Here is a 72,089-nt window from a genome sequence, read left to right as displayed (position 1 = left end):
GCTATCAAGTTCTTTTTAGATCCAAGCAATTCCCTATAACTGGTAACTATTCATTACTAACATGTAAGGGTAGATTTCTAATCTATTTTCGCCATGTCTGGTTTCTATATATATTCGTTTCCACGTTGGCAAGTGTAAGTTACTTTAGTAGTATCACTATCATGGGTTTTAATCATCATAATCATCATAATCGACTGTGGCTAAAGCTAAGATGATATGCTTTTGTAAGGCATTCATAGTTTAGTATATACAGTTATATATCGTATTGGTTATTCACAATCATCGGTACAATGGTAAAATTACACTATTATAGAAATGACATTGGTGGATATCAAACATTGATTAATCTTACGATAAGACTTTTTTGTAACTTTAATTTAGAAATTGATGCATTTATTTTGTACTTTCATAACTTATTTCTTGTCACATTTTGAGTGATTTTATGATGTTGTATTTTTGTGTGTGTGTTTTTTTACCATTAAGAGCAATTGAAATATCATTGGTGTGATTGTCAATATAAACAAAAAATAAAAGTAATCATGAACAGTATTAGCCTTCAAAATCTACATATAACGCAGGCAGTTCGATGCATGCGAATATGTGTGAGTATTCGAACAAAGAAATTGATATAATTTCTGATAGCTGTGTTTTAATGTTTGATGCGGATTGTTTTTCTTTGTCAATTAGTTTACATAACATATTTGTGACAATATATTTTGTGATACAGTAATTGTAAAAACTTCCTGTAAATTGACAGAATGGCATTTAGCTCAGATAAATTATTTATGCAATCGTGACGAAATCATTGGTTCCGTGTTTTTGTCTCCTTTTTATACAATACATGATTTGTAGTGCTGAAATGTTTCTGTAACATAATAAAATTTCTTTAAACAACTTCTTAGATTTTTCAAGGTTTAAATTTGCAAAAGGATATTATTTGTACAAAGCAAGAAAATTGTTAAAAAAACAATAACAAAAAGCAAGAATGCTTATTATGTAACATATATTATGACAATTTTAAAAAATTTTTGCTTTTTGTGCACTGTACCTATGTTTTCCACTTTAAAATCAAACGCATTATGCGTTAAATATCTTGTTTCCGTTTTCACAAATTTGTCGTCGTCAGCTTCATTGCAGAGGTTTGATATTATGGTCGATTGACTACTTTGTTTGGAGATTGCATTCCCATGCTTGCATGCATATCACTGTCGTCCATAAAATCAAGAAAGCAACATTTTCAATTCTGCCGTTTAAAGTAGGATGCCTTTATGGTTTCTAATTTATATTTAATTAAACATTTTTCTTCTGTTTCTTTTTTCGCTGTTCTCAGTATTTGATATGTAACCATCATAAAATTATGTGTTTGGTCACGGTGTATGCGAGGAAACGATGTTTGATATACTGTGAACAATCTAAATGAACGTTGTTCGCCTTTTAGTTAACTTGTTTTACATGAAAAACATGGTCTATTGAAAGGAGCAATTCATTATTAAATATTTTGTATGAGTATGAATCATTGGCTAAAAAAAATTACTGACTGAAAATATATTGTACATTGAAGTGTATTTCTTGAACCTGTATTTGGTGATAAAACTTACTTTTGTAACTACACATTTATACCCATGATAAAAAAGTTCAGCCGATGATAGAGATATAGGGTCTATTTGCATAAGGTTCCTTGCGCCAATAACTATTTGCACACTTAACTACATTTATATAACTGTATGAAATACATTTTGAACTATTCATGATAATTAGAACAAACAATAAGTAGAAAAGTTAAGTGATGCGTCAGAAAATCGGCTACTCACAATACCATTATTTAAATGGTGAGGGTATAAATGGATCCGCCTGATACTTCTCGGCATATACACAATGAATTTGTTTGCAAGCGGTTTATAGACAATGTCAGATTTGTTAATGTTATTTTCAATGTAATTTTAAATTTTCGAAAAAGTGTGACAATGTCAATATATTACTTTTTTCCATAAAACTGAGCAAATATTTCAACACTTATGACGCATGGACCGACCTTCCTATGTAAACAATACAGTTTATTTTATTACATAATCCGATAATGATTCTTTTTTTTCTTTTATTCACACATATTATACATGATTTGTATACAATAAGACAATTTAACAAAATCCATTTGAATTATTTGTATGTAAAAGAATATTCTAACACGACCCGCATTTTTCCCTATTGAACATAGAAGAACAGAAAGTGAGTGTTATTATGCAACAGATGCACAGTTTGACGTTCTATATTTAGACATGTGACGTAATCATTATACACGTGACGTAACCACTAAAAATCCTACGCGCTGAAAATAAGTACGGAAACAAATCAGGCGCAATTTTGCTTATCTATCAAGTACGGCAACATTTGTTTGTTGATGTCGTGTTAGAATCGAAATAATATATCCAAATCAGTGATTTTATCGCTTGATAACATCACTTTTTGGAGTTCGGATGCGAGGAATTATATCACGAGGGCGTAGCCCGAGTGATATAATTCCTCGCATCCGAACTCCAAACAGTGACGTTATTGAGCGATAAAATCACTGTTTGGGATATATTATTTCTTAAATGAAATACACAGTCATGCAAAAATATCTGATTCTGATATTGTTATAAGATCAAAGCAACGTTTTCAACATGTTTTATTTGAATATTGTAACAGATCGAAATTTACAGTAAATACGAGAAAAAACAAAAGGCATGGTGTCATATATATTACCTCAAAATGTACGAGGTTTTGGTATAATGATCAGGTGTAAGGACTTGTATCACGTTATTTACATGTATATGTAGGCGTTTATATTTACTTCATGTGGTTCATAAACTCAACATGATACATTGTTAGCTGGACAGGCGTTAAAAGCTATATTCAAAATGAATAAATAATTGTATAATTTTACTGATAAATTATCTAAGCATGCACTTGATTAATCTGATATGTTACGACTGTTTTAATGTATTCCTCAGACGTCTGGGGCTTTCACAAAGCTTCACAGGTAAAACATAGAACATATCTTAGTTTAAATATCCGTAAGTACAGAATGTCTTCAGGACGTTTACGTATGATATCACATAGATAAGCTGTAAAATCTGGAAGATGGAGAAAACCATCATGAGTTCATTTTAATGAACGAACTTGTCATATTTATTTATTTGTTTGATTGGTTTTACAGCGAACACCCAAAACAGCAAAATTGGAAATATTGAAGACTGTATTTGAATAAGCCCGGTTTTGGACGGTACTGGAAAGTGCAAGTAAATGTCCACGCCCCTAGCACTGGCATAAGCAGAATTCTAAATGTAAACATGAAAATGGTAAAATTTTGAATATGGAAACATCCTTCAAGGTTTCAAACCTAAAGCAACACCAGGGGTCAAAACCCCCTTAACTGCCGGAGCTAAGAGATGCATAGCAACCAGTTATTCGAACCCATTAAGTTGCTTCTTAAAACCACGCTGGGATAAACGTTTTCTGTAATTCTGAAGTGTCAGCCATTTAAGGCAAACCCTCAGAGTCACAATGACATGTCATATATCTAATATACCATTGTGTACGTGTTTGTCATATGTTGAAAGAACTTCGTTAAATATAAATCAAGTGATACTATTGGAATAACCCTATAGTAATTCTTAATTTGAAAACAATTATACCAAATCCATACTTTATACCATCTAGCTTGTCGTTGTCATTTCCCAGGGCAAGAAAACCCATATCAAGTCCATATTATATTCGAAGTAATTCTGCTTTTTATTGAATTATGAAAGAAATTCTTTAAAAAAAAATGTTATATAATATATGTACTGGACAATTAAACACAACAAACATTAACCTAAGTATTTTAAAGCAACATTGTCGAGTACAATACTGATTCTATTACACGGTTGTAAAAGCTTTATTGAACGAGGCGCTATCTTTACTCAATAATGTAAGATACATGTAATCTCATAATATATTATAAAAAAGAATTGCATTCCTCAATGTGGGTTTTAACCTTTTAACACGATTAGAAATATTGTTCTTGCAAGGTTAGAAATACCTAAAATAGTTACAGTCTGGCGTATAACAAAATCCCAATGGGCTTTTCAATAGCTACCTAATCATCTTTGTTAGTTATTTATTGATAGGAAAAACAATTGCATGATATTGACATTTTACGTTCAGTTTGACCAACTATAATGGTCAGGTTCTTAAATCACAACAAGAGTAAAAATATGTTATGACATTTTTTTTTGACCTCATGTAGACGTGATGTAAGCCTGAAATAGAAGTAATACGATCCTAATACAATCCCAATGGCTTAATTTGGCAACATTTACGGTCCTTGTTACAATGATTGTTCATGAATAAGATGATTGTTAAATGTTTTTACCGGCATATTATATAAAAAGTTTAGATAGTGTTTCGTCGTTGTTTCATCCGGCTTATTTAAGTTGTTTTGGACCTCAATTAGTAACCAATGAAATTGAACATTGCAATGCCTAACGCTGAATAAAGGCTTTTTACCATTGGTTAAAGGATAGCGGTTTTGAAATTTCAGGTCAAAAATTTCAATTTTTAGAAGAATGAAGTTGTGATTTAAATATTTGCATGAAATTTAAGATAGAATAAATATACTAGAAGAAAAAAATGAATACATTTTAGAAAATTCTATCAGCGTTTTTCTTCTTCTTTGATTGTTGTTTTAAAGTCACACTTACACTTTGTAATGGTCATGTTGCGACATTCCAGGTAAATTGACAGAGTAAAGGAAAACCTCACGCACCACACCATAATTCATTTCAAGCACGAATGGGGACCAGAGTACACCATCAACAGAATGTAGCTTCCTCACATAAAAGAATCCATAGTCAATGACAGGATTTGAACTCATTGCTGTAAGGGGCACGTGGTTCGATGTAAGCGACTCTAAGTACTTGGAATGTCTTCTTTGTCCTCCTAAATTATTTCATTAAAATATACGCTGGTATTTTTGTGCCCATCATTTTAGATTATATATTTAAATAATTGTATAAATTAATTTAGATAACAAAAGTATTTTCCATGAATATATCACAACAGCAAAATGTTCATTTCTTTGTAAGTCACTTTATCATCATACAACGACTATCAAATTATGATATTAAAAACATATATGATACTAAACAGATACATGACCACAGAAAAGTTAATGATTTTAATTTATCTTTGTATATTTGTTACGTACCTTTCAAAGATAGGATCACGCTGTGTTACTATTTCTGTTTGTAATACAGTATTTTATATATCAAAATTATATAAAGCACAATTAAGTCACATACATTTGTAAGTTAATGGTATCAAATAGTTGTAAAAAAACCTTTGACTTGTTTAAGAATTCACTAGTTTAAGCCTTATTCGTAAAAGGGAATATGTGTTTCCAATAATAAATGTACATTATATAGTTATCTATTATACATTATATAATTAATTAATTCTAACATTTGCGCTGTCATCTTATAGGTCTTACACCAACGTCATTATATATATTTTGGTGTTACACGTGTATGATTATATAATTGATTAACACTGCCCACGATCATTACGACATACATTACGTTTCAAAATACCACGGAGGTCGGTTATGATTTAAGAGAAAAATTGCATTATAAAGCGTTGGTGCGTTGCATGTATCTCGTTACATATATGCAGGTTTCAAAATCAGCATTATATTAATGTACTAACTAATCTTGTAATTCTTGTTACATATTAGATTAGCTGTATACATGAAACTTTATAGTGTTGAAGTTTAAGTACAGGTTAAAGTTTAATTATTTATAGTGTGCCAATTTACCAAAGTAAATGTGTTACGATTAATTGAAATATGGCAATTCTATTGGACGAAACTTAATTTCAAACACTAAAGATATTAAAATTCTTCATAATATACTTTGCATGTTAGACTGAATACTTTTTCTTTTGAGCAATTTCCTCTCGAAAAATGGCAGCAGATAGTTATCTTATAAGGTTCAAGACACATTTATTTTGAGGACTTTATGGATTTCAGAAATTCAGTTATACTCTGGAAACTTAATAACATTCTATTAATTTGAAAATCTTAAATCTTTAATACAGAATGTCAATACAGAAAGCTGTAAAAAATGATACTTCTTTACTAAAACCATTTTTTCATTACGTAATGTACTTTAAATAACAGATTTATTTATTGTAATAAAGATTTATATCATTTAAAGTGAAAAAGTCCAATATTTGTTTCTTTAGCTATCCAATAGATTGAAGTCGTTTCCAATTGCATGCACGCAAGAACTACAATATTTAGGCATGCGTGTAACAATATAGTTCAATGCCATTTAAGTAAATCAGACAAAAACGTTCGAAAGTATGTAAAAGTTAATTTATTACTTGAATGCCATTTGAATAAAATACATGTACCAACAACAAATGTTTGCGTGTTTTGTAGAAAAAAATTTACCATACACGTTAGAAGCGTTTCGCATATAATGTGTATTCTCCATATCAGTTCAGTGTGAAAGCCGTGATGGTCTAGACGAGTTTGTAAAATCAAGAACCTTTATCAAATGACCTCATTCGGAACTATTTTCTAAATGCAAACTTAAATTATCAATACATTTTTGTGAGGCCTTAAAAAAGGCGACATATAGGGGTTACTTTTGTCGGCGGCGTCGTTGTCGTCGTCGGCGTCGTTGTCGGTGTCGGCGTCGGCGTCCCCTTAAGCTTGTCCGGAGCATAAGTCAGTCATTATAAGTCGGATTGACTTCAAACTTGGTATACATGCTTCTTATAATGACCCAAAGTACAGTGCACAAGAACCGGTACTTTGCACCTCTTATTTATTGAGTTATTGCCCTTTGTTAATTTTCATACTTTATTTTTGTCCGGGCCATTTCTCCTAGAGTATAAAAGCTATGGACATGAAACTTCATAGGATGATAGATCTCATTAAGAACAAGTGCAGTGCACAAGAACTGGTACTCTGCATTTCTTATTTTTTGAGTTATTGCCCTTTGTTAATTTTCATACTTTATTTTTGTCCAGGCCATTTCTCCTAAAGTATAAAAGCTATGGACATGAAACTTCATAGGATGATAGATGTCATTAAGAAGAAGTGCAGTGCACAAGAACTGGTACTCTGCATTTCTTATTTTTTGAGTTCTTGCCCTTTGTTAATTTTCATACTTTATTTTTGTCCAGGCCATTTCTCCTTAAGTATAAAAGCTATGGACTTGAAACTTCATAGGATGATAGATCTCATTAAGAAGAATTGCAGTGCACAAGAACAGGTACTCTGCATTTAAAAAAATTTTGAGTTATTGCCCTTTGTTAATTTTCATACTTTATTTTTGTCCAGGCCATTTCTCCTAAAGTATAAAAGCTATGGACATGAAACTTCATAGGATGATAGATTTTATTGATAAGAAGTGCAGTGTACAGAAACTGATGCTCTGCATTTCTTATTTTTTGAGTTATTACCCTTTGTTGATTTTCAAATTTCATTTTTGTCCTGGCCATTTCTCTTAAACTATATTGTTCACAAGGCGACACATCCGACTCGCGGAGTTCTAGCATTTATTTTTTCATTTATTTGAATTCAAAAATTGCCTTTAATCAGTTCTTTTGCACACTGATTCTTTGAGTCGTCAAAAAAACGTTAAGAAATTAACAAAACTTCTGTTCAATTCTAAATCAAGTGAATTGTTTTGCTTTGTCAATAATTGAGAATTGATTTTAGAAATGTTACATAGTAACAATTCATCTGCTTAATATTCTCTGCCAGTATTTAGGAAAATAAGAAACATACACATATATATAGTTTGTTTCGGTTCATCCATGTCTGTTTTCTTTTCTTTTTTCTTAGATTACCTATGTCAATGTCAAGCAATACATACATATAATATTTTTACAGTACGGATGTTTCATTTTCGAATAACACATGACGAAAATCACTATGCCAATAACTATTTGCATAATTTCTTTACTACAATTACTACAACTTTCTGTAATAATTTTTTAACTATTCATAATAATTTGATATTGAGGAAAAGTTAAGTGATACGTCAGAACACCGGCTTCCAACAATACTGTTATTAAAATACTAATGGGTCCGCCAGCTCTTCCTCGGTATACACAATGAGCTTGTATAAAAGCGGTTAATGGACGCATATTTGTTAATGTGATTTAAAAAAAAATATTTTCATGCATTTTGCACTTTAATGTATCATTATGGACGAATGGAATTGAAATAATGTGACAATAAATTACTTATTTTTTCAATAAAATTGAGCAAATAATTTCACACATATGACGCAGGAACCGACCTTCCTATGTAACCAATACAGTTTATTTAATAACGACTGTTTATTACATAATCTGATAATGATTCATTTTCTTTTCTTTTATTCACAAATATCGAACAATAAGACATTTTATCAAATTCCATTTGAGATATGATAAACATTTATAGCACAACATTACTGTTACCTCGTTAGGTTTCTTAGAAATGAGATATAGACTGGGTTTATTTTGTTGAATCTCCTTCCTCTTGCCGCTGATTGCTTGATTGAATTACATTTTGATACCTTTCTCATATGAAAGAAACTTTACATTTAAGTAACACCGTGAAGATAATTAAGTATACAAAAATTAATATAAAACTTTCACCTAGAATAAGAGAGCAATTTTGAAGATTTATACAAAAATAGAGAAATACACTTCTTGAACATTGCGTCATTGATTATACTTAAACAGTTGGTAAATACAATTCGAAATAAGAATCTGAGCAAATTTCTTAATCGAACAGTTGATAAATGCACTTATACAATGAGTTTCACTTGTTTTGTTCTTAAAGAATTAAAGTATAATGAAGACATAAAATTAAATTTAGAGTTCTGCAAATAAAAATACTACATTAGAGATCGGGTGTTCTCTTCATAATAAAAATGATGGATAAACTATGATAAACTATGGTTTAAATAAATTTCATGTCTTCTAACGTGTTGTCGTTTTTATATGTAACTGTCACTACACGTTACGTTCTTTTTTATGTCAAGTTCGTTTTAGATCCCATCAATTTGCTATAACTGGTAACTATTCATTACCTACAAGTAAAGTTCTTATCTATTTTCACCATGTCTGGTTTCTATAAATATTTGTTTCCTCGTTGGGCAAGAGTAAATTACTTAAGTGGTATCGCTATAATGGGTTTTAATAATCACCTTCATAATCGACAATGGCTAGAGCTAAGTTGATATACTTTTTGTATAGTATGGTAAATTTAACTATAACTATAACTATAGTATAGTACAGTTATCGTATTGGTTAACATGTTTGATATTGAACAATTTTGGAGGCAGTTACTAATGAAATAAATTAGAGGAAATTGATTTTAAAGTACTTTAACGATCTGACCATTCTGTTCATATGTAACCATCATACTATCATGTGATTGGTCTCTGTGTATGATTTGTAAAGATGTTTGATATAAATTTAGCACAATCTAAATGTACGTTGTTCGCCGTTTAGTTAACCGGTTTTACAGATTTTACCGACTTTGAACAACATTGTTTATTGAAAGGAGCATTTCAATATAAAACATTTTATATGAGTATGGAACATTTTCTAAAAAAGATTACTTACTGAAAATATATTGTACATTGTAGTGTTTTTCTGCAACTTGTATTAAATGGTTAACTTGACTTTTGTAACTAAAGATTTGTTTATTAATAATGTAGCTTGCAACAATAACTATTTGCAAACTTTAATACATTTATTCAACTTTCTATAATGAGTTTTGAACTATTCATCATAATTAGAACGCACAATATATAGAAAAATTAAGTGTTACGTCATAATCGGCTACCCACAATACTTTTATTTGAATGCTGACGGTATTAATGGATCCGCCTTATATTTCTCGGCATATACAAAGTGAACTTGTTTGAAAGCGGTTAATGGACAATGCCAGATTTGTTTATGTGATTTTAAATGTAATTTTAATAGGAATTATATTCATTTATTTAGCACTTTAATGTATCATTATGTAAGACTAGGATCGACATAATGTGACAATGTCAATAAATTACTTTTTTTTTCATAAAACCTAACAAATATTTCAACACTTATGACGCATGGACTGACCTTCCTATGTAAACAATACAGTTTATTTAATAACAACTATTTATTACATAATCTGATAATGATTCTTTTTTTCTTTTATTCACAAAAATTATACATGATTTGTATACAATAAGACAATTTAACAAAATCCATTTGAAATATTTGTATGTAAAAGAATAATAAAATACACATGCAAAAATATCTGATTCTGATATTGTTATAAGATCAAAACAACGTTTTCAACATGTTTTATTTGAATATTGTAACATATGGAAATTAACAGTAAATACGAGAAAAAAACTAAAGGCATGGTGTCATATACATGATATAGATTACCTCAAAATATACGATGTTTTCGTATAATGATTTAGGTAAGAAATTGTATCACGTTATATATATGAATGGTGTTTTTATTTACTTCATGTGGTTCATAAACTCAACATGATACATTGTTAGCTGGACAGGCGTTAAAAGTTGTATTCAAAATGAATAAATAGTTGTATAATTTTACAGATACATTATCGAAGCATGCACTTGATTAATCGGATATGTTACGACTGTTTTAACGTATTCCTCAGACGTCTGGGGTTTTTCACAAAGCTTCACAGGTAAAACAAAGAACATATCTTAGTTTAAATATCCGTAAGTACAAAATGTCTTCAGCACGTTTACGTATGATATCACATAAATTAGCTGTAGAATCTGGAAGATGGAGAAAACCATCACGAGTTCATTTTAATGAACGAACTTGTCATATTTATTTGTTTGTTTGGTTTTACGGCAAACACCCAAAACAACAAAATTGGAAATATTGAAGACTGTATTTGAATTTGCCCATTTTTGGACGGTACTGGAAAGTGCAAGTAAATGTCCACGCCCCTAGCACTGGCTTAAACAGAACTCTCACATGAAATTTAAACATGAAAATGGTAAAATTTTGAATTTGGAAACATATTTTAAGGTTACAAACCTAAAGCAACACCAAAGGTCAAAACCCCCTGACCTGCCGGAGCTAAGAGATGCATAGCCACCAGTTATTCGGGAACCCATTAAGTCGCCTCTTAAAACCACGCTGGGATAAACGCTGTCTGTAATTCTGATGTGTCAGTCATTTAAGGCAAACCCTCAGCACAATGATATGTCATATATCTAATAAACAATTGTGTACTTGTTTGTCATATGTTTAAAGAACTTCATAAAATATATATCAAGTGATACTATTGGAATTTCCCTATAGTAATTCTTAATTTGACTTTATGCTTTATGCTTAAGTTGTGGTTTATATATTATTTTGATAATGATTTAGTGATAGGTTCCTTTAAAGAATGTTTCTGTTGATGGAGACTGTGTAATATGCCGATGTTCAGATCGCCACCATGTGCTCTTTATTCTGCTTTCGTCGGGGCATTTTTGGGTTGGTGAATGTACCATGTTTGGTATCTTTTGTGGAAAGTGCACCTATACGAAAGAACAAAATCCATAAATTGTGTAAATAATTATTTCTTGAAACACCCAGCCGTTAACAAAAGAATTATATATTTTTTCATTGTGCTATTTACATCATTCGACCTCTCCCAAACAAGATATCTTGTGAAATTGCGTTCTTTTAAATTTCGTTTACTGAAGTTTGTTAAATTTTATACAGACGCTAAACGCTGTTTAGCACAGTCTATGTGCTACTTACCCATTTTACTTAAGAACTATTTCACGCAAACGCACATGTCATCACGACTTTTTGTCACGTATTGCCATGTGTTTCTGAGAATTTTTGTAAATATGTTGTTTATATATATTGATTCTTTGTCAATGGCCCCTAGGGCTTTAGTATATATAAAAGTTCTTCTTCTTTTATTATTTACTGTATAATATGATTATATAGGTTGCAGTGGACACTGATAACGCCAAAGAAATGGGCTACCCGTTGTTTTGGTTTTCAAAAGAAAAACATGAAAATAATAATTTCCATTGGCTCAATGACCTAATCTGAATCACGTGATTCGAAGTGCCATATCTCTTTTCAGCATATAAATGGAGGTTTGTAGTGAGCATTTTAATTAAATAAAATAACATTTGGCATTAAACCAATGTCTACCGGCCTTGTTTTCATTTTACAAGTCGTAAAAAATTATACCAAATCAATACTTTATACCATCTAGCTTGTCGTTGTAATTTTCCGAGTCCAGAAAACCCATATCAAGTACATATTATAATTCTGCTTTCTATTGAATTATTAAAGATATTCTTAAAATAATATGTTAAGTTATATAATAGATGTACTTGACAATTAAACACAACAAACATTAAAGCGACATTGTCGAGTACAATACTGATTCTATTACACGGTTTTAAAAAGCTTTATTGAACGAGGCGCTATCTTTACTCAATAATGCAAGATACATGTCTAATAGTATCCCTACTTAAGACCACCCCGAAATAAAGACCACTCCGCTATTAAGACCATTTTTTAAAAGAATGTAATTTTCTGTTATTTATGTCAATTGTTAAGTGATTCAAAATTAAGACCAACTCACTTATCCAGTTTTAAGACCACCAGTTTTGGTCCCAATTCTTTGTTTTATTCTTTATTTGACCCCACTATTGAGACCATTGATATTTAAGTCAGCACCTACCTCTATCTTAAATTTATTGTTATGTTGTTGTTACATGTATCTGATTGAATGCTCATAAGCATGACACTTGATTTCACAAGGTGTCAAAGACTGTTATTATTGGGATATTGAATAAAATAAGGTCAGAAAGTAAATTTAAGAGTAGTTAAATGTTGCTTTAAGCACATTTATTTTGTGAAGAATTAATTTTTTATTTGATAGGTGAATTATATACATCATAATTATACTAAATAATATTGAAATCAGACTAAAGAGAATTTGATATTAAATTTCTTCAGAAATATGTTTTCTTCCCACCAGATTTAATATAGTTATAACATACTTTTATTGTATTTGCAGATTAAGATACATAGTGTTTGCTCATACAAAATGATGACTAAAATAGACCTTAGTCATAAAGTGTGTAAGCAATGATAAGAATACCCACAATTAAGACCAACCCGCAATGAAGACCACTTTAGTCCAGTCCCGATGTTGGTTTTAATTGTTTTACTGTAATCTCATGATATATAATTAAAATGAATTATATTCCCCAATGTGGGTTTTAACCTTTTAAGACTCTTAGAGATATTGTCTTTGCAAGGTTAGAAATACCTAAAATAGTTACAGTCTGGCGTATAACAAAATCCCAATGGGCTTTTCAATAGCTACCTAATCATCTTTGATCGTTATTTATCAATAAGAAAAACAATTGCATGATATTGACATTTTACGTTCAGTTTGACCAACTATAATGGTCAGGTTCTGAAATCACAACAAGAGTAAAAATAAGTTATGACATTTATTTTGACCTCATGTAGCTGTGATGTAAGCCTGAAATAGAAGTAATATGATCCTTATACAATCCCAATGGCTTAATTTGGCAACCATTACTGTCCTTGTTACAATGATTGTTCATGAATAAGATATGATTGTTACATGTTTTATCGGCATGTTATATAAAGGGTTAGATGGACTTTCGTATGTGTTTAATTCGGCGAAGCAGTATTAACATGATGTTTTACCTTAATTTGTAATCGATTAAATTGAAATTTACAAAACCGACGGCTCAATAAAGGTTGTTTACAATTGGTTGAAAGGATAGCATTTATGAAATTTAAAGTCAAATTTTCATTTCCAAGAAGATCACAGTTGTCAATTAAATATGTCTACAATATTTTTTTTTTTTTACTTTTTTAAGTCACGCTAACACTTTGTTATGGTCATATGGCGACTTTCCAGGTAAATTGATGGAGTAAAGGAAGACCTTAGGTGCCACACCATAAATCCTTTCAAGCACGAACGGGAACTGAGTACACAATAAACTAAATAGCTTTCTAGCATAAAAGAAGACATAGTGCCTGACGGGATTCGAACTCATTGCGGGTGGGGGCACGTGATTCGATGCAAGCGACTTTGACCAATTGGAATGTCTTCTTTTTTTAAATTGTACTTCAACTTTATCAAAATATACGCTGGTATTCTCTTTGTGCCCATCAATTTAGATTATAATATTTAAATACTCGTAATAGTATAATTTATTTTTAGATAACAAATTTAAAGTATTTTCCATGAATACATCACAACAGCACAAATGTTCATTTTTGTAAGTCACTTTTAAATTATATCACGACTATCAAATTATGATACTGTATTCAAAACATATATGTTATTAATCAGATACATGACAATAGAAAAGTTAATGATTTCAATCTATTTTTGTATAATTGTAGCGTAATTTCGAAGTAAGTTCGAAAGGTAACGCTGTGTGCATTGTTATACGAATGCACTGATTTATACCTTACATGAAAAAGGAATACGTGTTTCCAATAATAAATGTATATTATATCTTTTTTTATTACATATTATATAATTAATTAATTTTAACATTTGCGACTGTCATCTAATAGGTCTTACACCAACGTTATTATACAATGTATATATTTTTTGCGTTACACGTGTATGATATATTATTGATGAAAATAATAACGCTGCCCACGAAGTTTACGGATAACTCCCGTACATAAACCTTAATTAAAGTTCAACACTATTAAGTTTCCTTTATACAGCTAATCTTGTATGTTACACGATTAATTTGTTTGTTAATAGTATGCTGATTTTAAAACCTGCATATGATTATTAGAAACGAGATAAATGCAACGCACCATCCATTTATAATGCAATTTGTCTCACCAATCAAAACCGACCTCCATGGCCTTTTAAAATAGAAAGCAATAACACGTATTTCAACATTGCATCCTATGTCCACTTGCAATTATATTGAGAGAACATATCTTGAACATTAAAGATAGTAAAAATCTTCATAATATACTCCGCATGTTAGACTAAATACTTTTCATTTTGAGCAATTTCCTCCCGAGAAATGGCAGCAAATAGTTATCTAATTAGGTTCAAGACACATTTATTTTGAGGAATTTATGGATTTCAGAAATTCAGTTATACACTGGAAACTTAATAACATTCTATTAATTTGATAATCTTAAATCTGTAATGCAGAAAGTCAGTACAGAAAGCTGTAAAAGTGATACTTCTTGACTAAAACCATCAATTCATTACGTAATGTACTTTAAATAACAGATTTATTTATTGTAATTAAAATTAATATCTCGTTTGAAGTGAAAAAGTCCAATATTTGTTTCTTAAGCTATCCAATAGATTGAAGTCGTTTCCAATTGCGTGCACGCAAGAACTACAATATTTAGGCATGCGTGAAACAATATAGTTCAATGATATTTAAGTAAATTAGACAAAAACATTCGAAAGTATGTAAAAGTTAATTGTTTTCTTGAATGACATTAGAATAAAATACATGTACCAACAACAAATGTTTGCATGTTTTGTAGATAAATATTACAATACACGTTGGAAGCGTTTCAAACGCGTTTACCGAGAATATAATTTTCCGCAGCAATGGATTCCCCATATCAGTTCAGTGTGTAAGCCGTGGGGGTCTAGACCAGCTTGTATAATCAAGAACCTTTATCTAATGACCTCATTCGGAACTATTTCTTTAGTGCGAACTAAAAATAGCATTTATTTATTTATTTATTTATTCATTTGAATACAAAAATTGCCTTTAATTAAAAAAAAAACTTCTGTTCAATTCTAAATCAAGTAAACTGTTTTGCTTTGTCAATAATTGAGAATTGATTTTAGAAAATTTTCTTAGCAACAATTCATCTGCATACTATTTCTGTCAGTCCGAAGGAAAATAAGAAACGTACACAAGCATAGTTGTTCCGGTATAACCATATTTATTTTCTTTTTTCAATGTTTCTTCGATTGCCTTTTACAATTTTTTTAGCGATAGATAAAGTGATTTTGTTATAGTACGGAGGTTTAATTTTCGAACAACACATCCTATGACGAAAATCCCCTTTAAAATCTTAACATGTGAAATTTTCTTAGATACATAAGTAGGGAGCAGCAAATGGCCTAGCGATGAATGCTACAATAGCTTTCTTTTCCTTTTAACAAGTGTCACTATCCTAAATTTATGATTGTTGAATTAGGATACTGGGCTTAATAACATTTAAGTATTTAAGTAACAAGTATACCGTATCGATATAGTAATGTGTGGTCTCTTTTTTATTTGATCAGATGTCGTATTTGCTTATTTAAACTTTTGCAAGCTCCTGAACGCTTCTTTAAAAAACAGAGTTCCATTTTTTAACAATCCGCGAAATGAAACAGTATTTTATTAAGGAATTGAGTGTATAGTACGTGAATTCAAATTGATAATATCTTGCAAGTTCTGTCCTTTGAAAGAAGCCAATAATTAGCTTATTAAATTCTAAAAACATTTGTTTTTCGCGAAAACGCTAATAGGCTGAAAGAAAATTGATAAATCAAATTATCTAATGCTAGAACACAGTTTTGTAACAGAAAACTCAAGTTATACATTTGTGCACATCCAAATGAAGACTGTCAAGCTATTCATGTAAAATGTACTTGTACGAACTGACCAGGACAAGCAAATTATGTTATTACATCGGGCTCAAAAGAAAAGGCAGCACCGTTTAAACTGGTTGTTATCTTTTCAGGCTTATAATTAAGAAAGCAGCGAGCTGCAAAGTTCGTCCATTTTATTAATTTTATTTGGAAACGATTACTAATTTAAAATTTAAACGTTATCATACAAAAGATATACTTGTTACTGGTTTGAAAATGATACACTTTACATTTTCAAAAGAAAATGAACAAATAGGCTTCAATGTATTTGCCGTACCTTTCAACATAAGTTTATTTTTAATAAATTGATTTTGTATCAGTTACTTTTGTCTGACTACTATGTTGTAAAATATTAAGTAGTGTTATATGCCATATTGTACAATTGTAAAACCTGATGAAAAATAGTAAAGATCCATCCATCCAGCCATTCATCTATTCGTCCTTCTGTCTATCTAATAAAAATTTGAACAGTGTTTGAGTTCCCTAGATAATTGTAGCAAATATGCAGGGTTTTTTGCACCGAAGGTGGCGTAAATTACCGGAAATTCACGAATATGTTATCAATACAACACTTAATGTTTAAGTAAATTAATTAGGTTAAACAAAAATATACTGTCTTATCTCTTCTCTAAATAAATGACCTTATTTATCTTATCAATGTCTAAGATACAAATAAAAATGGCGTATTCTCCTAATGGACTTATTTTATTATATATAGCCGTAGGTATGTGGAACAATTTAATTTTTGTGTTAAATATTTCCTGGACAAAACGAATGATAATACAAATTTCTAACAATTCAGTTTGTGTATGATTAGTTTATACACCCGCCATTTCGGACATGTTTGAATTAGTGAGAGGCTCGATGGCACTTTTCGTACGCAGAGTAAAATGGAGTAAAAAATCATAGTCTAAAATGAAATGTGAAATAAAAATTACTATTCTGAAATTTAGTGCTAACTTCTTTTCGAAATTCACATAACAAACATGTTGATTATTTGATATTGTTTTAAGTTCACTAAGTTTGTATAGATTGTGTAATTTATACTGTATATGGCGACGATTATTGCACAATTGTAATACAAGAGCATTTGAAGATGTTAAAACAAGTCATTTGGTGAGATACAGGCAAGACAGTATATCTAGCACAAACGGCCAAACCTTTCTAAGTGAAAAAAATTGTCAATAACCAAGAAAAGTGTTTGTTTTCATTGAACAGATTGTATTTAATCCTAAATATACACATGTGAACGTTATTTGTAATTGCAATGGATTTATTTAGAGACATACCCAACAGAGCTAATATTTCTAGAACATACTAATATACGTAATTATTATATAATGTTTTAGTAATATGTAATGTTTGGTTAAGCTTCATAGCAAACGAGGCATTTATTACTATTTATTGTTTCAGTTGTGAGTCTAGCGGTGCCTTCATCATGCCAAGTGTGCCATGACCTTGACACGAAAGGATGTCAGCTGTTCATTGCTTCAAAGCCCGACTTTTGTTCCACTTCACCCGTAGCCAACACAGCATGTCCTCGTACATGTGGAACATGCCGTAAGTCTGCATTATCATGATTCTCATTATAAGATTAGTGGATACAATACGAATTTCACCACAGCATATTTGTTTACAAAAGAGCACATGTAAATGTTGGCGGTTAAATCTGTTGTTGTTCAAATGAAAGGTCAGATTAGGGATTTATTAAATATGTAGCTTTCAAATAAATTTTGGTTATTGAACTGCACTCTCGAAATTCCTTTTGAATGTATTATTTTTATATGTTAGTAAAATTTCTCGCCAAAATGTTTCACAAATGCCGATGATTTTGTTTCTAGTTGTTATTATTTTTCTTTTTTCCTTCTGATAAAATCCTTGTTTATCCAAAGTTTTGTGTTGAAATAGACTATGTAAGAGATAAATACTTCTTATTATGAAATTTGTAAAGTGTTAACATTCTTATATCTCTTTTCATTTTTACATCGGTTTAAAAATGCTTGTTATTGCCTTCTGATTCCATGTAATATTAAACACTTCTTAGTAAGTCATTTTTCCTTCCCGAAACTTGATTTGTTAGATTTGTTGCATATTGGCAATATCCGTCATCTGTTTAACTGTTTTGTTATGTAAAATACCTTTTTTCTGACACAAAGTATTGTTATGTAACTTACGAATGCTCACATTGTTTGATTGGTATCTAATTAATTATAGTAATTAACAATACATTTATAATACTAGAAAGTGTTGATGAGCGTAATTACCACGTTAAGAAACGTCCGTTGGCACTTCATTTTCTTTGTTTTTTCTAATATCATTGAATGAAAGAGGTGTTTGTTTGTTAATTATTTACAAAAAAATCTAAGACTTATAAAATATTTGGGATTCTTTTAAGAAATGTTTTGGAAAAAAGCAGTAATTTAAGGTTAACTATTTTCCATAACGAAAATTATCACCATTTGTCAACTGTTGTATACATAATTATGGTGCCGGTGCCCGGGGATATAGTAATTTGATGTAAAGTAACACGATGGAGTTTATGAAATCCTGAAAATAACTGTTATTTTATACATGCGAATATGTTTAGAAAAACATATTTCTCCTATGACCAAATGACACCCACATGCTAACATGATATTCCAGAAGCTCATTTCCATGGAAACAAATACATCATTTCATAAAAATGGTGTCAGGAAAAGAAAACAGACATGAAGCTTTCAAACAATTCACGCATAATATTACATCAAAACACGTATGCTTCACTTACTATATGAATACAAAAGAACTGTAAAATTGCTTGCAAAAAAGAACACTTCACTTATGTGAAGATATCAGTTCTTATGTACCCATTAAACAAATTTCAATACTACAAAGTGAATGAACGACACATAAGTTAAGACCTATACATGTTGATTTCATTTCAATTTTCATTTCCTGGTTAAAATATCTATGACAACATGAAAGAAAGAAATGACATAGAGTTAAACATATTATAACGTATCATGTCATTGATATTTTTGCATTCTTGTTGAACTTTCAAACAAAGAAACTTAAAAGAATGATTTTCTGGGTCACCTTGAACATATATTTTATTTTGATCTTAAATACTGCTATCTGTATTTGCATAATAAGAAAGACAGAAAAACAAGGGTGGGACGCAGCGCTCAAATAACTAGATCTTCTTCCAACCCACCCTTAAGTTTTAAGTTCCACAATATATATAAAAAAATACATACGAGTTTATAAACAACATTGATAATGATTTTCAAACACATATTTTATTTTGTGATGATAAAGTGACAGTTTTATCAAGCAGGGCTATTTGTTGTTTTTTGTCTATGGAAAATTACAAATGCCAGCTTTTTTTGCAACAAATAAATAAACAATGCAATATATACTAACCTTTCGTTGTATTCGTTGAGACAATTTTCAAACAATTTGTTTCCATTTTTTCCAGCATTGACGTGTTATCACTGCCCACAGGTTCCGGTAACTGGTTCAGTAACATGCAACACAACTAAACACTGTGCTTCGTCAGAGGTAGTATTAAAAATAATATTTCAATACTGATTGTTTTTCATCAAAATACTTTATTTTATAATCTTGTAAACAATAGTTTGAGTAATTGAGACTAATGTTTTAAGATCATTTATTTAGGCTTGATCCACTCTGTATTGCACCCACTGCCCTTTTTTGTATCTTTATTTTTTTTACACCTTGAATGACCTTTGGTCTTTTTTAATGTTTGCATAAGGTATTCATGACAAGAAGTACAACTCTTAACTGGATATCAATTTTAAGATAGTAGGAGTTTTTTCCCTTGAATTAATGACATTTTTTTTCAATACAAGTTCAATGTAAAATTGGAATTTCTCCTTTATGTTAAATAAGTTCTATAATATTGTAAAGTAATAAGTTCCAAAAATGAATCTTTTGCTAAATTATATGTTATACTAAAATAAGTCTGGTATTAAAAATTTGTCAACTCTGTAAAGATACTAATGAATAATTATCTTTATTATATCTATAATCTTTGTAGATTCTAAAAATAAATCTCTTATTCCTCCTTATACGTATATCTCATATATTGTATGATTATGCATAAATGTTTTGTATTGTGTAAAAAATTTAAAAAAAAAACGAAAAAAAAACCAAAAAAACAACAAAACAATAGTTGGGTAACGGAATCAAAATGATATACAGATCATAGAACTAGTATTTTAGTATCTTGAAAGTATATTTGCACTGCGCAGGGGCAAGGGAGAAAACAAATACTATATTTCATATTTTTAAAGAAATGATTGTCTTTCGTTTAAATTTACAATAGAAGATAATTCACATATTAACTTTTATCCGAAATAGTTTGCTTGCTGATCCAATTGTTATTTTGTTATTGGCCTTCTTGGACCGAAGTATAAAATTTGTTGACAATTTCAATGAATGTTTTGTGATGCAAACACAGGAATTCAGGGGGTGTAAATACAGATCCATTCATCGACTATGTTTCATTGCCTATATCCTAAAATCACAACATTACTGTTTAGCTTAAAGCAGTATAGATTTCGGTAAAAATATATGCTCATGCCAGCATTTGTCTCAGTCTCATGTCGTTGTCGTTAATGGTTGAATTGTCAAATTGGAATATGTCTACTTATATCAAATACAACTGGTGCAATAAGTAATGACCCTTTCTATAACTATGTTTAATACATGTTTGTTTCAGATGTGTATGATCAACACAGCATATGCGCATGATGGACATATTGAACACATTTTATCCTGCATATCCAGAAGTGTGAGTCCTTCTTGATTTCCAAGCCTTCATCTCTTCCTTATTTATTTTATAAGTTAATGTACGGACATCCTTAAAGATAGAATTAGTTTAGTATTGTTTCTTTGGTCCTCTTTTCAAACCCACACACTGCTTTTCTAATCTAGAATGTCAGTGTATACGAAACGAACCTCATAAAGTCAATTTGTAAACAACACAAAATGCCAATGATGTCTATCCCCTAAGACCTAATCACTAAGGCGCATGAATAAATTCATTTCGGTCGTGTTTCTTCTTTTTTAAGATATCTGTCAGGAAATTTGAAAGTTTTACAAAATTTATAATTTAATTCAGAAATAACTTCACAAACTTATTCAAAAACTTATGTTACCGTTCGAGTTTACGTTGAAATTACACTGAACCTGTCAATAAGTAAGCCAGTATGTAACTGATGCATTGACACTTTATTCACTGGCTTTACGGATAATCGTTTCTTAGATACATGTTAAATTCTTTACGCAAACATATTTAAATGTTTTCTCCAATACAAACACATATAAACATTTTGTTGTGAAATATGTTTTCAATGACTGTCCTGTAATATTATTTTTTATTGATTTATGACTAAAGAAGTGGTGTATCTGTGAAATTTCGCTTTGAAGAAGAAAAAAATTATAAGCCATTGAACTTCTTATTTGAATAGTGTATGCATATGTTCATCAAGTGGAATTGTTTTGCTTTTATTGTATATTTTTTTTTACTTCTCGTTGTTGTTGATGGCGAATTTTGCCGTTAAGATTAAGTATCAAGCGAAAAATGTATATGAACTGGAAAAAAAATAAACATGTATATTAAGCAATACATTTATTATAAAACTACAAAATTTTATTCACTTAAATTTTCTTCTCGTTGATTAAGGTTTGTGACGGTGCAGGTTTTGGCTTTAATGGTATAATAGGTAAAAGAAACGCCCCTCGTGATCTAAAACTTCACTGCTGTCACACCGACCTTTGTAATGTCCCAGATTTCACAACAACAACACAAAAACCACTTGCATCAACCGCCGCCCCTCCGGGATTTTACAGTAAGTTTTCCCGCGGCCATTGGTCCGGAATCTATGGATTATAATTTTTTTTTTCAAAATGGTGATAAAATTAGGTTCAAAGTACTATAGTCGCTGACTTGGTACACTTTGCTCGTTGCGTTGCCGATAGCGACAACTCAACCGATATCGTTATTGCCTTTTCATCTTGTCGCTAGCAAAAATCGCCAAACGACGCACTGTCTCTAGCGAAGCATGCCAAACGGTCCGTTGTCGTGTGGTGTGTTTTGGCGATGTCGCCCTGTCGCTTGGCCTTGTTGCCAATCCTTTGATTTGAGCTGAGCGACAATATGACATCGCGACAACACGTCGCACGAAAAGCGGCGTCTGGCGTGCAACGTTAGCGATAGTACCACCGTTTGGCGCTTTGTCGTGCTTTCGCCGGCGACAACACGTAAAATGTTAGCGTTATACTATTGACGCGTTAATGAAAAATGACTCTTATTTCACTTTAAATGTCTTTATTTTGGATATGTGATAAATAGAATATTAAATTCGTGTAAGTTCATTACTGAATTTATTGAACTTGTTGAATAAAATAATATTATGCTCGCCAGGAGCTCGCATACGCATATTATAATTTCATTCTAAATGTGCAATAAATTCAGTATTGAACTTACACTCATTCAATATACTCTATTGATTTATATAATTGGTTCATTGTACACTGTTAATGAAAATCAAAGCATATATAGAAGAGAAATATTATCAACCTATTTAATATAGAGATGATATATTTTAAAATCTTAACATACAGTATTTTTATAGGTACAATTGCATTAGATTTTTGTTCGTGCCAATGAAGACTTTTTTTTCGGAGCAAATATTCATGTACACAATGGGGCGATGTCTTAATCGTTATAGAAGCTCTCATTTCTATCCTTTGTTGCAATAGAAGGCACTGACTCCCCGAGCCACATCTGTTAGAGTTCTTGAATGTTTCAAATTTTGATGCCTAAATTATACCATAACCAATTTGCACTTTCATTTGCCATGTTATTCAAGACACACAGGATTTGTAATAAAAATACTTTTTATTATAAATAATTCAAACTTTGCTGGCAAACATGAGAATTTCGAAGCCATTTTTATTATACTACTTTTTATTGATTTTGGGTGAAACAATATCAACTGATTTGTTCGTCATTAGGTTGCCATAGCGACGTTGTGTTTGTAGTCGACGAGTCTGGTAGCGTTGGATTCCCAGGATTCCAAAAAGTGATATCTTTTATAAAAGACATTGTTAGTCATCTCGACATAGGAAGTCATGGTGATCAGGTAGTTCACATTTTATGTTATTGTTATAGTAGCAAATGGATTCATAAGTTATCATTCTCTGGCATTTGAGAATATTCTATGACATCTTTAAGTTTTAAAGATATCAGTTCTTTATACGTTCGGTTTAATACATATGTTAGTATACACTTTTCGAACTTTAGTGATTCTCTTAACTAGTTGAATAAAAAAGTAAATGTTAACAAAGACGATCAGCGGTCAAAAAACGCATATTACCCCTACATTCTACCGCTAAAACAGGAAACATTTGTGCACATCTATTTATCACATAAGGTTCCGTTCACGTTTGTTCAGGATTTTTGTTTCTACATATGAGTCCAGAAAGTGGGTGTATATAATCAATTCGATCATTATTGAGAGAAATGAACATGCTTTCGATCTTTCTATTATTCCAGATGTCTGTTCTACTGTTTGACAATGACCCACATTTACAATGGTATTTGAATGACTACACTAACAAGGCGGATCTATTAAATGCTCTCACGTATGTGCCATACCACAACGGTACAACCAACACCGGTAGTGCACTAAAATATGTCCGGGAAAACGTATTTCAGGTTTGTGGTGCTGGATTTTGTTAAAGATGCAGTCATTTAATGTTGCATTTCCTTGTTGGTCTTTGTTGACATAACTTTTCAAGTAAAGATGCCTTACTCTATAAAACTAGTTTAGTACTTCTGTCCTATAATATTTTATTTTTATATTAATTTATGTATACTCACACATGTTGATAAAATAAACATTTTCCCTGTTAATACTTTTAAGAATATAGTTAATCTCAAAAGGAATATCTAAAATTCTAATAATGTATTAATACATTCAGATATTTAACTTCTTGTCAAGTTGGCATGTGTGCCTTTATATTAACGGAGTTTGTCAGATAATCTAAGGGTCAAGAATCGATCTAATTAGCTTATGTTACCTTTTTGCCAGATAATTATCGGACGAATTTCATAAATTATGTATGCTTCTGCAGTTTACAAATGGAGACAGACCAGATGCTAAAAACGTCGTGGTTGTTATCACGGACGGTCGGTCAAATAACCACACTGCAACAGTGACAGAGGCTAACAAATTACGCAATGAGGGCGCTGAAATAGTGGTTCTTGGTGTCGGGAATTCTGTTAACAGTGAACTGGTAGACATTGCTGGTGTGTATACAAATGCCGTAAAGGTTTCCGGGTACAACCACTTGTCGGATGTCGAGTCAAAAATTCTTCAAATGATATGTTAAGATTTACAGTGTTGAAGAAATAAAAATGTTCAACGAAAGTAGTGGCTTTAATGATGAATTATGAGCAATTAAAATGCACTCAGGATACCAGATACTTTCTATATACATGTATATTTAACGGAATATGTCTGACTAAAGTCAGTTAGATATAAGAGACAACAATTTTTTATACGATAACAATATTGTGAATAACAACTAGAACTCCGCGAGTCGGATGTGTCGCCTTGTGATCAATATAATTTAGGAGAAATGGCCAGGACAAAAATGAAATATGAAAATTAACAAAGGGCAATAACTCAAACAATGAGAAATGCAGAGCAGCAGTATCTGTGCACTGCACTTCTTATCAATAAGATCTATCATCCTATGAATATTCAAGTCTATAGCTTATATACTTTAGCAGAAATGGCCTGGACAAAAATAAAGTATGAAAATTAACAAAGGGCAATAACTCAAAAAATAAGAAATGCAGAGCACCGATTCTTGTGCATTGCACTTCTTCTTAATGAGATTTATCATCCTATGAATTTTCAAGTCCATAGCCTATATACTAATGGCCTTGGACAAAAATAAAGTATGAAAATTAACAAAGGGCAATAAACTTAAGAAAAAAAGAAGTGCAGAGCACCGGTTCTTAGGCACTGCACTTCTTCTTAATGAAGTCTATCATCCTATGAAGTTTCAAGTCCATAGCTTTTATACATTAGGAGAAATGGCCCGGACAAAAAAATGACGAAAATTAACAAAGGGCAATAACTCAAAAATTAAGAAGTGCAGAGTACCGGTTCTTGTGCACTGCACTTTGGGTCATTATAAGAAGAGTGCTTACCAAGTTTGAAGTCAGTCCGACTTATAATGACTAACTTATGCTCCGGACAAGCCTATGGGGACGCCGACAACGACGCCGACAACGACGCGGCCGACAAAAGTAACTCCTATATGTCGCCTTTTTCAAGTCCTCTTTAAAGTATTCAACAAAAAGCCTCGTAAAGCCATGACCTCATATAGTTTCAAGATTAGAAAATCAATACCGATACAAAACTGTTTTTTAATTTCTTTGTTGGTTAGTTTGCATTTGGTATACCTAAGTATTCAAGTGAAGTGGGTTACTAAATAATGCCTGAACAACAATTATTTATTCTTTTTGAAATCGTTTTTAGATTAAATAAGAGCTGTCGATTGAAACAGACTAATACCCCCACTCCTAAGCAGTATGGCTTGGCGGGGGTGGAGTATGAGCGACGCCCTTGCAACCGTTCACGGCTAAACGATTCTGCACGGTCGGTCGGAAACTGGTTTTTGTTAGTTTAAAGGATAACAGCAGCATTATCTGCTGCTACTCGAAAGCGGTCTCGTAGTTTCTAGATATAGTGGTCTTAGTCTCGACACACGGTTTGCCATTCGGTGGCTAGAACCTTGTACTCCAGTTAGTCAGAGTAAATCGCCACAAAAAGGCTCTCGACTGATTGCAAGGATGCTCTATCATGTGCTTTTGTTTCCACAAGCTTAGCCTTTAAGCATGCACACGTTCCTCTGTCGTAAATACTACAGAATGCTTGTCATTGAAATTTCAAAATAACATACTTCAATTTAAAACGTTTAAAACTTTAGCTCATCACGTGGACTTTGAAACTCTTAAGTAATCATACTGATTTACAAGCTGACCTATATGCAAATAATTAAAAAGGAGTCAGAAAAACGTTTAACAAACAAGATAATGTAAAACTCGGAATTTCTACGGATTCATCAGAACAGAACACTTGTTGCACTCACACACTTTATTATAGACTAAAAACACACATGAAAAGTAAGCATCAATCATTGTTATGATATATAATTAATGGCAATTATCTTGCCATGGAATGAAATATACATGCGGTACTTCCTCGTTTGAATAATTTGAGGGATAAAGCTTTATGTGTTATTCAAAGAGCTTTAAAATGCCAACTTAAGATGACATTTTAACAACGCTCAATGATATAAAGTTGATCATTTAAAGGCTATTTCAACTAGTATATCTGTAATCGATATATGTTTTCAAATTTGCGAGTAATACATATACATGTATATTCCATTTAACAATGAATGAAAGTGAGAAAGGTGTAAAAGAATAAAATCGACATTACCACTTTTAACACTTCTCTTTATAAGCAGAATTAGAAACCTTCATATCATAAATAACGAATCAAATTTACATGTAAGTCAGTTTACTTAAGCTTACATGTCAAACTTCCGTCCTATTATTCATACCTTTTTATAAAAATCATTATGTATTCAAAAATGTTTCTTTTAAAAAGAAAATAACTAACTAGTAATTAATCAAACCAACAGCACTGTTAAAGACTCTCTCATACAGTCTAAAATGATACAGAATAAAGGTCAATAAGAATATTCTCTTTGAAAAAAAAAGATATCAAGCTTGAAAAAACAGCATGGAATATAACAGAAATATTAATCAAATTGATAAAACATAGACAAACTGTATTTTCATATAAGTGTACAAATAATTTATGGTTTCACATTCCTATCCATTTAAACACCACCACCAACGAAAACGCAAATTCAAAGATAAATACCATACGACAATTCAGAATTGTTAAATGTAAAGACATGATGATAGTAACATGACAAATATTGACATCAAAAATAAGAGAATGATACGTTAGAACTACTATATAGCAATTGCCTTCAAAAAATTCTGTCCTGAAATCAATCAAAGACGTACATTAATTAACAATCCTTATCATGTTTGAACGTATGGCAACACTATATACGAGTATACATGTACATGTATATATTTATCACATACCCGATCCGATTTTGCGACTGCGTAAAATTGATATTGCATGGTCGTTGATATATTTTGACGTGCCGTCATTTGCGTTATACAATCATAGTGTAAAGACACGCTAAATGTAGGCATTACATTACATGCGTGTTAATGAATAATGATTCCTTTGCACTTTAAACAGTCTTTATTTACGGTATGTGATAAAAATAATACATTTGTGTGTAGGATTAATACTTAATTGATTGAACTCGTTAAATAAAATAGTATCATACTCGCCAGTGAAATGAAAATATGTTACCACTCCACAAAAGTGACTATACAATATTCATAGATAGTAATTGAAAAAGACTCTCCCATTCAGTCTAAAATTATAGTGAATAAAGATCATTAAGAATATTCCTTGTGATATGATATAAAGCTTGAAAAACAGAAAAAAAATAAAACAGAAATACATGTATGGATCAAATTGACAAAAATATAGACAAAAATATAGAAAAACTGTATTTTCTATTTTCTTTTTACAAAGAATTCGAATCCGTTTAAACACTACCACCAATGAAAAAGCTAAATCAAAGATACATTCGATACGACAAATTCAAATTGTTAAATATAACAACATAATGTTAGTAACATTTCAAATATATGATATCAAAAATAAGAAAATGGTATCTAAGTACTGTTACATTGCAATCGTCACAAAACATTTCTTTCTTCTAATTAATCAAAGACGTTCATCAATTAACAATCCTTATCAAGTTTTTTAAAAGCATAGTAAGATTATATATATATAGTGCATAAAGTTAGGTTGGGGTGTACGTCTCGCCAAAAGATCATTAGTGGTCATTCCCTTTTGTTTGCGGAAGACCTCAGGTGCCCTTTCGCACATTACTTTAGATTCGAGTGGGGAATGAGTAGAGACATCGACGTTGATAGCTTCCTCAAATGAAAGAATCAAGAGCTCTAGCGGGAAATTCAACGAACAAGTGTTTTGAAGTCAAAGACCTTAACCGCTCTAAAACAGATGTGAATATTAAACAAACACTTTAAGATAAATATCTTTACATTTGAGAAATGAATATTTCCTTGATCTAAAATGATGGACTGATAATTACTTATTAGTTTAAATACCCAGTTTAGCTTATTTCAAAACATACATGATACATGATACACATATTCAGCTACATACACATTGGGCATGTATAATAACAAAATATATAAAAACTATAAAGTCCTTCCGTAAAAATGACTGATAATGATGAATATAAATTAAATAAATCATTTTCCAAAGTAAAATTATAAAAATAAAAAGACATTTTAATAAAAAGAGAGACAAAGACACAACTTTATTAATTTGCATTTTTTTTTGAAAAATATATTGCATGCAGAGTATAAGCTTCAATATGTTCATAATAATTTTGTAGTTTCTAAAAATAATAACATTTAATACAAAGCACTATCTTTCTCTTCATTTATTTTCCTTCATTTTGTTAATAATTATATTTGTCCTTTTTGTTACACTACTGTTGGTTTTAAAAAGCCTTACACCTGTCTCCTGTCTATTATTTACATTTTCCTTTTCAAAATGATATTACATATAATTAAATATTAAAACATTAACGAATGCATGGCAATTTGATTTATATACTATGTAAATATCGAGACTACATAAAACAAAACAAAAACAACTAATAAAATAAAACAAAATCAAAGAAACGTTTAATAAGATACGATTAAGTGGCGACATGGCCAAGTGGTAAACGCGTCGGACTAGCAATCTAATGATCGCTAGTCGCATGGGTTCAAACCCCGCCAGGGGCAAGTCGTTGTTTCCGTGAGCAAAAACTTTACACTCATTGCTCAGTACTGGTCGGTTCCAGGAACGGATTCGAAAGTGTGTCTATAAGCTCATAGCTTCCTACACAATCGAACTAAAATAAATTTTGTATAAACCAAGATACGATTGTTGTTCATCCATCATGTAAAGCCAATTCTCATTCGGCCTTATCATCATAAGTCTTCGAAATTTACGACTTATCAATGAACATTGAAATTATTATGTAACTTTCCAGACATGATAAGGAAATTACTTATTTTTCAGAATTTGAAAACGAAAAATCAAATACAATACGCAATTTCTGTGCCTTCGTAGCACAAATGTTCACGTGGATTTCATCTGATCACACTGAAAAAAGACAATACGTACATCAATCTAAAATATGTATCATAAAAACAATTTAAACAATTAAGATTATATAACATAAAATCACATTCAGATAATGTGTTAATTGAATCTAGTAAAAGTCCACAAAAAATACAAAATAACAAAAATAAACTTTCTCATTTCAATCATTTAATAAGATATGAAATTATCAATTACCATATCAAAAATTGAATAAAGGCAACAGTTGAAAAAAGCCAAAAAAAATGGATAAAGAATAAAGACACTCCCGAAAATTCTAATACAATACACACTCATAAAACTAAGAAAGTGAAATTGCCTTTCAAATAGCAATAAGAAATATGGTAACAAAAAGAAATAAGAACTAAACTAACAAAATTATATACATGAAAAATCAACTCAACTAGCACGAAATCAACTTACAAACATACCTATACTTCGCAAAAAAGTTACACATTAAAATGCATTATATTTCAATGAATAAAGACAAGAAACTCAGCATTATTTTAACAAATGTATACCATTCATCCCAACATAAGCTTCCTTAACAGTAGATATAACCAATAAACAATTTTGAATGTTTATCCAGCAAAGCTTTGTATAATTTCTTGAATGTTACTTATTTTCAAAAACCTGCGAAGTGTCAACATACTTATGTTTTTGTCTCAGGAAGAGAAACGCAAAATTCGAATACAAATACACACATTTTAAAGCAGCATTTTCAAGAAATATAACAAAAAAGGAAACATACACAACTTAAATTTCATTTGCATGGGATATGAGATATTATTATGAAGAGTACCAAAATAAAATACATGTATAATATCTACTGATAGACAGTTAATATGCATATTTAATCAAAGTATATAACATATAAAAAGGTAAGTCTTTCCAATGAAAATATAAAAGAACAAAACATGAACAAAAATAGAATACGACTTTGATAATTCACATATCCTTTTCAACATGATTTAACGTACACATAAAGCAAAAAGCTAATAAAATACATGAAACATAAAATCTAATAAGGTTAACAAAAGTCAAAGAAATGTTCATTATGATAAGTTTGTTGTTTATCCATCATGTAAGGCCAATTCTCATTCGGCCTTATCATCATACAGCCTCCGACATTTACGACTTATCAAATCAATGAACATTAATATAATCATGCTACTTTCCTTAAAAATAATGTGAAATATATACAACAAAAAATATAGTGTAAAACATTGAACAGTTTATCCGGTATGAAATTTAAACTTAACTGATATTTATGTTCTGCATTTCGCAGAAACGTATTTTGTATGTAATTATATAACCATCTATATTTCTTCAATATTTTAATCTTGGATATCTTTTTCATTTTAAATATACAGAACACTCTAGACTGATCAAGAAAACATAAACTTATTCGAGGTCTAAATTCAGTAACTGATGCTTATTTTTAACACAATCTTAAACATATTCACGCTATTTCAAACAAATTATTTTCCTGAACAGACATTATTACGAAATTACTAATTTTTTTACAATATGAAGTCGAAAAATAAAATAAAATACGTTTTTCCCGCGATGTTCATATGGCATTCATTTCATTGAAAAAGAAAACAGAACAAAAAAACTATACGTACACAATTCTAAAATCTTTTAAAAAAAATAAGATTATATAACATAAACTAAACATTTAGATAATGGGTTAAATGAATCTTCTCAAAGTCCACATAAAATACAAAAATAACACAATAAAATGTCTCATTCCAATCATTTTATTAGATATGAAATTATCAATAACCATATTTAAAATGGCTTGACAAATTTAAAATAAAGGCAACAGTTAAAAAAGCAACAAACACAAAAGTTGGAGAAACAATAAAGACCCTCCCGAAAATTCTGAAACAATACACACTTATAAAACAAAGAAAAGAAAAATGACTGTCAAAAACATAGCAATAATAAATATATCAACAAAAATGGTAAAGTAATACAATTCAATACATGAAAAATAAACTAAACTAACAAAAATATCTAACAAACAAAAACAAAAAAAACTTCCAAAACATTATTCTTCTTCAAAACTTTACACAAGAAAATGCATTATATTTCTAATGCGCACGTCTCATTTATCAGAGCAAAAAAAAACCAAACACACTAAGCATTATTTAAACAATAACATACCTTTCATCCCCTCATATACTTCCTAAACAAAGACATAACCATTAAAATATTTTGAAAGCATGATAACAATTTGACAGTTTATCAAGCAAAGCTTTCTTGAATGGTACTTATTTTCAAAACACGCGAACTGTCAACATATTTATGTGTTTAGTCTAAGGAAGAAAAACGCAAATATTCATATTCAAATACGTACATTTACATGTTTTAAAGCAGCATTTTTAAGAAAAAAAATAACATGAAACAGACATAAACAGCTTTAATTTCATATACATGTGTTATGAGATATTATTATGAAGATTACCAAAACAAAGTATCAAAATATCCATATTGAGTCAAAGTATATAATATATCATTAATAAAAAGGTAAGTGTTTCCAATGAAAATATAAAGAAACAAAACATATAAAAAAAGAGATTACGACATTGGTAATTCACATATCCTTTTCAAAACGTTTAACCATACATTTTTGTATTCGTGATTACTTTCTATAACAGTAAAAGTTAAAATATGTTACAGTGAACATCCCGCCATTATGTTTGATTCCTTTTTGTATCACTCATTGCTAATTTCTAAGCAATTGTTTTCAATTTAACAAAGTGACATTTTTCTACATCGAATACCAACAAGTTGCTCATAACATTTTTATAAAACAACAAAGAATGGGTACAAATATTCATAAAAGCATGCAATTAAAATATGATTGAAAGCGAAACCGCTTTTGCATTGAAGCAACTAGGAACAAACGTCGACATTTATGGCACAAGAAAAGTATCAAACACAATTTTTTTTAAAATCATGCTTTCACCTCTTGAGGGTCCAAATGACCTGCTCAATTATTTATCATATTTGCAATTCACTTATCTTCCATAAAATTTCTAACACAATATAGCTATAACTTCATTTAATAGTTAAGACCATTGTCACGTATAAGTAAAATACACAAATATATATACATGTCTGAAGCATTATATAAAAACAAGTTTAGAAAAACACTTTATCAACAAATATCTGCCAAAACGAATGCATATCTATATTTGAATGATCAATATCAATTGGAAATGGTATTACTAAATGAACAATAGTTTATTTGCAAAGATAAAAAGTAAATTAGTAAACACTTGAAGTTTACACATACTTTGCAGCCGAAGACAAGATTCACATGAAAACATCAATGTAACTTATATGTTAGCACATAGTTATGTGTCACATTACCCTTAACACCTTTATACTGTTTTACTTTTTGTGATGTTTTCAGCGACGAACGCCCATGCAAAAAGGCAATGCTTGCGAAGTATTCCATCAGGAAAGTCATATCCGTCACCTTGGTACTTCACAAATTCAAGTTCCTCCTCTCTACCAATTTCGCTAGCATATTCATAAACACAGTCCTTGATCCTAAAGAATTTAAAAAAATGTGACATAAGAAAACTGTTCAACAAATCAAACATAACATATTGTAATACAGACTAGAAACAACAACAAAAACAACAAAACCAAGAAAGAAAATACAACATAAAAACAAAAAAAACGCGTTCCTGTGAAATCATTCGTTCTATGACAAAAGTCATTATGTACTGGATAATTATTATTTATGACTAGGTACGGATAAGTAAGGTCATTTTGTATTTGAATAAAATATAAGGAAAACGGAAATGCTACAGACCATCTAAGATAATTAGTATTTAGTATGTTTTAGAACTTGATTATTAAAGATCTTTTGTCTTTAAAAATTAAAAAATGGCATCCATACATAGATGGGAGAAAAACGTTGCTTACTACATTATTTTTGTTAACCGCAGATAAATATTTATATTTTGATGACACATATTTTAAAATGGCTTTGTTTTAAGTACTTTTTACAAATACGCGGACATCGTTTGTTCCTGGCACAGGATAATGTTTGTGCAACCACTATGTTTGAATATTCGTTTTATTCCATTTTTGTTACTTAAGTCGTTTACAATGAAAGTATGTTTATGATCTGTATATCGTTTTGAGGCAGTATAAATATAGCTTTGTGGCTGTCAATCTATAGTAAATTATATGTGTTATCGGTTGCAGAATATCGTTGCCATTATCATTTCCTTTACTAATCGATGCTTGAACGAACGATATCAGCAATCAATTGAAAATCGTTATGAATTTTGCAGCACATACGTGCACTCATCGTGTCAGGCTGAACGTTTAATAAAGATCAGACAGTTAAACTTTTGATGTTGACTGTCACAGGTCATTGGCTATGGCCACTGCAATACTCATCTAATCACTGTAGCATCATCAACGACGTTATAATTACCGGTATACCATTTCTAATACTACCCTATCTAACACTGTTACAGTATCAATAAAATATCGAGCACGCGTTGGTAAATATCGCTCTTCAAAGTGAAAACGAAAGCATAGTAGACAAAATGGTCAAAATAACTGGGTCCAAGATACATTGTTATGCAACTTTTATAGAACAATGAACATGCCCATTACATGTAGTTTTTTCTATGTGAAAGACATCACAAAGAAAGTCTTGGTCATTTAAGTTAAAAATAATACTTGTAGATATATTTAAGCCTATGTTTCATGACAAATATTTAAGCTGCTTGCATTTTAGTTTCAGACAAAAACAAATAAAACACTTATATTCATATTTAGTATTTTAAAGGTGTGACTTTAGGATGTAACCATTTTGGCATTATATCCATGATGTTTCAAACGTTTGGCTTAAACACCATAATAAGCAAAACCGAAATAATTTTTTCCAAGACTTATGTAAAAGATGTTTTTCTAAACCCATGTCATATTCAGGACCTTTTAAGGATGGCCTACCTGGGGCCGGTCATTATTTTTCATGGAGCAGACTTCTTTATTCCTTTGAAGAAAAGTGTCTGCTCAGTTGTGCTAAACATATTGGCAATAAACACAGTTGTGCTAAACATATTGGCAATAAACAAACTAATTTAGCATATAAATCTTAAAGTGCATATTTCATATGACCATTTTCCTTAAATTTTATATTAACAAGATACAACTAGTCTTTTTTTCTAATTTCTGACCTAAACCTTACTACATAAACACCTTATTCATCCAGTATGACAGTAACTCCTTTAGTTTCATTAGTGTAATTTAAAACTTTAATACTTTCATCCTAGGAATATTAAAAACAGTCTAACACCAGTTTAATTTCAACGAAAATACACCATAGAAATCATCAACAAAGGGAAATAAAAGGAGGATAAACATTCTGGAAAATTTATCGGACATGGACGTAATGGATCATAAGAATAGTTATTTCAATTTGCAGCAATGTAAACTAATAGAGAGTAATTTGTGTTAAAGTTTGAAAGACTTTTAGAAATGCACTTGACCCCACCCTTTCTACCGCAAAAGAGAAATGTCGTGTATTAATTTTGACATTTTCTACGCACTTATGTAAAAATGCATATATTATATATTTAAGAACAACATTTCTTTATCATCAAAAGAACAATTATATTAAAATACACGTTCAAATGTTTCAAATCTAGTATCGATATAAGTATAATATTAAATAAATAAAATGTATTTATTTACACTAATAATTCAACATATAACAAACAAACGGCCGGATATACAGTACTGCCAAGTGCAAACTACCGTCCACGACACCTAGGATCGGCATAAGCAGTATTCACCATTTAAACATGCAATTGTAAAAGTTTACCGATATTTTCAGGGTTGCAACACTGTCCGTTTCTCAACAAACAGGAGGATTGTTACTGACGAGCCCGTTCCATCTATATATTAACATGCACAAAACACAAGCTTTCTCTCACATAATTAACATACATTTCGTTATCATTTAATAACAGCAAATATTGACTTTGGCATGTACAAAAGACAAATAATAAGTTAGTTATTAAAGACTGTGGTGTTATGCAATTTTCAATCAATACAAAATCTATTTTCTCATTTATCGTTTCATGCTGAAGAAAAATCACAATACAGCAGAAGTAGATTTTTTTTCTTTTTAAAAACTTTCCTCTTTCTGTACGAATTAACATCATTTTTGTGCTATCAGTCTCTTCCATCGCGCATGGAACGAAATATGCTCGTTGCTTGACGAAAGATGTTAGCAACGCATTTGAACAGTTATGGTCTATTTTAGTTTTTTTAACAGTGTCATTGAAATAACCAAATTACTTCATAAAACCTTTTTTTAACCAAAACGGATAATTTCATTTTTCTTTATTCAGTAGGCTAAATAGCAGTATGAATGAAAAATTGAATGCATTTTTTTATCTAGACCCCAACTATGAATGAATTTGAAACTTCCAACACCTTATCGTCATATCAATTACTTACGGATATGCACTTTGATCTTGGTAATCCTCATCTTCTTCATTTTGTTTCCTCGCCACTCGCAATGTTATGTACTCAAATAGAACGTCAAGCAATGCATATTGTCTTTCATTGGACTGCCTTTTAAGAAAAGCTCTAAACTGTTCCACATGTTCTGCGGGTAATCTTTCGTGATATGGATCTTGAATTGTGTCAAATATATCCTGTTGTAAAAAATGAAAAATGTATTTTAGCAGCTTTTTTTTGCCCTAATGTGCATATTTGTTTCATTCATCCATAATTTACCTTTTTCTCTGATAATTCACTATTGACGGAACCTAATGTGCATATTTGTTTAATTAATTCACAATTTACTTTTTTCTATCTGATAATTCACTATTGACGGAAGCTATGTAACATTTTGAATTTCACAAGAAATATTTTTTGCTTGCACAACTTTCAGATCGGGTTTCATGAAATTACTGTCTTTTAGATATTATATCTTGTAACATGCAAAAGTACTATTTACATACATCTGTTGCTTTTCCGTGAGTTAACATGATAACTGCTTTTTGAATCGACAATGTCATCCACAATGATTGCACGTGATTAAGTTTGCATAATTGACGGATCTGCAATGAAAACGGAAGATGATAATAAAAAGGTGACACAGGTGTCACCTTCCTTTTACCTTTAATGTTTAGTCAAAATTAGTTTCATGAATGCATAAAAATGACTATGTTATAATAAGATTTCCAAATGATTTTACAATTTTCTTTGACTCTGGCTGTATCCATGTAGTTTGCTTAAACCATGCAATTTAAAACTTTGAATTATACACAAAAGAAAAAGTAAATGAATAATTTTACAATGATCAGCACTTCTCAAATAAAGTCATATTCAGTTTCTATATCACTTCTTTATTTCATTATGTATAGAAAAAACCCATAATGTTATATATATATTACACACTTAATTCATTTATTGTCATTTATTCTGTTGCTCCCGATGTTGTTGTTTTCAAAATGAGGGTTGCTTTAAACCGTTACTTTATACCACGGTCCATATTACAAAGATGTTTTTCTTCTCATTGAGGGTGATAATTCTTTCTCAAGTAATTGTGTAAAATAGATTTTTGATACAGTCAAGGTAAATGTAAGCTACATTATCAAGCACTGATGCAAAATGCAATAGTTTTTCTACTCGATAAGGGTAATACTTCTCTAAAGTTTAAAGGCTTATGTCAGATAGGTCTCTTGTTATTGAGCAGTAACTGTTTAAACGTCAAGGTAACTGTAACATAGGTCTTCAGACTGCTATGCCAAAAAAAAAAGATTTCAACTTAATCAGGATGACCATCTTTTAAAATGTGGAAGTATTTTGATACCATTGTCCATAAGTTAATAAGCGAAAGTAGTGTTAATATTCAAATCATTGTGATGTTGACCAATAAACATTTGTGTATGAAGAATTAGGGATCTCGTACGTAATAAGAGTGACTATCTATGACGTTTGATGGGTATCAGTCAAATGTTTTAGAGTGGAAACAAAGTTGTCTCACGACTGACTGAACGAAAATTTGATAGATATTTGCAATACAAAACCCCCTCTTCGAAAGGATGCATTATAAAATTAAAATTGTTGTGATAAGCACGAGCAAGATGTGCAACAACACGATTTTTGTGTATCACCTACGTGTAATAGATGAATACTTTGCTAGTGAAATGTTCGTCACAGCACATCAATTGAAAGGAGTTTGTTGCAATATGCAATGTTTTGCCATATCATCGCAAGGATACATTTCAACCAAACATTTAACAAAAACAGCAACAACAGCAACAAATATAAACATTGCATACAGCGTGCCCTTTCTTTCAGTCAGTGTTGAACAAAAAACACACAACGCATGTTAAGTTAAGTAATTACATAATACTACAAGCCCCAATTATACTAGTTTAAAACAAACATTCAACTTTTATTTTTGTTCCGAGACGTTCGGTTAAATTGCTGTAAATAAACGATGAAACTTAATATTTCCATTTCCTATTACTTGAAAGTATTTTAAATAGAAATTAACCAGTCATGTTCAATCCCTTTGTTTATACCTTTGTTGTAAGCACTCCTCTGTTCATTTTCAGTTTATCAATCATGTAGTTATACAGCATGGATTCCGGGTCCGCATCAGTCACGCTCAATACTCTTATAGTAATATCCAGATGTGACAATATTTGACAAATATCTGGAATATCTCTGACGTCACAGGAAATCTGGTTCCTCATTACAGGTGTCAAAGGTTTCTGAAATGTAAACATTTTTTTGTATGAAATAGTTTATCTCACCGGACTGTTTTTGTGTGTTTTTTTCCTTTATTTGTTTGTTTTTTGTTTTTGTTAAATTAAGTCATGACAGATTTGTAAAACATCCAATGACATGAATGAGGTCGGCATTTCTTACACAAACACTAATCAATTATCAAAATTGAAACAAATATGATCAATGGACACAAAAAGAGCCTCCCTCCTTTGAACCCTTAACGATAATGAACACAAAGGAATCCACAAATCTGAGTCAGTAGGGTTAAATATATTTTACCCGTTTATTTCTCCAGTATTTTGATAAATATGCAGTTTGAATTAATGTATAAAAGTGAACTTTCCGTTTCCAGGATAACATTGTAGTTAAATCTAACCATATCAGCCTTTTAATACATTTTACTTTTACATTTGTTACATTTTACCTTTTTCTCAAATGTTTAGAAGAACAGGCCATGAAAAATGACAACAAATTAATACGATGTATATTTTCATAATTTTAATCTAAGGATTGATACAGTCTGATAATATAAGATTGAGAAAGTTGTACCTGATGGATATGTTTTTCAAGCATCATCATATAATCCGAGACGGAGAAATCAGCCCTGTAAATCATCTCATCAATCTAAAATTTAACAAAAATCTTAATTTGAATATGCACTACTTTACAATGAAGATGATGCATCCGACCATACCCCTTATTCAAAACGACATATTATCTGTCATCCGGTAATTAAATTTAACATATTTTAGAAAGAGTAACGTCATTATTTTTACATAAATTCTATTTCCGCGACTTTTTTTGTTGTTGGGTTAGTGTATTGTAGTAAAAAACAGAATCTCATTACGGAGAAATTGAAAATGTAACAGCTCGATTTTATTGAGTCTGATCATGGACGGTAGTGGTACTTGCAAGCTACCGTCCACGCATTTTGTCATTTTTCTATACTGTAAAAAATCATTTACTTTCCGGTGAGTGATTTACATAAACATATATGTTTCAAGTTTTGGCTAAGGTTATACAACACTTAATATTTATAGACAAACAACATTTGAATGAAATAAATAACATATATACTTGTTAAGTAATTATCATTCGTGATGATTTAGCACCTGATATTATTAAAAAACAATAATAAGTCCCTTTTTATATAACATCTTAACTAATATACTTAAATAGTCGAGTATTTGACGCTATTGTAGAAAATACATGTATTTTACAATTTTTGTATAAAGATGAGGTACATATCCAAGTCTATAGATAACAGAACTTGCCTGGATGAATATGACATTAGCAGGGTCCATTTATTTTGATATTCAGCGGAATACAATACCTGTTTCATTTAATCATCAGCACAATTGTTTCTTTTAGTTAATTTTCTATGTTGCCCGTTTTCTTTTTTAAACGCAAACAAGCCTAAATATGCCGCCGAAATCGACAGAAGTCGTATTTATATTTTCGGCATTCCATTTAATTTTAAAGCAGGTGTACGCAAGAAAAAATGTAGTAAAACGTTTTAATAAGTTTATTTTTGTACCTTTGACAGACACAACACGCTGTCCGAATCTGTAAATTACACGTAATATTTGTTTTAACGTTGTTTTTTATTGGTCGGCTAGAACTTTTTATACTGTAAAGTCATGAAATATTAGTTCCTTAGCTTATAATACTAGTCCACGGTTAATTTTGGGGCCATTATTTTGACTTTATAACGTAGTGTGTTCGATAATTATCGAGGTAAATATTATTTTCTACTGACTGTCAATCGCGACACCAAAATTGATAATCATATAGCTGACACTTGTATTGAATAGTTGTTCTCGTGGGTTGCAAGTTCTCATAATTCAGACCAATGTTGGACCGAAGTGACTGAAGTGTTCGGTACTACGTAAAACATGATAAACAAGATCAACAAGAAAAGGCGGCGTTCAATGAACGCAAACCGTTCTAAATGTAAATTAAGGTAGTTATACCTGCATAGGTGTGATTTGTATAACTGACTTAGTAGATACAAAACGATCTATCAGTTGCTTTTCAAAGTTGTCGAAATCATAATCTATGTTTGAGTTCCGTACATTGAAAGAGCAGTTTGCCAGGACCAGCGGTTGTATATCTTGAAGAAGATCGAAGCTGATCAAATGAGCTGACGTGATTTCCTTCGGGCAAACAGCAGACATATGTACTTCCGCGCCTTTCCTGTCACATACATAAAACATATTTATGTTAGAATTTCTTATAAATCTTTCAAACAAATATCCCTTGTCACATGTTATTCCCGTAGCATTGTCACCGCGGTAAGCATTTACATCACTTTATAAATGAGGCATTAATGATTCATTTTTGCAAATGACTTTAACCTTGGCAACAGGAGCCTGCTCAGGCAAAACTTTACCTTACATTGGTCATTAGTTCAGGTCCTAAAAAGCACCACTTGATATAATGGTAATAAGAAACCGTCTGAAGGAAAACAAGACTTTGAATAAAAGGGGCGTAAAAGTTATTCCCAGGTATACAATAAAAAGTTATTTATAAGTTTAAAAGTTTTTATAAAATATAAAGGAGATAATTGAAAACACACACACGCACGTACGCACGCACACACAAACACACACGCACACACACACACACACACACACACACACACACACACACACACACACATATACAGAAATATTGTAATGAGCCACAAAAACGTAAAAAATGAATCAGATAACAGCTTCATAAGCTAAAGATATCTTACGCTAAAAGAACCTAATTTAGGGTGGGTCCCGGAAAAATCTTCACATTTCATCCTATCTGGTGACCTTTATAATGACATTTTACATTTCCTTTTACCTTACCCTTGTCCCTGAAATTCCCGTTTCAGTTTTATTGTATTTTCCCCGTTTCTCTTACTTTATCGGTCATTTTAATAGTTCTCGGCATGGTGCCGTCACATGTCGTTTTGTTAGTCGTCATGCTTTTTGATAAGTTTTCTCTTTTTGTTCATGATTTCGATTATTTGTGACATCAAGACTAATCTTATAAATGGTAGGTACACACTCCTTTATGGTAGGTACACACATTTTCATATCATATCTATCTGACCTCTTTTTGTGACATTGTTAAGACGCTTACTCATTTGCTCAAGAAATGTTGTATCAAGTGGTATTAAATTTGAATATGCATGTAAAAAGATATGATAGGGGAATCCCGGTAAAATTGAATGCAACCCTTCGCCATGGGTGTTTCCGTATTACGACGGTCATCAGGTTTTCAAACGGGCGTATAAAATAATATTGAACAAAGATTTAAAAGGTCTTCATTATTTAGTATAAATATTAGTGTATGTTCGATACTGTCTAACGAAAGTAGTCATTCATTTTAAATGATCTTACCTTTGACATACTTGACGATATTCTTCTAGAAATTCGTTTTGCATTTTCATTAAAATCTCAAGCATAGCAAATGAGCATATTCCGCTATCATCAGTGTTTGGTAACAAGACCTCAATATGACTGGCTTCAGTAAAAGGTTCATCACAAAGTTCTTTAGGTACAAACACCCTTCCATATTCAGTTAAACAGACTGTGTTGTACAAAAAGGTTAAATGATTATTTTGTACGTTAAAATCTTTAGAAATTAAGTTGAATATGTCTTTTCTCTAATATGGCTTTCCCTAATAGGCACATAGGAGCACAATTAATATAAGCATTTTAACAACTTTGTCCTGTGATTTCTAGTTATAAAATGATTCCTTTATTATCACTATAAGTGTTTTAATATACACAAAATGACAAAATGAAGGGAAAATGTTCTTTTAATTTAAAATCAATTTTAAGAATCAACAAAAACACAAAATGATTTACAATTAAAGCAGCATACCTTCTAATACTTACTCATTGTTTCAGGAAATTTTGGAAGGTAATTTAAAGTAAAATAATCCACGAAATACATCAACAAGAGGTCAAAATATGCAAAATGTGTCCTTACTGCATTTGTCACGCAGTAGAAATCTGGTAAACTCAGTTATTATAAACGCACATAATTGATTAAAATTATATAAATTTAGATATTTTTTTCTAACAAAATCAGTGCTGTTTTCTCAAGTTTGATTTTCTTGAAATATTTTGGTTTAGCTGGAGGCATGCTAGTTTATAAGGAAATTAAATACTTACCATGCTTTTGTTCAGCTATGACATGTCTTGCAATACTCCATGCTTCTGTTACATCATTTAAAAGTTGTTCAGTATCATCACCGGCTACTTTGTCTATATTTTTAGGAAAGAAATGATATATATTTCTTTTATTTCCAAGTATTATACCTTTCTTCATAAAAGTGGAAATATATGCTCAATGCTCAAGTTTATATAACAATTTATCTAGGAGTTATGAAAAATAAAATAAGTTAAAAAATACAAGTGACCGAATAAGTCATTAATAGCTCAAGAGTAAGTCTACAACATAGAGAAAATAAAGAAGTTATAAAACATAATTTTATGGTCAAAACACATGTGTCCATTCTCAATTCTTTGTTTTCACCAGAAGGATATACGGAAGTGGACACTGCCCATTTATATATAAAATATTCAGTGTTATAGCAAAGTCATACACAACGTATTCCTTTGCGTTTAGATCTTGAAAAATTTATTTTGAAATAGTGATGCATTACAAACAGTAACGGTAATACAGTAGAACTTCGGTAAGTCGAAGTTGGAGGGACTTACGTAAAAACTTCGACACATCGGGACTTCGACTCATGAATCGGTCTGAATTTCATGACAAAATTTCAACCCGAGACTAGCCTTTTTTATAAGATCTATTACGTAACCTACTTCATGTTTTCTTTCATTCATTAATCTGATATTTTACATTATACAATGATAAATATGACATGTTAAGTAACTTTTCAAGGCTAATGATTCGGACTCCCTGTTGACGTATACAATGAAGTTACAAAAGGCGTAACAATACGAAAGGGCAATAACTTAACCAGCTTATAGTAAATATTTCGCGTGTGATTATCACGCGACACCGGGTCACGGAAGTACTCAAATGATAGTTCTTACTGTTTACATGTAGATCTACTTTCAAATACCGCTACGCAATTAAAATAGAAATGATTAAAGCATTTTTTCACACATTTACACGCATACAAAGGCTGTTTGAACATTCGGCTGTGTAATTAACACCTGTCACTAAAGTTGATCGGAAATCGTCTTCGCGGCAAGAAAAGGTGTGAAAATGTCTCGAGATCGAAGGTGTCAAAATAACCGAAGAACTTCGACTTATTTATGGTAAATTGTACTAGATTTATTCTATACGGACCACGAAAAAACTTCGACACATCGAAAAACTCGACACATAAAATCTCGACTCATAAATAGGTTTTTTTAAGGAATATATAAGGGAAAAGTCCGGGACTTTCGTTTTACTTCGACACATCGAGAAAATCGACTAATCGAAGTTCGACTCATAGAAGTTCTACTGAAATTGCAAAGTAATCAGCAAACATAAGGTAATGAATTATGATGTTATCATTTCAAAATGAATTATAATATTATCATTTCAAAATATTGTTTAGTGTAATTTTCAGCGTCTGATAATATATTGTGCCTTTAAAACGTTAATCATGATGGAATATTCAAATCAAAACCCAAAACAAAGTGTTATTTCAAAGTGAAAGCAAAAATATAATTTTTGGTTTCATCTTCACGAAATGGATCACTTGTTGCGACATCTTATATTTTCATGATAGCTAGGCACTCTACATTGAATGGTGGTAAGAAATATAATGATTATAGAGAATAACTGAGTTCCTCAAGAAACCATACTTTGATAATTACCTTGCTTTAATGTTCCAATCGTTATATCTTTAATGTCAGTTTTGTAATATTTCCTGCTGTACTTCCGAAGAAGTATTCTTTGGAGTCTTAAAATGCTTGGTATAAAGCGAATAGCTTTAAGGATATGCTCCTTTAATACACAAATAATCTATTAATAAGAGTATTTCACACAGTCACAATAAAGTAAATATGAATTGTAAAGCAAACGTATATAAATCAACAATAACAAGTACGTCATTTCAAAATTTTTGAAAAGTAATGCCTATTGCTATGTTTATTCAGCATAATTATCTTTCGTGTGCTAAGTATTAGTCTCTATTTAAACTTGTTTTTCTTCAAACATCATTGTTAAGAAACTTTATTTATGTGATTGTACCCCGAACATATACAATGTACCAATAATGGTTTACGCTAGTTTTTCTATTTCCTTTATCTCCGAACATTAATTCTATAATCAGAAAGTGTAAACAGTTCACATTGTTTTGTTATGAATTGTATATAGAGTTGACAAAAAGTCTACAAAGTAATATAAAAACATATGAATATCTGTTACCTCTTCATAAAACCGCTTGAGCAAAGACAGTTTTGATTGCGCCGAATCACTCATTCTCTGGAAGACATGCTTCATATGTGTAAATGTTACTGGAACTCTGTACATCCAAAACATCGCATTGGTGCACAGGTACTCTGATCCACTGTCATCTGAGTTGACATTGCTGTCGCTAAGCATGGTTACTATTTCACTATTGTCTGAAAAATAATGAGCTTTCGAATCAAAGTCTCAAACGTTTATCTTAAAGCAGCATGACTCCAGATGCATGCTCATTTTCAAGGATAACCCGAAAATTTCTTTGTAGTAAACAACAGAGCAATGAACAAAGAATTAATTAACACAATGCAAACGACACGTGCAATGCACGTAACTACCAAACATATGCAAAAAAACACCCTTTCTGCAAGATTTACTACTACTGCAAAATCAGTTATTAAACGCACATGTAAGTTATTAGTTGACTCTTGAATCTTTTTACTTATCATACTTTTTTATCCCAAAGCTTGCTTTCCCTGCTAATCTTGTTGTATGCAACTTTAAGGGAATAAAAAGGAACTGCTTCGCATTCTTTATTTATGCTTGACTTTGAAGTTTAAATAATTCATTTCAATAATGGCTTATATAATACTGTCGCTCGTGAGGATAAATGCACATATATGATTGTTCCTAAAGTTCTTGAATTGAAAATTTTACAGGGTGGCAAAATGTATATTTTAACATCAATCCTGAATGACGGAGGTTTATGTTGCATTTATATTTTTTTAGCTCGACTATTCGATAAGAATAAGTAGAGCTATTGCAGTCACCCGAGCGTCGGCGTCCGCGTCCGCGTCGGCGTCGGCGTAACCACTTATGTTAAAGTTTTTGTAATAGTTCAAATATTTTCAAAGTCCATTGACATATGGCTTTGAAACTTTGCTCACTTGTTCACCATCATGACCCCAACCTGTAGACAGGAGAAGGTAACTCTATCAAGCATTTTGACAGAATTGTGCCCCTTTTCGACTTAGAATTTACGTTAAAGTTTTTGTAATACCTCAAATATTTTCAAAGTCCATAGACATATGGCTTTGAAACTTTGCACACTTGTTCACCATTATGACCCCAACCTGTAAACAGGAGGAGGTAACTCTATCAAGCATTTTGACAGAATTATGCCCCTTTTTCGACTTAGAATTTATGTTAAAGTTTTTGTAATAGTTCAAATATTTTCAAAGTCCATTGACATATGGCTTTGAAACTTTGCACACTTGTTCACCATCATGACCCCAACCTGTAAACAGGAGGAGGTAACTCTATCAAGCATTTTGACAGAATTATGCCCCTTTTTCGACATAGAATTTATGTTAAAGTTTTTGTAATAGTTCAAATATTTTCAAAGTCCATTGACATATGGCTTTGAAACTTTGCACACTTGTTCAACATCATGACCCCAACCTGTAAACAGGAGGAGGTAACTCTATCAAGCATTTTGACAGAATTATGCCCCTTTTTCGACTTAGAATTTATGTTAAAGTTTTTGTAATAGTTCAAATATTTCAAAGTCCATTGACATATGGCTTTGAAACTTTGCACACTTGTTCACCATCATGACCCCAACCTGTAAACAGGAGGAGGTAACTGTATCAAGCATTTTTTTTACTATCAAGCACTAAGAATAGTCGAGCGTTGCTGTCCTACTGACAGCTCTTGTTTATTGATACTTATGCATAACACTTATTTCAATTGATTTGAATTCATATTTCAATCCGATGCAATGAAAAGAAGTTTGCTAAAACAAACACTTAACTGATTAAAATACTTACCTTTCAACAGTTCGTTCGATTGTTCAATGATTGCATTACAGTCCTAAAAATAGAGATAGAGCATACACTGAACATAGGTTGAAAGACTAAAAGGTTGCAAACGAATGTGTATTTTATTTTATAACAAAAATAACTAGGAATATTTGCTTAAGAGATTTAACAACCAAAATACACACATTATCTTTATGTTTAAAATACTATAAATTTCACTTGGTAATTATTGGAAATAAACACAATTATCTTAGGAAAATATTACAAATTTGCATTTTATAAGCTTATATTAACAATTTCTCATTTTACTTTAAATGAAAACTTTACCCCACACGGAAATTTTTAAACGTTTTAGCCCATTTTTCCCCTTGGTTTTAAATGGAGTGAAAAGGGTGAAAAAATTTTTTTAAAAAGACTTTTTTTCTGAATTTTAATAGCAAAAATTAGGAAATTTAAAAAACTGTTTAAAATTTTGTCTTTAACCTAGATGTAAAAATAATATAAAAAAAACCGTTTTAGCTTTAAAAAAGGGGGGGGGTCGGAAAAAAAAATTGGGGTTTTTTCTTTTTTTTCCATTTTTTTTTTTTTTTCTTTTTTATTTAAACAACTTTCTCTTAAATTTTATCAGTGTTTTAAATTTTAAAGAGTTTCATAATAATAAATTTTTAATTTTTTTATTTTTTTTTTCACAGGTTTAAAATAAAATTGCCCTTTCCTTTGGGGGAATTTGATTTTGGATTCATAACCCCTTTTTAGCTTTTTTGGAAAAAATAACTAAAAAATTCCCAAGGGAAAAAAAACTCTCGTCACCGGGCTTTGCATCGAAGTCAAATTAAAAACTATATATGCATGTATATAGGTTTTAGGTTTAATATGATGTCTGCTTCTGCAACTGCTTTTATGTGTGAAAAAAAAACAAACAAACAAAAACAAAAAAAACAAAAAAAGAACCAGAAAATACATAAAAACACCTTCCTGTATTTAGTGGCTGTGTTTCAAGTCTTCTTAATCTCCTTTATATCAGAATGTATATCAGAAATGAGTTGAAAATGAGTTTGAAAGATAAGTATCAAATGTATAAACTAGGAAAGTTACATTTATCAGGTCGTTTATTGTCTATAAGATGCATGCGTAATAGCATGTTGTAAGCCATTACACATTCATGATATATCAATTGATAGAACAATTATAATCATCTTTATAATAAACATTTTCTTATTCTTATACGAACAAAACTGATACTGCATCTCAGGGAATGTTTTGCTTTGAATTTGTCTAATACGACAATGCAAAGTCAGCAAAATCGAGCAATTCAAAATGTCCTCCTGTCATTCTCATATAATCGAATAAAATAAACGCGTTTAATAGTTTAGCGGGAATTTATGGTATTTACATATTTAATATAAACTTTTATTTCTTGAATTAGTATGGAACATTTTACAGGATAATAACCATAATTTTTAAACTTATTGGAACATAAAGCGATTGATGCGCCGCAAATTTCAAAAAATGCATATTTGTCACGGTGTTACGATTGCGTGCAAACACGTCACACTTGCGAGACATATACAAGTTAAATCGATACAATACCGCGCCAGCAACATTTTCAATTTTGTCGTTTTCTGCTTTCTTCAAGGATTCTTTGCTTCTCACTAATTTTTTCTTCTTTTTATAGATTATTAGTCTAAACGTCACACATCGGGTATTCAGTTTTAGCCGTCCAGAGCAGTAAGTCTTTATGGAATGTTCTTTGTATTAACAATAAAATTTTCCTTTACTTTCTCTACCTTTTATGAATTATCGCATTCATAATGCCATTAAGAGTCATGTAATGGTATTTTAGGTTGACTGAGCAATCAAAGGATAACCTGTACTTCAAACACGATGTTTATATTTTGTAACCTTGTAAACAACGATGTGATTTAATTAAAATGGCCATGAATGATACAAGTGTTACCACCTCTACTTTATGTTGATGGCAATATTATTGGTATAATATTACGAACATACCCTATAGACTATTGTTCTGTGTATTATGATGTAATATTTAAAGCGAAAAGTTTATAATTACATCGAAATATGATCATATCATTTATAAATAAATGCCGGTTGTTTGGCTCACACGCACTACCCTTATTCTAAATCTCAGAACTGATATTAGGGAAAAAAAGCATATAAATTGTTTTGGACTTTATCATTGAGTATCGTGGTCTTTTCCGTGCCTTCACCTTTAAGCCGAATTAACTTTGATTGCTTCTGCGTTACGCTAAAACGACGATGCCTAAGAAAACGATGCAATACAAAAGATCATGAAAACGTATAATTAAAATCATTGTTTAGTTAATTTCATTGTTCATAGCTTTGAAATTGAATTAATACAAGGCCCTGACATTTTGTTAGCTGTGACAGTCAGAAGGAAATTAGAAGATTTAGTTTAACTATGGAAAACATTGTGCTACAGAGTATCGAATGATAAAAAAAAAAAACAATCGTAATTATTCTGCTCGGAACGCTTGCACTACGTGACTAGGGTCGTTACATGCTTTACCTTGTTGAGAACACAGTAGCCCAGATATTAATATAATCTTTAACAAAGCCGATGAATATTTATACACAGCGTTTCATTTTCCTTTTGGTAAATTTACTGAAAATATATTTAGGACTTACCTGTACAACCGGTCTAACATATTTTTCATCAAATTCCTTTTCCCATTGTCGCCGATTTTCTTTATTTGACCAATGATTGTATGAAAACTCTTCATCTATTTGTGGCTTTTCTTATAAAATATAAAGAAATGGTAAGTCTACTTATACACAATAATTATATAATTATATGAATAAGACATATTTTGTTCTGCCTCTTTGATTCATAAGACTTGTATTATATAATGTCAAAGCTCAAAGTGACAATAAAGCTATTGTTAGTATTTTCCATTACACTTTAAAATCCTCGTTATTAAATTTAATCGTATCCACAAATTTACATTAATTGTGTATTTAAAATTAAGATAATCATTATGTTAAAATAACATTAACATAGACTATTGCACATAACCGTCATAATCTTTGTCTGGTTAGAATTGCAATTGGTTATTATCTTGAACTTTATGCTTACCATTTCGTTTGACTATAGAGTCTACAAAATAGTGACAAAAAAGCAGAACGTCGTCCGGACTACTTTTCAGTGCACTCTGGATATCACAAATATCTTTCTTTATGTGACTAAAGAGGAAATCTACAGTTTTACCAGAGTCGATATCCGCCTTAATAATTTCAGTGACATCCTAAAATATTAAGTCAAGTAAGATAAGATTGTATCTACGTATGTTTGGCAAATTCAATCACTCATAAACAAACTATTTCGTACATTACAGACTTTATTCGTTATTTTGATAATTATTCTCCTTTAACAATATATATATACTGTTAGCCCCTTTCTTTGAACGGTTCCTCTCTACAGAATGCCTGTTGTTCATTTAAATGATTCTGGATTTTATTCAATAAGTCATATATTTCTTTATTTTACTTTTTAAAAGAGGTCATAACGCAAACAGGAAGGAACAAAATGTTAAAGGCATCCTTTTACATGTGTTACAACAATATTCAATGTAACTTACTCATTACAAACCAGGGGTCAAAAATATCAAAATTTACCTTTATATTTTCATCAACACACGCAGCATACATTGTAAGATGTAGAAGTAACCTCACACATGCACAGTTCAACGGTTTTAAGTCCCGTTCAGGAGCTGCTCCATTTTTACGTTCTTCCGCCAATCCGAGAATATGACCGGTCAATGTTTTATCAGAACTAGTGATACATTATAAAGAAAATGACTAATTTATTATTATTATTATTTTGGTTAAATCAGTTACTCTTCTATTATGATTCGTTCTTGATAATTACAAATACTTTCTAACATTAATTAAGTACTCTTAATTTGGTCTTAGACTTCAAAGTATAACAATTTTTTTCGGACACAGATTATATAATTAGAAAACATGTAAATATAGTGTTGAGAAATATACGGTGCCCTTAACTGACATCCATGGCACTTCCTATGATCCTTAGTTACAAAATAATTTTCGTAATGACTAAACATTTTTCGCATTATTACGTAAATGCTAGATCACATTTCGTAAATACGAAATATTACGTAATTTTGAGATATTGAGTTATAAATAGAAGAAACGATTTAAAGGCATTTAACCGCTCCTGTTTTTCCATATTTAATTGAATAATATTTCGTTTTTAAGACATCATAAATTATAATGTTATTTCGAAATTACTTTTCGTATTTACGAAATATCATTTTGTTTTTAAGGTGACAACGGAGTCAATTATCACTGAAAATACCTAAAATGAGATTTTTTGCTAAGTAGATTTATCAACCTTTTCTGAACACATTCGTGATTTAATTTTGGAAGCAGTTAGTCCAAAAAATGTGTTTTTAAACGTTTTAAAACGGTACCTATACTATTTGTATCTGCTATTTGCGTAACCTGTCGATTATCGATAACGCTCCGCCCCCTGTTGAGGCATCAATGAGGGAAATCGGTAGTTTCATATATGCGTGAATTACAGGTCCATACTGGTCCATACTACTCGTAATACATGTATCGTACAATTACCGTACATCTTTTATGAATATCTCAACATTTAGCCTTTTTTTATAAACTAAAAAATTGTCGGCCAATGTACGTAACATAATGTATGAAACATAAATAATTAAGCATAGCGGCAAATCGCACGACCACGGGGTTGATTAAAAATGTAGTTGCTAAAATATCCATAATGTGTGAGAATAATTTGTCTGTCCCGTTAAACTGATAGATATTACATTGAGTTGATAGACTTTTGTACGGATTCAAGGGTTTACTTTACATTCAACCTCGTTTTCTAACAATGTCAAGTAAAACAATTAACAACAAAAACAGACAACATTTTTTATGTGAACGCCTATATGACTTGTGGTAAGGTGTCCCTGACAAATTTCTAAACCATTTTAGATTGTCTAAGGATGATTATTTCTCTATGAATAAAAAAAAGATATTAAAATATATTTTCAGTGAAAATAAATTGTTCGCCAGTAAATCGGACACAGTACTAATAAATCTGGGACAAAGTATGAAATTTATTGTCTATCCCGGTAGAAACTGGATCTTTATGCCGTGCATAGATGATATTCATGATAATAGAAGTCAAGAAGGCCAGATCATAATGATCGAGTAATATCTTTTATTTCTATTAAAATATGTGAAGCATTATCAATTTGGTGGAAAAAAATATATAATATCCCGTTCTTATTTGTACATCTACCATGGACTTTAAAAGACTGTCAGAAGCTCAGTTTTTTGTTATTTTATTTTATATTTTAACGGAATTTCATACACGAATACACAGGCAGAGTGACACTGGTATAATACAATAATAATGCTGATGATAATAATTTAATAAACTTCAAAAAGGAAACAATTAAATACCCCGCTAGCGGTGCGCAATGCGTTCCATTTCCCCCCACTGAGTGCCTCATATTTTACCGATAGTCACGTGACATGTGCGACAGATACCAGACGGAAAGTAAATCACGTTAAGAATTGAAGAAATTTCGGCTATAAACTGATATTAATCAGCAGCTTTTTAATTGGTCAGATGTCACTGGGTCATAAAATGTTGTTAGAGTATGTTACCGCAACTTGTGACCCTCTCTGGTGCGATATTTGTGTATAATGCAATTATTTAGCGTGAAACGTAGGGGTCCGAGAGAGAACAGCCGATTTATGACACTTCGTTTGATGCGGGTCGGACTAACTTTGAATCGGCATAACTTTTTTAATAATCAAGCAATTAACATGCGGTTTAAAGCACATGAAAGGAAATTCATTTACGGAGGGAACCGTGTCAGGGATTTTTGTTTGCTCAATCAGCGACTTAATTATCTTTAATTACGTAATATGTATGGTGAAAAAAGTCGCATAAAATGTTTGACGTTACGTAATATTTTTTTGAGAAAAGATAGAAAAAATTTGAGACACAGTTCCCCAGATAATATAAGTATGGTTATTTTCCAAAAGTTTGATGACAAAAAAATAAAAAATGACTTTGATATTACGATTTAAAATTTTAGGATTTTTATTCAAAATCAATCATTTACAAAGGCATTTTTTTCAAATATGTTATTTTTTATGATGATCAACGATATTTAATGCACAAAGATTAAATAAATAACAATTATTACTAAAATAACTTAGTTTAAATGACATTTATGTGAGTACCACGGAAAGTGTCTGTTGTCACCTTAAAGAACGTGATTTCGATAATTATAAGCTCTACTATTGCAGCTTATGTACTCATCCGGGATTAGAGTCCGTAAGGATTTTGCGTGTAAGTTGTCTCCAAAATCACTAAAGGCGACGGTTTGAAAATTCACAAATAACTCTTACATGAGTTTTACAAAATTATGAGCCTTTGGCTCTGTGTTTTTTATTGTTTGTTTTATCGTTTTAACCGAAAAAAGTTTCACGATTATCATAGAAATACAATGAGCTTATGAAACTTTATGACCATGCCTGCCATTAAAAAACTGGCATTTCTTTTAAGAAAAGACTAACTTTGCTTGACTTGTTAAGGAAGACAGCTTCCCATTCACATTTTTGTATTCTTTTATTCGTTTATTCAAACTAGATATAGTAGTATTTTTATAGTTTTCATAAATTTCCGTGATTGATTAGATTACTCAGAGATAAGCATAGCATATCTTAAACATGTTTTATTTTGAAAAACATTGCATTGATATCTATGAAATACCAGATACTTGACTTCAGTCTAGCTTTTTAACCGATCAATTTTATGACTGAGATGTGTGTTTAATTCAATTAAAGCCTTAAATTTACAGTATATTGCGACTTTCCTGCTTTCAAAAGTAACATCAGAGAGTGTTTACAAATGACTCTATATCACCAATCATAGTTCTCTTGAATGCAGGGTCTAATGAATAGTGAAAATTGCCACATTTGTTTAAATGCAAACAAAACGTTATAGCGCAAGGCATTTATTTTAACATATCTATGTTTCAAGCATTATTTTAAGATAAACATTAGACATTACGTTTGATTTTAAAGTTTAAGTTGAATTTTTGTGACACTTTCACAAATACCTTTTTATTACATAAGCATCCACAGAAATAAATGTGTAACAAAATAACACATGAAGTTAAAAGTGAACACAATAGGTCAACAGCACATTTTGAGACATACCCATCATCCTTTACATTTTTGTCCTCAAGCTTGTGCAGTGTACCCCCAATTTTCGATCCACATGGACATTTTGCAACTACCCAAGGTTTTCCACACTGAATGTCAAATTATAACATATTACTTTTTTTTAATTATCACGTATCCCATTATCATGAAATATTACAAACATAAACAAGAATGTCGAACGACACATATACCCCACTTTCTAGCCATTGACTCACATAATTGGTAATTTTATTACAGAAACTTGCCAAAAATGGGTACATGGAAGTGTTCAATTATGGAAAAATCAACGGAAACCATTTTGACATTTAAGGCCCATGTGACATTGACCTTTGACCTAATGAACCCTAAATCAATAGAGGTCATCTACTACTAATGACCAATAACTAGGTGAAATATGAAGACTTTGTGATGAATACTTTTCAAGATAATCAACGGAAACCCTTTTGACATTAAAGGCCCCTGTGAACCATTTTGACATTTTAAGGTCCCTGTGACCTTGACCTTTGACCTAGTGACCCCAAAATCAATAGGGGTCATCTACTAGTGATGACCAATCACTATGTGAAGTATCGATACTTTGTGATACATACTTTTCAAGATAATCAGCGGAAACCATTTTGACATTTAAGGCCCCTGTGACCTTGACCTTTGACCTAGTGACCCCAAAATCAATAGGGGTCATCTACTAGTGATGACTAATCACTATGTGAAATATGAAGACTTTGTGATACATACTTTTAAGATAATCAGCGGAAACCATTTTGACATTTAAGGTCCCTGTGACCTTGACCTTTGACCTAGTGACCCAAAAATCAATAGGAGTCATCTACTAGTGATGACCAATCACTATGTGAAATATGAAGACTTTGTGATAAATACTTATTAAGATAATCAGCGGAAACCATTTTGACATTTTAAGGTCCCTGTCACCTTGACCTTTGACCTAGTGACCCCAAAATCAATAGGGGTCATCTACTAGTGATGGCCAATCACTATGTGAAATATAAAGACGTTGTGATGAATACTTTTTAACATAATCAGCGGAAACCATTTTGACATTTAAGGCCCCTGTGACCTTGACCTTTGACCTAGTGACCCCAAAATCAATAGGGGTCATCTAATAGTGATGACTAATCACTATGTGAAATATGAAGACTTTGTGATACATACCTTTTAAGATAATCAGCGGAAACCATTTTGACATTAAAGGTCCCTGTGACCTTGACCTTTGACCTAGTGACCCCAAAATCAATAGGGGTCATCTACTAGTTATGACCAATCACTATGTGAAATATGAAGACTTTGTGATAAATACTTTTCAAGATAATCAGCGGAAACCATGTGGTCTACCGACGGGCAGACGGACAGACCGACGGACCGACAGACAGACCGACAGACAGACCGACATTAGCAAAACAATATACCCCCTCTTCTTCGAAGGGGGGCATAAAAACGTAAAAAAAAGATGCTGATAAACACGCAACATTTGTTTTATGAAACGCTATCAATAATATTCAATCATCTTTAAATAAATATTTATTCTACTGAATAGTTGTAAATGGAATATTCAGTCTAAGAAATGACATAAGACATCGTTTATGAACTATGAAAATGATTGTAAAATAACCAGTTTTTTCGTTGTTCATATACAAGTATTTGCGAACCTTACTTACATTATTATTCTATAATTTATTTGCAAATTAAGAATGAACTTACATTTCGGATCACATATGGATGACCATTCTGACATCCTGAAAGACATTGATTATAAATATGTTTAAATAATGTTTTGAAACAGCTTATCATATTTTCATTTAAGATAACATATAACTTCAAAGATTTTTATAAAGTAAAATATGAAAAGTTAACCCTATGAACTTCCGTTCAACGTTATTGACGATAACAAAAAGACTTGTTTTATTTATATTACTCACAAATATCTAATTAAAGTAATAATTGTAAAAAGCATGGAGGAAAAAAGCATCCAACTTTATTGAAAGTCTGACTTACACTACATAGATAGATAAATGACAAATTTGAAGATAGCATTTACAGAACTTGTATTGGCTTATTTTGACTTACGATAAACGATTTGGTTGTCTTTTTCACCATCCCGTAGAATATCTATTATATCATACATTTCGTCTTGTTCCATTGTAGGCAACAGAGCGTTCTTAAAGTAATATTCAAAATAATATAAAATTTATAAAATACTTAAATGGGTAGATAAATCGTTGTACATTTGTCTATCTAAATCGATTTAGTTAATCGCGTTTTTGATAATAATAATAATTTTATGTAGCAAACGTATAAGAATTCTATCTGCACGTCTTATTCTTATGCTTTTAAAATTTGTGTTAGTAATATTGCGGCATTTTTATTTAAATACGTTTATAAATAGGTTTAATTAGCTGATTCTACAGTACCCATATAGTAAAAATTAGAAAATGGATTGCATATAATGTTTCCGGTGTTAAGGAATTTACAATAAAAAGGAAATGGCATGATACTTCAATCTCAACGCACTGGAAGAAAGGAACATCATTTTATTTTAGAAAAGGGACAATGGGATCTATAATAGGGAGAAATAGAATCCCTTAATTAGGCTTAAAATGACAAAATTGAAAATGTGAGTATAATGAGAGTGTACAAGGAGTGACCTCATCAACAGATAGAGGGACTTAAGACAGATAAAATGGTACCAGGAAGATTGCCATTTTATAGCAGCTACAGGGAGTGGTCTTCCAGTACCGTCTTTGAAAAGCATCAATCAAACCAAGCCTGCAAGAACGTATACTATTGTGTTTAAGCCTTCTTCTTCTGTTTCAATTCACGTCCATCATTATGTGTCAAATTGTTCCATCAGACGTGTACATAATCTTAGACATATATAGTTTCTAGAGAATTTCTGTCTAGGGTATTTTTCTTTTAATTTCCGCATGGTATTGATCCTTAGCAAAACTTTACGTTTGATATTTAAAATGTGCTTACATTAGATAGCGTAACACAACGACGAGTATGGAATTCTACTTCAGAAATTTAGGTATTATTCATAACAAGAGATGTGTGGCTAGTTATGTAGTCGATGCTTCTGAGATAGAATTAATGATTCGGCTTTGCTCCGATCGAACTTGACAAAATGATTTCTTCAACGATAAGACTGAGAGATACGACATCAGTAAACAGTCTTAAGACTGACTGCATGTCCAAGACGTCGTGTACATGTCATTTATATAGACGATGAACATAAGGGGTCCCAATATTAAGCCTTGAAGAAACACTAATGTGATATTAAGTATGTTTGAAGAAGATCCGGATAGAACTCGACGATCAGATAGATAATTTCTGGACCAGAAGAGGGTTATTAAAATCCCTGCCAAAGGTTTATTTTCAGACCTTTGTTCAAGGTCGTATGAGATAATAATTATAAGATTATTCTATAATAAGAACTATCTCCAGAATTTCCCTTTTATACATAGCAAAACATGAGCTTATTTCCACTTTGAAGAAACTTTTCAAGACTGTAAAGAATGACTTAAGAGGCAAAGAGAGTTCATATATATTTTTTTACTAGGTATGTACCTACCGCTCTCCCTAGGTTTAATGATTTTAGTATTGAAGATACTTCTACTAGTGTTAAATGTATATAACTTAGGTGATTGTGAACAGTTTGCAATGTTTCTAGAAGTTTTTATTGCCACCAGCAGCCAATTGTATAAACAATTTAACCGAGCGATTACCACACGGTTACGGTAATAAGCCCGTTTCCTCGCGGTGAGCGATTGTATAAAAACATAAAAAGCTGTAACCGCGCTGTAACCACCAGGTAGTGAAGGTTAGTACTGCACAGTAACCAAAAAAAACATGGCAGACATTTTACGTGTAAGCATAGACAACCCTGACAATTCCCACAAATTGACAGACAGTTGACTAATTTTACGAGGAGTTAGAGAAAAGCTAAAGATTTTCTACAGACAACATTGACAAACTTGTCAGACTTCTTTGACCGTTTTTTTTTTTGTTTTTTTTTTTTTTTTTGGAAAGAAATACACAATGGAACAAAGCGCTGATACCATGACAATTTTTTGTTATAATAATTGTGGATTTTGCACGCGGTTTTCCATCTAAATAGCATGCAAACAGTAGATGGCACACATGTCAAAATACAATTAAGACAACCAGGCGAAGCAGCTATTGACTAGAGTAAACATCAATATACGAGCAACTGTGATCATAATGTATTTTAACAATCAGCCAAGCCTGATAAAATTGATTTCAATAGACAGTAGCATGTTATTCTATTTATCATGTAACACATAAAAACTATCAAAATTTCAAAATAATCTACTTTCAATAGCGAATTTCGTAGAAAGGGCATTTTTGTTCAAAGAAACAATTCTTGAAAACAAATTTCCCCGCTCCTGAAACTTATAATTTGTAACTAGCGGCCATTTTTCTTTCAACTCTAAATTATTTCCTGTGAATAAAGCAAATCCGAAGAGCTGGTCCCAAAAGAGCTTTACGGTGACGCGAGTACCTGCTATATAGTGATAGTTTTGAAATCTTTTGTCGGAAGTCGGAAATTGACACGTCGCAATTTTTCGAATAACAAGATAAGGATAAAAGCCGAGGTATTCTGATTGAAAACGGATGCGTAGACTGGTGTTCTGCGCATTTTCATAGGAACCATAATAGGACTTGGAACCAGAATAAACGGAAGCGGTGTATAAATATCGAATGACAGTCTTAAAACGGAAAATGTGACATGAAATTGAACGATTATTTTATTTCACGGTAAAAGTAAATCGATCACGGTTTGAGGCTTTTGCCTTTTTTATATAAGATACAACAAAATGTAATACGATAAAATTCTAACCTTTGAACATCGATCAAAAAAATCCTTAAGAATCATATAAACTTTATTGCACTTTTCCTTGAATTGTCAAATTTAAAAGTTCAAGATAATTTCAATAAACAAGAACCGGTTGAACCGGATGATGCTCCCCGAGAAGGTTCTGGACACAGAAAAGTATAAAAAAAAAATGAACAAAGGGCAAAAACTCCAAACTTAGGCAAGGCGGAGTTATGTTTTTTTGCACTGCACATCGATTTAATGAGATCTATCTATCTATAAAGTTTCCTGATGATATCTCTTATAGTTTCAGAGTTATGTCCCGGGTAAAATTCAAAGTGTAAAAATGAACAAAGGGCAATAACTCCAAAATTAGACCAGGCTTTGTTTAGGTTCTTTAAGCATTGCAGTTCTATCCAATGATATCTAGCTACCTACAAAGTTTCATGTTGATATCTCTAATAGTTTTAAAGTTATGTCCCGGACAAAAGTCAAAAAGTAAAAATAAACAAAGGGCAATAACTTCAAAATTAGGCAAGGCAGAGTAATGATTCTTAAGCAATGCACTTCTACTAAATGATACCTATCTATCTACAAAGTTTCATGTTGATATCTCTTATAATTTTAGTGTAATATCCCGGACAAAGTTCAAAGTGTCAAAATTAGCAAAGGGCAATAACTCCAAAAGTAGGCAAGACAGTGTAACAATTCTTGTGCACTGCAAACCTACTTAATGAGATCTATCTACCTACAAAGTTTCATGTTGATACTTTTTATAGTTTTAGAGTTATATTCCAGACAAAGTTCAAAGTGTGAAAATAAACAAAGGGGAATAATTAAAAAATTAGGCAAGGCAGAGTTATGGTTCTTGTGTACTGCACGCCTACTCAATGAGATCTGTCTACCTACAAAGTTTCATGTTGATACCTCTTATACATTTAGAGTTATGTCTCGGACAAAGTTCAAAGTGTAAAAAAAACCCAAAGGGGATTAATTAAAAAAAATAGGCAAGGCAGGGTTACGGTTATTGTACATTGCAAACCTACCAAATGAGATCTATCTACCTACAAAGTTTCATGTTGATACCTCTAATAGTTTAAGAGTTCTGTCCCGGACAAAGTTCAAAGCGTAAAATAAACAAAGGGGAATTATTCAAAAATTAGTCAAGGCAGAGTTACGGTTCTTATGCACTGCACACCTACCAAATGAGATCTATCTACCTACAAAGTTTCATGTTGATACCTCTTATACTTTTAGAGTTACGTCCCGGACAAAGTTCAAAGTGTAAAATAAACAATGGGGGATACTTAAAAAATTAGGCAAGGCTGAGTTACGGTTCTTATGCACTGCACACCTACTCAATGAGATCTATCTACCTACAAAGTTTCATGTTGATACCTCTTATAGTTTTAGAGTTATGTCCCGGACAAAGTTCAAAGTGTAACAAGAGGGCCATGATGGCCCTGAAGTCGCTCACCTGTATATAGGCCCCAGAGCTGGACCAGTTTAAACCCCAGGGCTTTTATTTGAACAAACTTGGTAGACACCCATTAGAAGATGTTTCATGCTAAACATCTAAGGTCTAGCTCGTTGAGTTTTTAAAAAAAAGATTTTCTAAGTTTTAACTATACACTCATAGTTAAAAGCAATGACACCCCCGGGGCGGGGCCAGTTTTAACCCAAGATGTTTCATGCTTATTATCTAAACTCTAGCTATTTGTTTTTTTCCGAAGAAGATTTTTTTAAGTTTTTGCTATACACATAAATAAAATCAATGACCCCCGGGGCGGGGCCAATTTTGACCCAAGGGCTTTTATTTGAACAAACTTTGTAGACACTCACTAGAAGATGTTTCATGCTTAGTATCTAAACTCTAGCTATTTGGGTTTTTCAAAGAAGATTTTTTTTAAAGTTTTTGCTAATTTACACATATAAGGAAAATCAATGACCCCCGGGGCAGGGCCAATTTTGACCCCAGGGCTCTTATTTGAACAAATTTGGTAGACACCCATTAGAAGATGTTTCATGCTAAATATCTTAGCTCTAGCTCTTTGGGTTCTTTAAAAGAAGATTTTATAAGTTTTTACTATATGCATATAGGGAAAATCAATGACCCCCTGGGGCGGGGCCAATTTTGACCCCAGGGCTTTTATTTGAACAAACTTGATAGACACCCATTAGAAGATGTTTCATGCTAAATATCTTAGCTCTAGCTCTTTGGGTTCTTTAAAAGAAGATTTTATAAGTTTTTACTATATGCATATAGGGAAAATCAATGACCCCCTGGGGCGGGGCCAATTTTGACCCCAGGGCTTTTATTTGAACAAACTTGGTAGACACCCATTAGAAGATGTTTCATGCTAAATATCTTAGCTCTAGCTCTTTGAGTTCTTTAAAAGAAGATTTTTTAAGTTTTTACTATATGCATATAGGGAAAAACAATGACCCCCGGGGCGGGGCCAATTTTGACCCCAGGGCTTTTATTTGAACAAGCTTGATAGACACTCACTAGAAGATGTTTCATGCCAAATATCTAAGCTCTACCAAACAATTTTTAAAGGTGACCACCAAAGGAACATTCATGTGAAGTTTGGATGAAATTGGCTCAGCGGTTTATGAGGAGATGTCATTTAAAGTAAAAGTTTACGGACGACGGACGGACAGACGACGGACGGACGCCGAACGAAAAGCGATCACAAAAGCTCACTCTGTCACTTTGTGACAGGTGAGCTAATAAGTAAAAACCTTTGACCCCCCTGGGCGGGGCCAAGTTTGATACTAGGGACAAAATTTGATCAACTTTGGTATTGGACCTTCAGATAATACAATATACCAAATATCAAAGCTCTAGGCCATTTACTTTCAGACCAGAAGATTTTTCAAGTTTTCACTTTATGTATGTAATGAAAATCAACGACCCCCGGGGCGGGGCCAATTTTGACCCTAGGGCCATTATTTGAACAATCTTGATAGAGGTCTACTACACAATGTTTCATGCTAAATATCTAATCTGTAGCCTTTGTCAAATCAGAGAAGAAGATTTTTTTAGATTTTACTATATACATAAAAGGAAAAACATATGACCCCCCGGGGCGGGGCCAATTTTGACACTAGGGACAAAATTTGAACAACTTTGGTAGAGGACCCATAGATGATACCATTTAATGCTCAAAATTTGATGACGCACGACGACGGACGACGGACACAGGGCCATCACAATAGTTCACCATGAGCATTGCTCAGGTGAGCTAAAAATAAAAAAGGGGAAGAATTCAAAAATTAGGAAAGGCAGAGTTACGGTTCTTTTTCACTGCACACCTACTCAATGAGATCTATCTACCTACAAAGTTTCATGTTGATACCTCTTGTTGTTTCAAAGTTATATCACGGACAAGTAAGGCGGACGGACGGACGGAATGACGGACGGACGGAAAAGGCGGCGACTATATGCTCCCCCGAAATTGTTCGGAGAGCATGAAAAGTCTACACAAGCTACACAAACATGCGTATTATTCTTTAACGAAACGATTTGTTCACTATTAAAATAATCTAGCGTTATAAAGTAAACATTTACAAGTTGTCAAAGAAAATCGTCAAGCCTGTTTGTTATGATTACATATGAAATATGACGTAAAAATCGCGTCGACATCGATGATGTCATTTGCATTATAAATTATGATGTCCATTCATTTAGTTAGTGATCTAATTTATTCGTAATTGAAATCACAACAGAAACAATAAATGAATAAATATCGCATCTTGATTCAAGACTTATAAGGGAATAAGATAAAATGTAGAATTTCCATGCTGATAAATTGAGAATTTTAGCAATTGAAATAAGTCCGTTAAAATGGGCAGGGCTTATTCTTGATATCAGGTTATTGACCTGATATGGAAAAAATCAGGCAAGTGTTATCGGGCGGTTACCGTAGCAGTTGCATCACGGTGATAGAGCGTTTACCACAACTTTTCCGCGCAACGTCAAAATATCATACTTTTGACCGTGACACCGTATATTTCTGGACAAAATATTAATGGCGGGTTAACCAAATTGCAGACAATAGCTTACAAAACATCTTATTGCTGGACATTGCAAAATTATTCCAATTGTTTAAGTACTCGATCGAATTTTTGAAACAATTTATCGTTAATCTAGCACAACACAATTCACAAAAAATTACATACTTCAAAGAAATAGTGTTTACAAAATATCGTGTCTACCTCAACATTACTCAACATGTATTGTGTACAGTACACAATGACATCAATAATTTTGATAACATCACAGCTTTTAGTATGAAATTTGTTCAACAAACACACGATCTCTGCAGTTCTGAAGCAAACATTGCGTGTATTATACATATACATACATGTACATGTATTGAATAATGTAATTTGTTAAGTTGATTCAGATCTATGTCATATTAATGTTTGTTTTTGATTTATTTATAAACAACATTTAAAAAATGTATGGCTTAATTGATTTTTTTTTTGAAAATCTTCCGCGGTATATATTTTCACATTTTATGATATAGTAAATTAGAATAAGATGGTTCTTAATTCATTTCATCAGTATCTAGCAATAGATGCAGCAATATAATTTAATCTATAATATTAAAGTCAAGCATTGAACTTACAAAGCACTATTCAACCGATTAAGTTCAACAGACTAAGTGATATGCATTGTTTGAACTTAGCTTCATCGTCTACTCTCGCGCTTCCCAGTGTATTTCTTTCGACTGAGCATCAATGAAGTATCTCTTTCATTTGTTAAAAATCGCTTCTTGAGTGAATTTATGAAATTGTTCAGTCAATCCAGAAATTTATGCTGTTTTCAGATATGAAAAATGACTTAAAATCGATCAACATGAAATCATGATTTAACAACTTTTTCAATAAGTAAAATATGTTAGGCGACTTGTTACAAAAAATTGCTCACCAAATGTGACAGATTTTCAAATTGCTTTGACTCAAAATGGTACACCTTATTTTTAATGTAACGGAAGTTTTAAAATTTCTGAACAGGGTCAAATATGAAGTATTTTACTGTTCTAGATCTCAGTTTATCAAATGATAAAAACATATTGGCAAGGCAGAAGAGATCTTATATATAAATATATATACGGAATATTTGACACAAAAGACCATTTTAATAAAATAATAAAACAGAGAATAACTTAAGTGAGCAGGTTTAAAAACGTGACTATTTCTTATAAGAAAACAATCGCAAAACTAATAAAAAAAAAGAAGAGTGTTACACTTTTGTCATATTCAGCTATATACATATAGCTTGGTATTGGCATTGACTGTTATCAAATGTTATCAAATTATGTTTTCTTGTACTTGTTAGTTTTACATATAAAGTCCCAGTAACGGAAGTTAAACTGTCAGATATTTGCTGTCAAACATTTTATATTTTACCTCAAATAACTTGCCTCTAATGTATATCGGGCAAGTTAAGTAAATTGTATGCAGCATGAGTGTGCACAATACAAAATAACATAGTAGTCCTACAGCATACGCATACAAGCTGGAAAGGTGCCTTCCAAGAAACAGGGTTATGTTTGTAACAGTGGTATATTATTTTTCAATGTTAAAGGTTTATGAAATTAAAAAAAAAATCAAAATAAAGAATGTTTCGTAAACAAAAGATTTGCTTCAAGTATTAAATATTTGGAACTCACTGTTTAGCAAATACTGGCATTTGCTTGAGAAATTGTATCAATAATATGTATTTTACTTAGGTAACGGATGTTAACAATTTTTATGTATGTTTGTATGGTTAAATAAATTTGATTTTAAATGAATCAACTGACGTCCGACCAACATAGCATACTTTTTTACAATCTAAATGTATCTGTACAGTTTCCCTGATTTGTATCAACCGAAATAATTAATAAATTAAATCATTTTGCTTTGAAAGATGGAAAATTATGGGAAACATTTTGACAATATTCATAAATTAATATATTTGCCAGTAATATATCTATGTCATATCTAAATTCAGTATATTTACAAGAGGGCTATTTGGGCGACATATGGCTTACTTGAATAAATATTGCAATTACCATCATCTTTGGTTCAGGTATGTGAGATCATAATGAACTCTATAAGGAAAATTCGAAAACCAATGTTTACTTTGTGACCTTGACCACTTCAAATTCCACAGGAAGAGACGGATTCTTTTCATTTTACATGTTTTACTTTCTTCCCAAGTATCTTGCATCAGTCAAAAAATGATGGCTTTATGTAGAAAACTAGAATACTTCATTAATTATTCAGTATGACCATGACCTCTGTAAAATTTCACAGTTTATATATATAAGATGTATTTTGATCAGATATCAAAGTTATTATTCACTTAAAATGCCATAAAAGATATTTTTTAGCATGTAGAGGACCAGCTGCACTTGTCAAATTGTGTTACCAAATGTCAAGAATTATCAGTTTTTGGTAAAGGGCACACACCAATTAGACAACAAATATATTAATACTAGGTCTTTCCGTTACATACTAAAGCCATGTTCAGTTTTCCATAAAGGTCCTAGAGCTCATGAAGCGGGTCCAATTTTGATTCCGATAAAATGATAACATTAAACTCGGTGAAAATATAATAGAAAATGTCAAAAACTAACTATCTAATACATATTTGTTGTTGTATTATATAGAAGTGGATTATTTTAATAATTGCAGTCAATTTGGTAAAATTATATGCTTCTTTTAGCTCTTTAATGACCATCACTTTATAGATATGGCCAACACATAACTAAGGATAAGAACAAAAAACAAAATATTTATAATGCATAATGTTTTGTTTAACTTTGGCTTAATTCAAGTAAAATATATAACATTTGTCATACAACACCACAAAAAAATCTAGTTTTGCCAATCCAATGATTATTATTCTGTATCAATGATTGGATCAAACTGGTTTATTGAAACAGACCAGAATCCTATTAACTTCCGTTACCACACACTTTACATATGCAGAACTCTCAAGATGAACGTTGAAACGTAAATGTCACATGAAGTTGGTTTTTTAATATTGTGTGATGGAGTGCTACTTTCTGTCAAATAATTTTGTCTTAATGCAGGTTATTTGCAAAGGAAGACAAAACCGCCAAATTATTTTTAACTTCCGTTACCCTTGCTTGAATTTCTAAGAACAACATTGTTTTGGCAACAATATTGTAAATAAAAATTACGATTGGTAATAACTGCATATGCTTATGTATAAAAACATATTGTTAAATACACTTTTCTATCTTTTTGCAATCAAAGAATTTAATCAATTTGGAATTTAACTTCCGTTACTTTTTAGATACATTTTCCTACGACATTAGCATCATCACGCATGTACATGGAAGTACAAAAGATTTCAAATTGCTACATTTCTCCATTCACAGAAATACAGTTCTCACATAGATAACTTTCTTTTTCGAATAAGACTTTTGTTAGAGTGAAATTGTACAGAATATTAATGAACACTCACCAGTTAACGATAGAAGCTAATTTTGAATTGATATTATTGCAACTTTTTGCATTTTTCAAAGTATGTTGGCTTTGATCTAAACAATACTTTTAGAGTGTTTCAAATATCTTTTAACATTCATCATAGCATAGGTAGGATAACAATTACCAAAAATGTCACGGAAGTTAACAGTAACGGAAGTTAAAAAAATGCTCTTTGAAAACCGATTTTCAATATTTATATCAATTTTAAAATAATAACAACCATTACACCATCTTCTTGTAAGCCTAAAAATCATTATGAACCATTATAGGGAAGTTATACCTTGCAATGTTCCTAAACTTTTTGGTCACGGAAGTTAAACACGTTTTTGTTTTTTTCTCAGTGGAAACTGTATGATGGGGCTATGATGCTCGAATATGTAACTTTGATAACATATAAGGGTAATATAACAATTTTTAACAAAATCCACTGATATTATATCCCATATACACGACATTATTGAATGTACATACCATTATAAAACAAAGTTTGATAACTGTAACGGAAGTTAATACTATTTTGGAGACATAGAAGTATCAAACCGGGCTGTGAGGTTTTGAACTGGACTAGATATTTTCCTTCTTTATAAGTACAAGATAGGTCTATTTTAGTTACTGAGAAAAGTTTTTTTCTTAGAAATTTCATTAACTGTTGTTAATACTCATTTGAAATATACTACCGTTACTCCCGTCCGTACATTTTCCATGAATTTCCATGAAAACTTCCGGAATTTTCATGGAAATTACCAACTCTGGATAATTCGGACTAGTTTTCCGGAGTTGTTCAAAGAAAACTGAAAAAAAAATCATGAATTTTCATGTACTTCCTCCATGAATTTCCAGAGCTTTTTTCATAAAACTTTTCCGGAGTTTTCCATGAAAATGTTCCGGAGTCTTCAAAGCAACTCTGGAAATTGTTCTGCTAAAATGACATTCTACTCCGGAAAAAAATGTTCCAGAGTGACTCTGGAAAATGTTCCGGAGTTACTCTGGAAAATGTTCCGGAGTTACTCTGGAAAATGTTCCGGAGCCGCTGTGGAAAAAGTTCCGCAGTTAAAATAGGATTATGGGGTAAGATGCCATTAGCCTTGAAATAATTCTGGAAATACTATGGAATTCACTCTGGAACATTTTGGGATTACTGAAATGATGGTTGCATAATAAAATTAAATGACCTTTTAATTTGCATTTAATATGTTTTTATTAGCATATCCAAAAAAGCACTCTAGTCATCAGTAGTGTCATTCGGGTGGCGAGAGGGAGTTGGGGGCAAGGGCAGTTTCGGTTTAGGGATTATGACGTAATGTTAATCTTTTGAAGTGGTCTTCGAGTGTACTTGAGAGGTAGAATATCCTTTTGAAGTGGTCTGCCAATGTACTTGAAAGGTAGAATATCCTTTTGAAGTTGGTTTTCAATGGCCACTTGAAAGGCAAAGTGTCCTTTTTAAAAGATTGTTTTAATTAAAAATAAAGATGGCGGATATTTGCATAATTTAAAAATAAAAGATGGCGGCTTAGTTCGGTAGTGAAAAACAAAGATGGCGGTAAGTTTACCTGGCAACCAATGGGGGAGAGTGATGCATGAATGAGGATTATAGGCAGTATGTTGTGTGTATTGAAATGTTTTCTCAATAAAACATTATTATTATAAACGGGTCAGTTTTTACTAAACCCACCTTTAAAATTTTCGAAAGGGGGCCTTACCGCCAAACCAGGGGTGTTTTTTATATTTTTTGGAAAGGGACTGGAAAAAATTTTCACCAGAAGGGAAAACCCTTTTTAAAATTTTGTGGGGAATTTGGATTTTCAGGGGGGGCCGGGCGGCCCCTTTTAACGACTCGAGGCTCCTAAAAAACCGCGTTACTTTCATGAAAAAATTTAGTCGCCATAAAGGAAAAAAATTTCGTGCCCTTGGGGTTTAAATTTTTCGATAAATTTCCCGGGTCAAATCAAAACTCGGGAAATTCCCCTTACTCAGTTTTCGGCCGTCGGCTACGTGCTCCCGGGTTCCCGGATTTAAAATTACAAAAAAAGCCAAAGGGCGACATTGGGCCCAAAACCCTTTGGGATGGGGGACAGTAAGGGCCCGGAAAACCTTAAAAACCAATTTTGGTATTCGAGGGGAAATTCTACCCCGGACCCATAAACATCCGGGAGTTTCAGCGGCCCCCGGGGGGCTAAAAGAGAAGGTAGCCCGAGAAGCAGATTAAATAAGCAAAAAAAGAAATTTTTTTTCTTTTCCCGGATTTTCTCAGGACACTTTAACATTTCCCAAACCCGCCCGGGTTTTCACATTTTTGCCCCCAGCACCCGGGTTTAAAAACATTAAATTTTTTTAAACCCTAAGTTTAATTTCAGTTTTTATTTTTTTTGTTTCGGGAAAAGATATTTTGACCCCTTATTCAAAACGGGAATTTTTAACGAAAAGGCATGTTATAATGGGCCCTTTTATAAAATATGATTTTTTAAAAATTGAATTAAAGAGGGTTTTTAAAGCCATTCAAAGTTTTTTTTAAAGAAAAAAAAATGGGGGGTTTATTGGGGGGAAATTTCCCTTTTGGGTTTTTATCAAGTAGGGTATCGAAATATATTCGATACCCCAAAATAGGGGGAAAAAATGTCCTGTCATTTAATAAATAATAACAACGGTTTTATTATTATTAAAATTATTAATGGATGAAGAATATTATTTCATTTAATTAATGAGAATAAGTAATTTGCCGGGAAGCCCGTTGCTTCGGGTAGCGGCCCTCAAATGCTAGTCATTTTTTAATGACGTGTTTACTCATTAGCGGAAAAAAAAAAAGCAATAAAAAAATTACCTTAGATTTCACCTGGAAACACGACTTGTTCAGGCATTTTTGCCATTAGTTCGTGTCGAACGCTTTACCATTGACGAGAGAAGCCGAGAAAACAGGATTGCCAAGTCGAAATAGAGACCTTTTTTTCATTTCATCAAATTAATTTCTTAAAAGTATACTATACCGCGGCAATTTTTTTGATGTTAGAATAACAATGCCGTGACAGTAAACTGGAAAAAACAAATCGTATTATTTCCCCTCACTAATTCTGTATTGTTAATGTTGGCAGCTGTTCTTTACTTTTGATTCAAGTGTACCAAGTGAGTAAAAATATTGTGTTGTTACATAGTTAACAGTCTATTTTATCAGTAAAAAATCTGAAATTTAAAACCTTATAGAAAGAGTGTCCCCAATGAAGTTTCGGGGTAATAAAATAAATAACACGCAGTTTGTGATTAACATCGCTTGGTAAACAATGTTAGCTAATTCTTCGGGTAAATAGTATTTTCTTCGGGATGATATATTTTACTGTTACTCACAAACTGTGTTTTATTTTATGATTTTTGTACAGTGATGGGAATAGTCACGGCCTAGGACGAAAACTTTGTATGAATTGCAGGGAAAACAAAAGTGATATGTTTGAATGGAAAAAAGGGCCCATTTTAAAATTTATTAAACTGCCAAGAAAGCATAAAGATAAGTGGTTTTAAAACCTATTTATATTATGTTTATTGGACTTTGAAGAAACGAAAGCAGTTATTAAATGTGGCAATTTTAAAGAAATAAATTGTAACCGTAATATTTTGTATATAATAATTATAATGATAATTGTATTATTATAATTTGTTACAATTTTATTTTCAAAACTTTTTTATTATTTTATTTTTTGTACACGGCCTTTTTTCAATTTTTATGCCAGTTCAAGAAGAGAATTAGCGATTTTTATGTTATAAACAGTGTCCCCATTTAAACACTATCGTAACAGCTAACTAATATTAGGTGTGAAAGGTTTTCACTTCTTTTTTTCTGTTTTTGTAATAAACATTATCTTGTACTTGTATATTTTGTAAAAAATGGACGATTTATGTTTGTTTCCTCTTTACCTGTGATTAAAAATTGCTTACTCTATTTGTGTTTGTGTGAAAATATTGTGTTTCTTTCTTATTTCAAGTGGAGTTGATCTTATTTCTAATGGAGTGTTTTCTTATTAAATTCTGCAATACCTTCGATGAAATTTACTGTACTAGTAAACAATCAGTTTATCAGTAAATAAGAAGAATTAACAAACAAACAAAACAATCAAATTTCCGCATATCTATCAATCTATCACCGCCATTACATTCTTAATACAATAAGTTGGAGTGACGTAAAGAAAGAAATGGCCAAATAATAAAGTATGCGTATACACTTTAGTAAATTCCCGGCTAGAAAATTTAATTTAAATTTGAAAATACTGGAACTGCTCGAACACATGAAAATTAGCTACAAATGAAGAATTACTAGTATACATATTCTTATGCTTGTATAAATGATGTAGTCCTGAAAAAAGATAATAATGATAATAAATATCACTTTCGTTTTCTCAACAAACTAAAGCATTATACATATTTTATACAAGTATAAATAATGTTGATTTTAAAAAAAGCAGAAAAAAACATTAAAAAATATTGACTTCGTTTTCTTATCAAACTAAAGCGTTTATACACGCTTTATAACCAGTATAAGTAATAAAGTCCTTAAAATGAAAAAAATAGTAAAATCATTAAAAATATCAGCCCGTTTTATCATATCAACAAAGTAAAAATACTAATACATATTCTGTAACTAGAATAAATAAGGGTAAAGGCGAGCGTCCATTTTCCGCTGGTGACGTAAATGATAATTACTAATTTGTAAGTTAAGGAAACATAAAGAAAATGACGATTTTGGTTTGGGCCCGAAAGTTTTTTTGCCCTTTTTAAATTTAAAAGTAATTGAGAATATTAAAAAATTGCCCCGACCTATTTCAAAATTGGGAAAACATAAAAAGGGCCCCGGTTTTAAAAGAAGTTTCTTTTTTTGAAAAAAGTTGAATTCACATTTTGGGAGTTTTTAAAAAAAGGGGAAATTAAAAAAAGTTTCTTATCGAACATTATTCCGGGGGGACCCTTAAAACCCTGTTTTAAAATTTTAAATTTTTAAAAGTAGGAAAATCAAGTTTGCCAAAAAAAAATGGGATAAAAAACTTTGAAAAAAATCAGATTTTAAATGTATTTAAAACCCATAAAAATTAAATTTTAAATGTTTTCCCAAGCTTTGTAAAAAGAAACTGGGTTTTTAAAACGATGTCCCCTTCCCCGTCATATAGCCCGCGTAAACAAGGTTACGATTAAGAAATTAATACATTGTTTCAGCGGTGTTTATCGGCTATTTAAGCACCTGTTTGGAGTTTGATTGCGTAGAAATTGACCACGAAGGGCAATAGGTTGTGAAAACTATTCTTATAGAGGTAGAAAAAAAAAACAACAACTGAATCTAACCGAGTCTCGAATCTAACTGGTGTATATTGGCAGTTAAACACCGGTTTCGTTTGTGTATAGTGGACACAACCACTAATGTATCGTT

The 72,089-nt window shown here is 31.4% G+C and overlaps 2 protein-coding genes across 2 annotated transcripts; one reads left to right on the top strand and one right to left on the bottom strand.

Annotated features, from left to right (window-relative positions):
- Positions 1–17,318: 17,318 nt before the first annotated feature.
- LOC132724972 (collagen alpha-1(XII) chain-like) lies at positions 17,319–25,157 on the top strand. The gene is made up of 8 exons (XM_060709958.1): positions 17,319–17,439; positions 18,129–18,275; positions 20,173–20,255; positions 21,439–21,510; positions 22,405–22,570; positions 23,739–23,866; positions 24,280–24,441; positions 24,861–25,157. The coding sequence occupies exons 1-8, from the start codon at positions 17,352–17,354 to the stop codon at positions 25,116–25,118; spliced, it is 1,104 nt and encodes a 367-aa protein (XP_060565941.1). The 5' UTR covers positions 17,319–17,351; the 3' UTR covers positions 25,119–25,157.
- Positions 25,158–33,187: 8,030 nt separating this feature from the next.
- On the bottom strand, positions 33,188–56,799 carry LOC132724970 (E3 ubiquitin-protein ligase RNF213-like). The gene is made up of 17 exons (XM_060709957.1): positions 56,404–56,799; positions 56,038–56,072; positions 54,316–54,410; positions 50,713–50,869; positions 50,174–50,342; positions 49,726–49,835; positions 47,068–47,110; positions 45,263–45,459; positions 44,710–44,839; positions 43,042–43,134; positions 42,262–42,451; positions 40,858–41,080; positions 39,434–39,508; positions 38,677–38,868; positions 37,105–37,203; positions 36,596–36,795; positions 33,188–33,655 (listed from the first exon to the last, which is right to left on the bottom strand). The coding sequence occupies exons 1-17, from the start codon at positions 56,474–56,476 to the stop codon at positions 33,484–33,486; spliced, it is 2,253 nt and encodes a 750-aa protein (XP_060565940.1). The 5' UTR covers positions 56,477–56,799; the 3' UTR covers positions 33,188–33,483.
- Between the last annotated feature and the right edge of the window lie 15,290 nt (positions 56,800–72,089).

The sequence above is a fragment of the Ruditapes philippinarum genome, unplaced genomic scaffold (assembly GCF_026571515.1).
Source record: "Ruditapes philippinarum isolate M1 unplaced genomic scaffold, ASM2657151v2 ctg3415_1_1_1_1, whole genome shotgun sequence".
Lineage (NCBI taxonomy): Eukaryota > Metazoa > Mollusca > Bivalvia > Venerida > Veneridae > Ruditapes > Ruditapes philippinarum.
Note: the sequence above shows the minus strand (reverse complement) of the source record. Positions and strands in the feature narration are given on the sequence as shown.

Coding starts and splice junctions, on each gene's coding strand:
- LOC132724972 (XM_060709958.1), top strand. CDS start 17,352: ATGACCTTATTTATCTTATCAATGTCTAAGATACAAATAAAAATGGCG. Junction 17,440..18,128: donor TTTATTATATATAGCCGTAG/GTATGTGGAACA, acceptor TTATTGTTTCAG/TTGTGAGTCTAGCGGTGCCT. Junction 20,256..21,438: donor AACACTGTGCTTCGTCAGAG/GTAGTATTAAAA, acceptor TGTTTGTTTCAG/ATGTGTATGATCAACACAGC.
- LOC132724970 (XM_060709957.1), bottom strand. CDS start 56,476: ATGGAACAAGACGAAATGTATGATATAATAGATATTCTACGGGATGGT. Junction 42,452..43,041: donor CATAGCTGAACAAAAGCATG/GTAAGTATTTAA, acceptor TGTACAACACAG/TCTGTTTAACTGAATATGGA. Junction 39,509..40,857: donor TACAAATCACACCTATGCAG/GTATAACTACCT, acceptor GTTAAATTTTAG/ATTGATGAGATGATTTACAG.